This window comes from Crinia signifera, chromosome 2 (genome assembly GCF_055691185.1).
Source record: "Crinia signifera chromosome 2, ASM5569118v1, whole genome shotgun sequence".
NCBI classification, from domain to species: Eukaryota; Metazoa; Chordata; class Amphibia; order Anura; family Myobatrachidae; genus Crinia; species Crinia signifera.
The window spans coordinates 110995955-111068043 of NC_139218.1; the positions used below are offsets into that span (position 1 = coordinate 110995955).

At 44.1% G+C, this 72089-nt stretch overlaps 3 protein-coding genes and 1 pseudogene across 4 annotated transcripts in view; 3 read left to right on the forward strand and 1 right to left on the reverse strand.

The window, feature by feature from the left end:
* The window catches only part of TSHB (thyroid stimulating hormone subunit beta), an 18474-nt gene extending 11173 nt beyond the window's left edge, over nt 1-7301 (forward strand). Inside the window, exons 2-3 of the mRNA XM_083171043.1 lie at nt 2933-3095; nt 6501-7301. Coding sequence (XP_083027169.1) covers nt 2934-3095; nt 6501-6758 — 420 coding nt within the window. The 5' untranslated portion in view covers nt 2933 and the 3' untranslated portion in view covers nt 6759-7301. The remainder of the gene's footprint in view (nt 1-2932; nt 3096-6500) is intronic.
* A 7789-nt stretch (nt 7302-15090) lies between these two features.
* Nucleotides 15091-15296, forward strand: LOC146060897 (U2 spliceosomal RNA; annotated as a pseudogene).
* Nucleotides 15297-25688: 10392 nt separating this feature from the next.
* LOC146059971 (mitochondrial glutamate carrier 1-like) lies at nt 25689-58882 on the reverse strand. 2 transcript variants are annotated; one of them, XM_083172705.1, is made up of 11 exons: nt 58690-58882; nt 56030-56072; nt 40841-40938; nt 40186-40311; nt 40013-40068; nt 37270-37360; nt 33665-33783; nt 33288-33492; nt 31813-31967; nt 29685-29760; nt 25689-28420 (listed from the first exon to the last, which is right to left on the reverse strand). In XM_083172705.1, the coding sequence occupies exons 3-11, from the start codon at nt 40858-40860 to the stop codon at nt 28258-28260; spliced, it is 1011 nt and encodes a 336-aa protein (XP_083028831.1). In that variant the 5' UTR covers nt 40861-40938; nt 56030-56072; nt 58690-58882; the 3' UTR covers nt 25689-28257. The 2 variants fall into 2 exon arrangements, with proteins under 2 accessions (XP_083028831.1, XP_083028832.1); XM_083172706.1 differs by lacking the exons at nt 40841-40938; nt 56030-56072; nt 58690-58882 and adding an exon at nt 38834-38905 and having other exon boundaries at nt 40186-40213.
* A 10806-nt stretch (nt 58883-69688) lies between these two features.
* The window catches only part of LOC146058427 (tudor and KH domain-containing protein-like), an 11290-nt gene continuing 8889 nt past the window's right edge, over nt 69689-72089 (forward strand). The window contains 3 exon segments of the mRNA XM_083170707.1: nt 69689-69728; nt 70607-70707; nt 70793-71120. Of these exon segments, the coding sequence (XP_083026833.1) occupies nt 69689-69728; nt 70607-70707; nt 70793-71120 (469 nt within the window).

Consider the following 72089-nt stretch of genomic DNA (forward strand, 5'->3'; position numbering starts at 1 on the left):
CCATGTGGGTGTATAAAACACTAATTATGCCCACAATATCCATACCCCCTCCACCTATAGATTTGTTTCACAACCCACCCCCATCCAAACAATTATCAGTTTGAATCAGAATTTATTTTTTAATTCTACTTTCATTTCTGGATTGTACTTCTATGTACAAATATATATTTCACGATTTATTGAGTAAATTGTACACTATAACGTGACAAATCTTCATCTCAGTCTTATTCTTCGACTTCTTACACTCATAACTTCAAACAAATAAATGCAGCGCTCATTCCCATCGACCAAACATTATCTATGAACCAAAAGAGTCTGGGAAACCCTTAAGGCAGAGCAGTGCCTAACATCCAACTGACTAACAGGGTGAGTGCAGTGTACCCACTTTGTATTGATCAACGGGTGCATTGGCCAGGACAAAGATTTCTCAGTGCAACTGGCCGGGGTGCGCAGAGATGGATATGGGGAAAAAAGAAAAGCTGGTACATTAGGTACAGTTTTTATTAGCCGGTACAGACTGTTAAATAAATGGCAAATAAATTTTTTATGTGTTTGTGTGTGTTACTGTTTTTGTGTGTGTGTTGTAGTGTATGTGGTTGTGTGTTGTGTTGTATGTATCTGTCCAATGCGTAAGTGTGTGAGGTGTGCTATGTATATACAGTATGTGTATGTGTGTGTTGTGCATTTGTGTATCTGTGCAGTGTTTAAGTATGTGTTTTGTGTGTTGTACTGTTTTTTGGGTGTGTGAGTGTGGTGAATGTGGGTGTGTGTTGTGCTTTTTAGAGGTATGTTATGTGTGTGTTGTGTGTATCTGCCCAATGTGTAAGTGCGTAAGGTGTGTTACATATAAATGTGTGTGTGTGTGTGTGTACTGTGCTTTTTGTATCTGTGCAATGCTTGTGTGTGTTCTTTGTATTGTACTGTTTTTGGGTGCGTGTTGTAGTGAATGTGGGTGTGTGTTGTACCATGAGTGGTGTGTTATGTGTATCTGCTGAATGTGAGGTGCGCTACATATATATGTGCGTGTAGTGTGCTGTGCGTATCCTGACAATGCTTAAGTGTGTGTGTTCTGTGTGTTTCTGTATCTGCACAATGTTTAAGTATGTGTTCTGTGTGTTTGTTGTACTGTTTTTGTGAGTGTGTTGTAGTGTATATGGGTTTGTGTTGTACTGCATGTGGTGTGTTATGTGTGTGTTTTGTTGTGTGTATCTGTCCAATGTGTAAGTGTGTGAGGTGCGCTACCTATATATATGTGTGTTGTGTGCATATGTGGTGTACTGTGTGTGTGCGTGTACAATATGTACATGTGTGTGTGATGTGTGTTCTATGTATATCCTCAGTTATTCCTAATAATTGTTTAAACCCTTCACCATAATGTTAGAATGTGTCATTCATACTCAATGACAGCAATGATATCAGGTGTGGAGTTGTTCCTTCGACTACGGTTTCCCCGATCGTCAATCTTTTTCCCCAGATTACCAATGAAGGGAAATTTAAACTTGGTGTTTTTTTAAATTTCTAAGTGAAATTTCCCAAAAACGGCTTCGAGGTGCACACCACCAGGTCCAGAGGTACCTTGTTGCCAAATTTGGCAGCTCTGAGTGCCACGGTGTACCCGCAATGCAACGGACACGCACACACACACGCACACACGCACACAGACTCTTCAACTTATTATATAGATATATAATATATATATATATATTATTGGTTATTTTTTAATTTAAGATTTTTAAAAATATATATATTTATTGACATATTTAGAATTTTTTTTGTTGTTCACTAAATGTAACTGAAAGCCCTAACTGTCAGTGTCACTGTACCTGCGGGGTTATAAATGTGTATATCCCCTGCAATTGGTCCTGCAAAGTGGTAGTAAGTTAACCATTACTGCTGCAAGACATTACTGCTTTTCCTCACTGATACGAGACCTTATTCAGGTCCATTTGCAGATAGCCTGTGTTTGCACGGGGACCGATGTTTTTGCATTGCGCATTTCTGCGCATGTGCATGCGCTTGGTGCGTGTGTCCACGCATGCTTGCAAACGAAGGGCGGGGGGAAGGCATGGGGCGGTGGGCTGGCCCATTAGTATATGGGAATGCCTAGCGTTTCATGGGCGTTCCCATGAGAATGCTGGGCAATCTCATGGTAATGGGCAGATGATGCGGATGCGGGGGGCGGGCATCTGACATCACCGGATGTCAGCTGTCCGCCCACTTCCTTCTGAATGTGCATGCATATGTGAGGTTGCTCAGCACAACCTTACATATGCGTGCACGTTCCACATCATTCGATGGTTGCTGACCATCGAATGATGAGGGTGTTACCTCACAGGCTGCGAATGGATGTTTATGTAAAGGCTGGGTTAGGTTGAGTCTATAGGATGCAAATTCGCATCCCAGCTAATCAACAAGAATAACCCCCACAGTGTAGTCATCTGAGCGCAGGGCAATTCCAAAATATTTTTTTATTTCACCATATTTTATAATGAACACTGAGACACTGCAATAACTTTCTTCCAAGTACCAAGTGCAATCAGAAAGGTATAGGAATCTGTTCCCATTTATCCTACAAATGGGTGTGGGCCTAGTCAGGAAGTAACGACCATAAACCAAACTTGCATACTCTGTCAGAACATCCACATGACTCCCAAATTTTGGGGAGTCCCCAAGATACCTCTGACAGCAATCTGCTGCATCCTGCTCACTATCTACAGAAAGACATGGGGGAGGGGGGTGCATGATGATGTGTTAACCAAGGGCCATAATGATGCACATTGCTTTTCCTTCCTTCACATTGGCCAGTAAGTATTATATGACATCCTATTGCACTGTCTGATGTATAATCATATATCGCTCTTCATGCGGTGCAGTTATAGATTTTAAATTTCTCCTCTGGTTTTATTTCACCTAGACTTTTGTTTTATTATAGGATGGCAGCAATATTCACAGCATCTTTTCTCTTTTGCATTGCGTTTGGGCATGTTTTCTCAATGTGTATGCTGACTGACTATACCATGTACGTGGAGAGAGAGGAGTGTGCTTACTGTATTGCCGTCAACACCACCATATGCTCTGGATACTGCAAGACAGCGGTATAGTTTATTTATTATCATACTACTATTATCGTCATTATAATTATTGTTATATATAATACCAACATAACATTAGCCTTACAGTATAAGTTCCCAATAACACACATGTCAAGCAAACACAGGCCAACTACCTTCAGGTGTGTGTTTGCACTGTAGAAGGAGATTAGAATACTTGGTGCAAACAAATTTGATGCAAATAACATTTGAATTAATGTCCCACTGTGCAGATGTGTTTATTATTCTTGTTTTACTTGTACACAGTTGAATGGGTCCTCAGAGTGTTTATAAAGGCTGCACCATGTGTCTATATGTATACCTACTCACAAGCTCTATATACTACATATTATATACTTTAAAGGTAACTTACTAAATAGTTTTTTCTATTTGAACAAATACACCTTTGTCTGCCTAACACATTCATAGATGTCCATCCAGCTTGAATATTAGTGGCAGATTTTACCAATGGACTGCAAGACAATAAAGTCCACTACCCTGCTAATGGTCAGTGAAGCCAAATGCAATCCGTGAGACTGCACTGGCTTCACTGTGACTGGCAGTGACTTTGGATTGGACGTCCTACGTGCAGTAACCCGCAGAAAGTAGTCCCATTGTGAGGTGTTTCCTCCCTCTAGAACTGGCAGTCCGGGCTGTCATACACAAAAAACTTTCTTCCTGTAGGAAGCCACTTCCTGTCTTATTGTACAACCCTAGCCGGCTTATATGGGCTACAGCCAGACTTTTGCGCATGCACAGTACCATTGTCACTGCTGTACATGCCATTGCCCTATGCCTGTCAACTGTATTGTACAGGTCTTGGGACCCTGGCCGGCAGCAGGGATAAGACAGCGAAGATCTGGCAGTGTGGCTAGAGGGAGCCCTCCTACTCACAGATAGGAATCGTTGCTGAATATCATAAAAATTTAACTTTCTGGCAAATTCCTTCTTAGATGGACAAAACCATGTGCACTGCAGGGGGGGGCAGTTGTAAAATGTGCAGAGAGAATTAGATTTGGGTGGGTTATATTTTTTTCTGTGCAGGGAAAATACTGGCTGCTTTATTTTTACACTGCAATATAGATCCTACTTTGAAGTAAAACCCCACCCAAATCTAATTCTCTCTGCACAAGTAAGATCATGGAGGGGGGGGGGGGTACATTGCACATATAACATCCATGTTTTACATGAATGACCAAACATATTGCAATAAATAAGGAAGGGAGAGAGACAAGAGTGAGTGTACAGACATATTGTAGTAAATAAGTAAGGGAGGAGAGTTGGGAGTGAGTGCCCTCATTATAGTAAAAATAAGGGAGAAGGATGTGAATGCCAAGACATATTGTAGTAAATAAAGGAGGGGAGGTGAGTATCAGCACCCAGACGTATTGTCATAATCACCCTTCCAGACATACTACCCGGAATATCATTTTAGTGACCCAGGTCAATTGCAGGTGCTTAGGATCCTTTCAGACATACGCTAGTCCCCGGTTGACCCAGGATTTTTGGTGTGAGTGCCCGGACATACAGTATTGTCGTATATAAGGAAGGGAAGGGATGTGTGTGCTCAGATATATCATAGGATATAAGTAAGGAGGGGGTGCCCATATTGTAGTAAATAAGAAAGGGAGGAGGATGTGATTGCCTCGACATATTGTAGTAAATAATTAAAGGAGGGGGATGTGAGTGCCCATATTGTAGTACATAAGGCATACTTATCTACTACCTCTGTCTCCTCTCCAGGAGAAGCCCAGAGAGGAGACTGTCAGGGGCGTGAACTGATATCTATGTCATCATGCCCTGCCCCCAGTACAGGAAATACCATGATTCGTGGGTCTATAAGGAGATAGTGGGTCTAAAATGATGCAATTTGCATAATTGTAGCCCCTTCTTGAAGAGCCACAAATCGCAGTATTTGAACAGCAGAGCAGGGGGTGCTGGGTGGTGTCCAGAGGCATGCAGGAGGCTTGATCACCTTTCTGGGTGGCCGGGAGTGGGACGTGGGGTGTAAATAAGTAAGGGGGAGTGTTTGAGGGCCCAGACATATTGTCGTAAATAAGGAAGGAAGGAGGATGCGAGGGCCCAGACATATTGTAGTAAATAAGGAAGGAAGGAGGATGCGAGTGCCCAGACATATTGTAGTAAATAAGGAAGAAGGATGCAAGTGCCCAGGCATATTGTAGTAAATAAGGAAAGGAGGAGGATGCGAGTGCCCAGACATATTGTAGTAAATAAGGAAGGAAGGAGGATGCGAGTGCCCAGACATATTGTAGCAAATAAGGAAGGGAGGAGGATGCGAGTGCCCAGACATATTGTAGTAAATAAGGAAGGAAGGAGGATGCGAGTGCCCAGACATATTGTAGCAAATAAGGAAGGAAGGAGGATGCAAGTGCCCAGACATATTGTAGTAAATAAGGAAGAAGGATGCAAGTGCCCAGGCATATTGTAGTAAATAAGGAAAGGAGGAGGATGCGAGTGCCCAGACATATTGTAGCAAATAAGGAAGGAAGGAGGATGCGAGTGCCCAGACATATTGTAGCAAATAAGGAAGGAAGGAGGATGCGAGTGCCCAGACATATTGTAGTAAATAAGGAAGTTAAATATAGAATTTTAAATATTATACCGCTTTCACCGGTGAAAAATGCACCGGGTCTTTGAAACGGTTCAGTCCCTAAGGGACCCTGCATTTTGCTGTCTTCAGGCCCCTTCAGCGACCCGGCAAGACAGTGCTGGGAGCTGCTCCAAAGCTTGCCTCCTCCATCAGTGTGAACAGTAACCCGGTCGCTCGACCCAGGTAACCCTTTTTCGCTGGGCAGTAACCCGACAACAAAACAGTAAGAACCCTGCTTTTTAACTGGTTTATAATGCTGGCTTGCTGGACCTGGCAAGCCCTTTTCAATCACACTTATTTCCAGGTCGAACCAGCAACAACCCAGTTATTAGGTGCGACCTGAAAGGGGTATTAGCTTAATCAAATGTATTAATTAAGGTTGGACAAGCATTTATTGGATAAAAATATACAGGGGTACATAATTCAAATAGGGATTTAACATCTAGACAACACCCTCTATCAGGTCCAGTAAAACTTGATGAACATAAGTCTTCTTTCAGCCTAAACTTTTATGTTACTATGTAAGCGTTACCGTTTTAAGAGGTAGTGGGGCAGATGTATTAAGCCTTAACAAGAGATAAATGCAAGGCTGATAAGGAGAGATAAATGTCCAGCCAATCACCTGCTAACTGACTTTTTTCAAACACAGCCTGTAACATGGCAGGCAGCAGGTGATTGGCTGGACGTTTATCTCTCTTGCATTTATCTCTTGTTAAGGCTTAATACATCTGCCCCACTGTGTGCAAGAACATGCTGCAGGTATCTTTCTGTACTTCTTGTAATGTTGTTTTCCTTCACAGGACCCCAACATGAAAGGAAGACAACCAAAGACCAATCCGAGTCAGAATGTCTGCACATACAGTGATTATATATACAAGACTGTTTCTGTTCCAGGCTGCCCAATGCATGTAAACCCAATGTACACCTACCTTGTGGCATTACGATGCAAGTGTGACAAATGTAACACTAACTATATTGACTGTATACAGGACAGAATCCACTCTAATTACTGTACAAAACCAAGAGAGCCAAAATATCTGCTCTACAATTACATATAATACGGTACTGAAATATCCTTACAGTATATCCAGGTCCCAAACTGTTTAGATATATTACGTACCAGTTTATTATATATATATATATATTTTTATTAGTTGTACATTTTTTCCCATTTTAAACAGGAGGCAGGCAAATTTTAATGTTTTCTATTCCTTTTAATACAAAATGTTTTTAATTTTGCACTAAACTTAATATCCTTTATTTATAAAGTGCCAGCATAGCGCCAACGCAGCACAATATATGGAGTGCAATCATGATAGAAATAAATAACTTTAAATGAAATCAAATAGCAGGTTAAGATAAGGACATCTTAACCTTCCAATCCACTATATGTGGGGAAGTATTAATACATAAAGCAGAGGTTGCCAAATGCCATGGCTAGGCATAGATGGTTAAATCAAGTTGACTGAGGTATTAATTAAATCACCTGTGGCCAAGTATGGATATATTTAAAGCCTGGACCATTGGGGGCCTTGGTGACCACATTTGTGAACCTCTCACATGAAGCATTACATATAAGGGCCAGATGTACTAAGCTTCAAAAGTGATAAAATAGAGAGTGATAAACAACCAGCCAATCAGCTCCTGCCTGACATTTTTCAAACACAATCTGTGGTATGGCTGGTAGGAGCTGATTGGCTGGCTGTTTATCACTCTCCATTTTATCACTTTTGAAGCTTAGTACATCTGGCCCTAAGTGTCTAAACTAAAAGCAACATATTTACACATTCTGTCTCATGATTATATAGTATTGTATCACCTGGTACTGCAAAATAAACATCCTCATGTATCCTGCCTTTTTAATGACTGTCCATAGTTATCTTAATTCTGATTACAGCTATCCTAAATGACTGTCAATGTACTGCTTTTAGTTACATGCTTCGGGTATTTTCGGGTTAAGTTTTACGTCTATATACATCAGGAAATCCATACACAAATTTATACAACTTACATTTACGATAGTTTAAATCAGTATGATGATCAAATATCCTGTTTATCAATTTGCATATGAAAGTGCCAACATCTCTGTGAGAGATGTATAAAATATCCACTTTAAATCTCAGCGGCGCTCACATTTGTTATATAAATTCAATAAAAATGTTGTTTAAAAAAAAAAAAAAAGATTATATTTCCTGTATACAAGGGAAACATTACAGGCCATTACGATGAATAAAAATGTTTGCTTGCCAATTTTCACACCTATTTTGTCAAATTCACTTGGCACTCAAAGGGTTAAAAGGCTAGTCGCTATTTTAAGTGATTCTTTTCCTTTCAAAATAAAAAAACTTCTGGAAATTTGTAATTACAAAAAGAACCAATAGAAGAAAAATGACTGCAGTTATGATTACATTCAGGGCCGGCGCTACCCACTCAGCAGCTCCTGCAAAGCAGGGAGGCGCCATGCTGAAAAGGCGCTGTCTCCCTGCCTGCTCTGCTAAAGCTGCCTCAGCCCTCACTGTCACTGCCACCTGCATGCCTGTCTGACAGCGGGCGGCAGTATGGAGAGGCTGAGCAGCTCCCTGCACCGCGCACACACTGTCCTCCTCATGCGACCTGCCCCCTCTTCCTCACAGACACTTGCGCTGAGGCATGTAGCGCTGTCTGTGAGTGCCTGGATGACATGTCGGCGGAAATCTACTAAAGGAAATTTGTAAAAAATAGGTGTATTTGTATCCAGAAATACACTTATTTTTGACATTTACTATCCCGAAAATACAGCAATTCGTATTCGTATTGATAGTACATCAATATGATTATGAATACGTATTTGCCGTATACATGTACTGTACATGCACCCGAGATCCTCCATACAGTAGGATCGCATGTTGCATACACTCCCACAATCGGGCTGCAGCTTGTTGCAATGGCAATGTGAAAGGGCGCAAAATGTATGGTTTAAAATGTGAAATTGTATATCTAAATATGCATGCTATAGTGTAAAGCATATTGTGACATTGAGAAAACTAATGCAGCTAATAAACCTATTAATATGCTGTATTGGCCTGAAATATGTCTGCCAGTTTATTTTATTAACAAAGAAATCAAGGAAAATATTATCCTTATTTTTCTTTGGGCACCTGCTTATACTTTTAGCAACAACAAATGCATGCAGTTATTTATTTATTTATTTACAGTTTCTTATATAGCGCAGCAGATTCCAGTTATGTTATTAAATAACATTGGGCGGAATGCATGTTTCTTAATCGTCCTGATTTTGTCACGGCAGTTCCTATATGAAGGAACTCTCCCAACTTGGAGGAAGTTGGTATACGCAGGGGTGTCAACAGGTTGATCGGGGCCCGGTAAACCGGAGGGGTACTTGCCCAGTGCAAATGACATCCCTGTCAGGAAGGTATTTGTTATACATATGCAGATACCTGCCCACATGCCTGTGGGAGAGCAGTGAAGGGCAGGGAGACGCCAGGCAGAAGAGGCTCTCTCCATGCTCTGCATCCTGCTGCTGCATGGCTCCTGCGGATAGAAAGGCCTGCCTGGCACCCAGGAGCAGAGGAATAATGTGGAAAAGGCAATGGCGGATGTGCTGGAGATTGCAAATGTCCCATTAAAATCAATGGGTGAAAGCTGATTGGCTGAGAGAGCGGTCACAGTTTCCCATTGACTGCTGACACAGACAGCACTCCTGCACTGCTGCCTCTATGCTCTGAGTACACCCCCGTCACAGTAGATCCCACCTTCACTGTATGCCATATCGTATCTGACCCATACTGTATCCTCCACTATATGCAATCCACACTGTATACAGTTCACACTATGGCCCTTATTCTGATTGAGTCGGACGGCTGCATGTTCAGTCGGACGGCCGATGTATTGTGTTTGCGCATGTGCAGAGGCATTTCTGCGCATGTGAGAATGCTGCACACATTTGAATACGGTGTGAATTCCGTACAGAAAACGATCGGTCGGAAAAAACCCGAGCAGGGGGTGGAGAGGGGCGTGAAGGGCTGTTTCGGCTCATTACCATATGTGTATGCATCGAGTTTTATTAGGCGTTCCCATGAAAACGCTAGGAGTACGTTTGGTAATCCGGCCGTGAGGCACATGTAGGGGGACAGCTGACGAAACAGGATGCCAGCTGCCCGCCTATATCCCTGCTTTCGAATGGAGAAATGTCTGAGTTGTCTGGAGCACTCGGAGCTGTCTGACCGCTCGGTCCATCATTCGATGGTTGGCGACCATCGGAGGATGGGGTAGGTTCTCACAGATGGGGGAGTTGTTCACATGAAACATCCACTCGCGGTCCGTTCGCTCGGCATCTTACCGCATTCGGATGGTGTGAGCGATCCGTATGGTAGGTGGGGCTAAGAACACTCTGTGGCCGTCCGAAAATACACATCCGTCCGAGTCAACTAAAATAAGGGCCTTTATCCAACCTGCTCTGTATCCTGCATTGTATCTTGCCCTTATGCACGGCTACGATCGCGTACGTTCCCCCCTGCTTGCAGCGATGCGAAGGCCATGGGTAGTCAGCGGGCCTTTCTCCCGATGGCCAGGGGAACGCCTGCATTTTCTACGAGCAACGACTGAAGGCTAGCTCGCTGCCTTTGTGTGGGCGACTCGCTCATGTGACGGGTTGCAAATGTGTAGCCTGTCCGAACGGGTCTGAAACGGCCCCTATAGACCGCACTGTATCTGGCCTTCACTGTATCCGACCCACACTATCTTCCTCACTGTGTCCAACCCACACTGTAACAGCACTATATCCAATGGACTGCGCTGTATCTGATGCTCATTGTAACCCTGTTCGTTTGCTTATGCAGTGTGGTGTATGCTACCCTGTGTGTGCAGCTGCAGTGAAATGTGTACAAGTGGCACAGTGTCGTGTGAATAATGAACACTACTGTGTGGTATAATGTGAATTAGTACTAATTTGTGGCCACACCCCTAGATTTTTGGCATGCACATTCGGCGAGCACTGTACATATTTTAATACACAAAGAGAGAAATTCCCGCACCAGTATTCTTTTGTAGACAATTCTCTACCCTCAGAAAATTTCCTAGATGGGGGAAACCTGTTATCTTACCCCAACGAGGTCTGAGGGGTGCTACCCACTACTTAGATATAGACATGAACACCCACAAAGAAAATAAGTATTTCTCTGGGTGCACTGAGGATCCTCAGTGCACCCAGAGAAATACTTCTTTTCTTTGTGGGTGTTCACTGTACATATTTTGACTGGAGGGGAGGGGAAATCACCAATTCCCTTTCTAGCACAGCGCTTCAAAATGTCTAATTCCGGCACTGATGCGATCTACAACGCAGGCCCAGTACTGCACGTGCATTATAGCTCCAGAGCATGCACAAAGTTTGGAGCATTGCTATTTTGTATCCAATGTATAGATTGTATTCAGACCTGAGTCAGGCCCAGCATACATGGACATAGGAGTTAACACTGTAGCCAACAGAGGATATAGACTTTTCTTCTAGGGAGGGGGGCGGTTTTACTGTTTATTCTTGACCCTCTCCCTCATCCTGACTCCTCCCATTCCCAGTCCTGACTCCTCCCCTTCCCAGTGACTCCTCTATCACAAAAATAAATATATTGGAAACACTGATACTAATTGAATCCTCTATCCATTTACGTTAAAGGGGACTTTTCCCCTTCTTACCCAGTTATTTATTTATTGAAGAAAAAAGCCTGTTACTCAAAAAATCCCACTTTTATGTTAGTCTCAAAACACCCTAGGTATTATACATACTATATCCCTGCCCATGGAAGCCAGTGTAAACACTGCATTGCAGACACATTAACCTCTTGTGACCACCGCTGCTACAGTTTATCTGTATATCTGTGCCAGGGACACAAAGCTGTCTGCCCGGTACCCATTAGTTCAAAATATGCAGGAGAATGTCAATCACTGGCAGCTCCTGCAGCGGCTGTACGGGCAATCAGCAGATATACATATATCAGGCATCAGCTGTGTAGCACAGCCAATGCAGTATATATGTGAACAACGCCGTTCAGATATATTGATGGCTCACACCGATGGTCCATGCATATATCGGCTGTTCAATGAAATGGCCGAAATATCAGTCAGTGTGTGCGCACCTTAAGCTACAGCTGTAATTTGCATTCATGTTGAGGAATCCTGGGAGATGTATCACTGCTGGATCTGCACTTGTAGAAATTGTCTACATATACAGCAGGGATGCCTACCCTCAGAGCCGGCCTTATCCAATTTAGTGCCCTAGGCAAGATTTTTTTTGATGCTCCCTAGCAGATGATACCACCACAAAATTTAGTCGCCATCGCCATCCCCTGCTCCCGTGCCATCTGTGTGTCGGAAGGGGACGCGCGCGCACGAGGTGCGCGCGTCCCCTTCCGACGGTGCTGCCCTCGGTTGCCCCGGGTGAACGCACCCCCCGCAGCCTCCCCGGGTCCCCCCAGCCCCCCTCGAGCGGCGAGGCGGACAGTATTGCGTCTGCCTCGCCGCCCGGATACTGAGACGCACGTGCGTGGGGGACGCACGCGCATCTCAGTCAGATGGAGCGCCGTGTTGCTGGCGGATCGCCAGCAGCATGCTGCTGGCGATTCGCCAGCAAAGGTAAGGCTGGCTCCGTATGTATGTATGTATGTATATATGTATGTATGAATATATATATATATATATATATATATATATATATATATATATATATATATATATATATATATATAGAGATGAAGAAAAAGACTGGCACTCGTGGGTCTTTTTAGAGATTGTATTAAACAGTGGAACAACCAACGTTTCGGGGCTGCGCCCCTTTGTCAAGGTTCACACACACCTTGACAAAGGGGCGCAGCCCCGAAACGTTGGTTGTTCCACTGTTTAATACAATCTCTAAAAAGACCCACGAGTGCCAGTCTTTTTCTTCATCTATACTGTCTACCGAGACGGGCACCGGGCAGTTGTCCACGAAGACGGAGTGCCGGACCGTACCACAAGTATATATATATATATATATATATATATATATATATTAGTGTAGGTATCAAGATCAAGTCCCCAGACTCAAGACTCACAGTTACACTGGCTGGCTGGAAGAATCACAGGGGCAAGGCACAGGCGCTGATGATGGTGGCGTTTCACCTGCCACCATACACTCCATTTGCTGCTGCGTGGCTCACTGTCGCTGTCCATCCTCCACTACTCCCAGCACGCGCCGCGGCGGCTGGAGGAGGTGGGACAGAGTGTGGGATGTGAGGGCGAGCACTGAGCCGCCTGCCGCCTGCGTCACCGCGTGTGTCACGTGGGGGTGCGCCGCGGCTGGCCGGGCGGATGTGAAAACATTAAGCTGCGCCTGCGCCCGAAATCATTGCGAGGGCAGCGGGCGGCGGTCAGCGGGCAGTGGGCGGGCGGGGGGGGCGGCTGCTGCGGCGCGTGAGCCACTACCGTACAGTACGAGTGTGACCTGCGGTATGTCTCCCAGCCCCAGCTTAACGCAATGCTGCCCCTAGGCATAGGCTGCTGCCCTAGGCAATTGCCTAGCCTGCCTATGCCTAGGGCCGGCCCTGCCTACCCTCCCGGAATGGCCGGGAGGGTCCCGAAAATCGGGTCCCTCTCCCGGCCTCCCAGAAAGGTGGGCAACCCTCCTGGTTTCTGGGGAACCCCCGCTCCTCCACCCCCCCCCCCCCCCGTTCGCGGTTACCTTCCCCCGTACTATGCCGTTTAAATAACGGGATATGCCGATCTCCGATGAGGGGGTGGGGCTAAAGTGGCAGAATCATTAAGCTAAAATGATGTCACTCTCATCAAGCCCCGCCCCCGACCTTCTGCTGCAAGTCTCTCCGGGCTTCTCCCAGAGTGGAGATTAAAAAAGTCGGCAACCCTGATATACAGTAGGCTGAGTTATAGTGCTAAAGATCTGTAATCTGCGTTCAGATGACACAGTGATTTCACACATCTTTATGTCAACATAGGTCCCCAGAAACGCAACATTTTCATTTGCCTAAGGAAAAGTTTTGTATTCAATTTATTGAGAATAATAGATCACAATTTTTAAATGCAAAGACTTCAGACAGTTTCCCATGTGAAATATATTAAAAATAAACCTCTCCAAAGGTAAAGATCTCAGGAAATGTCTATTTACATGAAAGCCCTGTGTGCTCCAGTCACAGATTTTTAGAATGTGACACAGGATTCTGTGAACACAGACGGCCACCTGCAGGCCAATCCATTTCAGACTGCATTATCCTAGTCACTGCCGTACAGGAGTTTACAGTGAGATTATAGTTGGTAGTAGACTTTTGCACAGCGCCCCATTGTGGGGGCATGTCATGCTCCACCCAAAGGGCGTGTCTAGTTCCATATATGGAGATATTGTGAAAAGAGATTGTGAACGTGGCACCTAGAAGCGTGGGTGTGTACTGCTACATCTGAGAGGAATCTTTTAAAATCACTTACTGTATATCCAAATCAGTGGCGGATCTAGGCTTCTCTTCTAGGGGGGGGAGGTTTCCTGTTTAAACTTGACCCTCCCCCTCCAGTCCTGACTCCTCCCATTGCAAGACTGCCCCCCCCCAATAATAATAATAAAAAAACAATAATAAATGTTAAAGGAAAACCCCTGCATGGGGGGGGGTTCTGCATTGCAAACACACTGTATGTGCAGCCGGACACACCAGCAGCCGGACAGTGCACACACAAGGGAGCTCCAGGTTGTGGCTGCTCCTGCTCATCAGGTGACTTCATCCTAAAACCAGGCACAGCCGCCGGCCAGTGCTGCAGACACAGCCCACCCCACACTGTCTGTGAGCAATCAGGGTGGCAAACCACCTAATTTACAGCCCACCAGCCAATAGGACGGCAGGATGGGGAGAGAAAGCCATGCTGTATCAGCTACTGGGTGAGAGAGGCGGCGTTATCATCTCCCCATCATCACTACAATCATTACTTAGTAGGTGCGGGTGCAGATGCGGCCGGCAGCAGTGAGGAGTATACCCCTTAACCCCCGCAGTGATTCCACTAGCCTAGGGGGGGGGGGGGCGACCGCCCCGTTCGCCCCCCCCTTTAAATCTGCCCCTGATCCAAATGTAGATGAGCCCCAAAGCAGTTAGTCAGAGCTACTATACTTGGTAAAGTGCTGGGAAATGGTGCTGATGATTCAATGTAAATGTATCTATCTCTCATTGCTTTTCCCCAAAATATGTAACAGTGTAATGTGGGCTAGGAGTATTGAGGGAAATTGCTAGACTAATGAGGGAGAGAGGGAGATTGCTATTTCAAGGAGTCTCCTGTAGAATGCAGGAGGGTAGGTAACTATGGCTAAATCTTATAAAAAATAAGACATTGTTACTCGTATCAACCAGTTAGTCTGCATAGCCTATAGAAGCGGCTTCTCGGCCTTTTGGCTAAGATCAAGTGTAGTATCTGTTCTTATCAGTGGGTATGGACTGGCCTCTGGCAGAGAATAGAGAAAGGTTGGACTGAGTAGCTGCTCTGATGGGCGGAGGGTGTGGGACCCCTCTTTTTTGCCTGGGAGTGGTGAAAAGTCTCACTGAGTATCTTCACCTCTGCCTTTGGTAGGAGGTGTTGTTTCCGTAAATCCACTGGTAAGAGGGGGGGAGAAACACTGGGCCTAGTAGTTTGGCTCTCTTGACGGGGTTTGTAGCCCCCGAAGGATGAGACAGCGAAAGGCTCAGTCTAGTATCCATTCCCAGGGAGCGGAGAAAAGCTGAGACCGAGTAGATTGGTCCAGGTCAGGGGGATAACCGACTCCTGGCCTGGGCACAGCGAAAAGCTCAGCCTAGTATCTTAACCCTGGGAGCGGAGAAACACTGGGACTGAGTAGATTGCTCTTCCGAGGGGGGTGCAGCCCCTAAGGGAGTCTTTCGAAAAGTCCAGTGGAGTACCCATTCCCATGCCGGGGGCTGGAAAATGCCTGCTGGTGAGACAGAGAAAAACTTGGTCGGACGCTGATTGGTCGGCTGCCTGGAGCCCGAGGCTGCACTGTGCCCCCGGGGAAACTCGGGGGTGCCTGATTTGCACTGGTGATGTCCAGCACCATGCACTGAATGGCACACACACTGCGCACTTCCCTCTAGGTTAGGCTACACGTCCTTACCTCGTCCTTTTGGATGGGGTAGGACAATTTTTTACACCCCCACCCCGGCCTTCTGGCTAGGGCCTCTTTTTATTTATTTCTTTGATTTGCACTTTTGAGCACTTCACGTTTTTCGTTAGTTTGTCAAGTTTTTTTGATTTGGGTAGTGCGGCTGTCCCTAACAGGCCTTCCGTTCCCCAAACGTGGCTGGGACTCTTCACCTTTTGGGGAGAGTCCCGGTCCCCTCGAGGGCAACCCCGAGCCGCAAGGCGGAGGGAAGCCTAAGCGGGTCTCTCCAAACCTTCGGGTGCGGAGGACCCACCATCCAAAACCCTTCCGGGGGTGGAGGAAAAGCGGGTCTCTCTGAGCTTCGGCGAAGAGGACCCACCGATCCCTTTTTTCCCTTCCTCGGCCTTATGGTTGAGGGGGGTTAGGGGAACCATGGGGCCTTTCTCCTTTGGGAGAGGGCCCACACGTTCGTACGGCTGCCCCCTTTGCACGTGTTTAGGCACAGCACTGGTGGTGGTGGGAGCACACCTCGGGCTCCCTGAGTTTCTTCAAACTCAGCGGTTCTCAACCTCAGTCCTCAGTGAGCCCCAACAGTGCACGTTTTCCAGGTCTCCACACACAAAGGGGAAATAATTAGCTCCACCTGTGATCTTTTAAAATGTGTCAGTGAGTAATGAGTGCACCTGTTCACCTGCCAGGTGACCTGGAAAATGTGCACTATTGGGGGTCCTTGAGAACCACTGGCCTATAGTGCTGTTTACACATACTCTCTGGAGTAGAGTACGTCCTTTTACACATACTTAGTATTAGATCCATATGCACATGAAACTTTGCATCACCAGCAGTTGAGCAAGTTTGGTTCCAGAGTGCGCACCAGGGGTGGATTGGCCCAGCGGGAAACTGGGCCATTTCAAGCAGCACTTTGCCCAACTCCAAAATGGCCGCGGGAGGGCTGCTGAGCATGCACGCGCAGCACCTCCCAGGCTCCCACCTCCCGTTCCCAGCAGCAGTAGGTGAGCCCCCCCCCCCCCCCCCAGGCATACCACCACCACCACCACCCCCCGCGCCGGTTTCAAAAGCCAATCCGCCCCTGGTGCTCACATTGCAAAAACAAACAATGTATGCTCAAACAGAAAAACTCACACACAAAAACTTGCTAAGTGCTAAGCCATTTAAGCCTCATTAAGCCTCACTAGAGACTATAGAAATCAGCCTCATTGAAGTGCCTAAACAGGACCTTATATGTTATATGTTGTATGTCTTGTCTGTATTTTTTTAATATTGTATTCATATATGAAATGTATTAAATATATTCTTTTTAATAAATGCAAACTAATGTGGAATAAATATTGTGGATTGTTGGAGTACAGCTGCGCTTTCTGAGTGTCAATCTCTTGATTGCCACCCAGTTTCTCTTGTATGCTCTGACAGGCTTGTGTTTGCGTCAGCTCCATTAACCTTAAAGCAAAACAGAAAATGAACTAAAGTGGTGCTGCTTTATACGAGTGGCTTGCTATGTCTGTTATATATGCATTACTGCATATTGTGCTAATGAAGTCTCATTTTTATCTGATGCTAAAAAGGTCATGGTAAGTCTGTAGCCTAGCAACAGGCTTCTTGATCAGATCATTTTCAAGAATGTAGGGATTGCCACTCAGCACATTTGAGCCATACAATCTGTAACCTTTCACACAGAAAAACAAATTACCAAGTGAAGCAAATACTTAAAAAAAAAAGGGGGTGGCCAACCCACGGCTCTCGAGCCGCATGTGGCTCTCCCCCTTGCTAAGTGCGGCTCCTGCTGCCCTCCGTCCCCGTCCCCCCGCTGCCGGTTCCCCGGCCCGAATCCATCTCCTTGAGGGGAGGAGAGCGCGCATTGCGCATCTCTCCTACCCCTTTAGTGTGCATCATTGTGACTGGGCCGTCCGCCAATCAGAGCTCGCGGGCCGGCAGCCAATCAGGAGCCGGACCGCGAGCTTTGATTCGTGGATGGACCAGTCACAGGGAAGGAGACCTGCGCTGTGCTGTGCTCTCCTCCCCTCCGTGACATGCAGGAGTCGGACTGCAGGGGGACGCCAGACTGTCCTCTCCCCGCCCGGCAGCAGCAGCAACAATGGTGAGTGCTGCTGCTGGGAAATTATCACGGGGGGCATAACTAGCACTGTGGGGGGGGGGCATATGTGGCATTGTGGTAACATATCTGGCACTGGGCACATAAATAGCACTGTGGGGGCATATGTGTGGCATTGTGGGGACATATCAGGCACTGGGCACATAACTAGCACTGTGGGGGCATATGTGTGGCATTGTGGTAACATATTTGGCACTGGGCACATAACTAGCACTGTGGAGGTATATATGGCACTGGACGCATAACTAGCACTGTGGGGGCATATATGTGGGGCATATCTGGCACCGTGGGGCATATAAGTGTAGCACTGGGGGCATACCTAGCACTGTGGGGGGCATATCTGGCACTGGGGGCATAAAGTTTTGTCATGTAGCCACTCCCCCTTGTGTCATATGACTACTCCCCTGACCACACCCCTTTTTTGCTGCACGCGCCGAAGGCATGATGTCGGCTCTTTGGCTTGATTGCCGATATTTTTCGGCTCTTTACCTCGGACCAGTGGGCCACCCCTGCTCTAGGGATTGAAGCTGCGTGATGTATGTCTCAGAAGCCACCACGAAGGAGGAATGCCAACCTCCAAAATACAACAGGACTGCTCAAAGAACCGTGTGGTACTTCATAATACATAGGAACAATCAAACTAAAAATAAACACAATTATAAACAAACAAAAGATTTAAAAAAAAAAGAAAAGATGAAAATACAAGAGAACAAAATCTATCTATTTATATATATTATTTTATTATTGGTGTTCCAATTATATAGAACGTGGTGCTGGTTACTCCTGGTTAGTATACAACTTTAGTTTGACCCAGAAGATTAATGGGTCAAACAATGACCAATGAGGTGCCCGTAGGTGTTTTTAAAAGTCAAGTTCTGTGCTAATATCATCTCCATACAATGTTGTAGTACATGTCGGCCGGTCAAGATGTTGCTGCTGAAATCATATAAACACTCCCTTTCTGGAGAGGAGTGTCCGACAGGAAAGCAGCCTAGCCGCCTGGACGCCCTGCCAATACCAGCGCAAAACAATCCTACCTGTCATTTTTCAAACCCAGCCTGTAACATGACAGATAGGAGCTGAATGGCTGGCTGTTTATCACTTTTGACGCTTGATACTTCTGGCCCAAAACCTTTAATATGGAAAAGGATATTTTGAGAAGGGAGAGATGGGGGAGTTTTTTAGTCATTCGCACAAGATTACAGTAGTCAGTATTAGGACCCCTTGTATTTGTCCTTTATGATTGTGGGATATCACTTATAGGAGCGGGGGTGTGCCACCATTGGACACAGTTATTTTGAATAGAGCACAAGAAGAAAGACAGAAATGTCCTTTTGTCAGTGCACCTTATACAAACAAACAATAAAATTTAACCTTTATTCAATCCTTTAAAAGGCTGCGAAAATATTAAAAAACAACATGGATAGACATACATGGTTGGGATGACATACATTAAAACAAGGGTGGCAGGCAGGGGTTGCTCAGAATTTTCTTATTCTAAATGTGTTGTGATTTGCACAGTATGTGGCTACCCAGGTCTGTGTGGTGGATTGTGATCCTGATGGGATCCAATCTTCTCCTACTTAACAGATCCTCTTACTGGGTGCCATAAGAGACTCGGTTGCGTAACCTCTAATGTCTCACTCGATCACAAAAATCCACAAAGACTACATACAGTATATTGCTTATCACGGACTTCTGGGTTCGCTATAAGTGATGCCTCAATATGTAAATGAGGGGTGTCCTTCTGCATAGGTGCCAGAGGGACCTCGACCCCTAGAGTATAGCCAAATGACAGACTGTCTCGGCGCTACGTGAGGTCTGAGACACCGAATCTGTCCATGGAAGCACGCTTCGTGGTTTGAGCCCTTATAAGGGCTTCAGTGAATGGTACTGCTCGAACACACAATCAAAATACAGAATATGAAAAATAAAGAATAGAGCAAACAACTGCCTGCGCACCGCTAGCCGGCACGCGCTTCGCAGTTCAGCTTCCTCAGGGCCCTCAAGCACCTATGCAGAAGGACACCCCTCATTTACATATTGAAGCATCACTTATAGCGAACCCAGAAGTCCATGATAAGCAATATACTGTATGTAGTCTTTGTGGATTTTTGTGATAGAGTGAGACATTAGAGGTTACGCAACCGAGTCTCTTATGGCACCCAGTAAGATGATCTGTTAAGTAGGAGAAGATTGGATCCCATAAGGCCGGTTTCACACACTCTGGCTCCTGCCGGACGGTGAAATCTTGCACGGCCAGGGAGCCGTGCCGCACATAGTAGTTTATCATGGAGGGGATGGCCACAGCCCAGCAGCCGTCCCTTCCAGTGTTGGGATCCGGCTGCAGCCGTGCAGCCGGGCCGTGTGAATGGACACAATAGTGTCCATTCACAACTAATGTGTGCGGCACGGCTCCCTGGCCGTGCGGGATTTCACCGTCCAGCAGGAGCCGGAGTGTGTGAAACCGGCCTCAGGATAACAATCCACCACACAGACCTGGGTAGCCACATACTGTGCAAATCACAACACATTTAGAATAAGAAAATTCTGAGCAACCCCTGCCTGCCACCCTTGTTTTAATGTATGTCATCCCAACCATGTATGTCTATCCATGTTGTTTTTAAATATTTTCGCAGCCTTTTAAAGGATTGAATAAAGGTTACATTTTATTGTTTGTTTAAGGTGAACCTACAAAAGGACATTTCTTTCTTTCTTCTTGAGGATATTTTGAGTAGAAAGTTTCCATACTTAACATTTATTAATATTTCTGTCAGTCTTTAACGTATATATGGTTATTTAACCAGCATTTTATATGTACTTCTACTATGCTCTTTCCTAGGTTTCTCTTTTAGGTTTATCCACAATTGTTTGTATATTCTCCTCGCGGCTGCGTGGGTTTCGTCCAGGTACCCCAGTTTCCTCCCACAATCCAAAAATACACTGGTAGGTTAATTGGCTCCCAACAATATGAACCCTAGAAAATCTGTGTGTGCGTGTACATGTGGTAGGACTGTAAGCTCTACTGGGGCAGAGACTGATGTGAACGTTCAAATATTCTCTGTAAAGCAATTTGTGCTATATAAATAAGTGGTAATCAATAAAAAAAAAAAATACATTGCTTAAATACTACTACCTTGGGGATTTTTTAAATTTCTAAAATTGCTGTAAAATTTTGTCTTATGCTGTGCCAAAGGCCCAAGATTGTAAAAAACCTCCACCATTCTGTTACAATGTGTTTGCATTGATACTCAATGACAGCAATGAAATCAGGTGTGGTGCTGTATGAAACACACCACTCCTGACTTCATAGCTTGTGCGTGTTGATGAATTCCACATCCACTCCTGAGATGCATCACCTATGATGCATTTATTTTATGTGTGTTGTACTGTGTGTTGTAGTGTATGTGTGTGCATCTGTCCAATGTGTGTGAGGTGCGTTACATATATATGTGTGTGTAGTGTGCATCGGTGCAATATTTAAGTGTGTGTTCTATATCTGTGCAGTGTGTAAATGTGTGTTGTACTGTGAGTGGTGTGTTATGTGTGTATCTGTCCAATGTGTAAGCGTGTGAGGTGCGCTACATATACATACCTCCCAACATGACCCTCTCCAGGAGGGACACAATGCTCTGTTTCTGGACTTTCCCCTGAATGTATGATTGCCATCACCTGCGCCAAACAGGTAAATGATAAGAAAGGTGTTTTTCAACACAGGTGATGGCAGTTATTCATTCAGAGGGAAGTCCAGAAACAGAGCATTGTGTCCCTCCTGGAGGTGGTCATTTTGGTGGGGTATGTGTTTATATGCGTATGTAATGTGCTGTGTGTGCTTGTATGTCGTGTACGGTTTGTGTGATGTGTGGTATATGTATATCCCCAATTATTTCTAATGGTTTAAAGCCTCCACCATAATGTTAGAATGTGCTTGCATTCACTCAACGAAACCAGGTGTGGTGTTTTTCCTTCGTAATCTTTTTCCCAGATCAATTAAGGCACATTGAACCTTGGTGTTTTTTAAATTTCTAATACCCCTTTTACACCGCCGCAAAAACCCGTGATTTTCCCTTGTGGACCCAGGTCAGTGGCAATGTAAAAGGGGTTAACCCGTGTTCCTTTACACAGGACTTCTACACAGGTCCTGACCATGGTAGAACAAGGGCAGGACCTGGGTAGTGGGCAGTGTAAACGAGTATGCCGGGTTAGCCAACCCGGATCCTATTTACAGCAATGGGGGAAGTCCAACCTCCGGACTGCAGTGTCCTGCGGTCAACATGGAGGTTGGGCGGGGGCACACACAGCCTCCGCTGCTGCACTTTGCAGACAGCAGCGGAGGCAGGGTGGAGGTGAATGCGCTGGGGATGGGGGGGGGGGGGTGTGTGTGCACGGAGGCTGGGGGCAGACCGGCAGCTTACCTTGGTGCTGGGCTTGCTCCCAGTGCGGTGGTCTGGGGCCCGGCAATCGGTGGCCCCGGCGCTTGGAGATTGCATCTCCAAGCACCGCCCCCATTTACACTGTGGGGCAGCACCACAGTGTAAACAGACCAAAATCCCGGATCCGACCTGGCTTGGAACAGTGGATTTCGGTGTAAAAGGGGTAGAAGTGAAATTTGGCAAAAACGGCTTTGAAGTGCACACCACCGGGTCCAGAGGTACCTTGTTGACGAATTTAGCGGCTCTGAGTGCCACAGTATGTCCGGAATGCGATAGACATGCACACACTCTTTAACTTATCATTATTTTAACTTATTATATAGATATCTGTCTATCTTAGGAATCTAATGCCACATTAACAGCTGTCACTGGAATGGCTACCCTAACACCTGATTCATTGTTTAACTACTACACACCATCATGAAGGTTTGAATTAATCCCCCTAAACATCGGTAATAAATCAATAAACATTCAGAAAAATATAACATCCAATATAAGACACAAGTACTCATGAAGCAAAGCTTTATCATCCACATTGACTTTATTCAGTCACCATTGATCAAAAAAGAAGAAAAATATACATGTATATAAATATTTACTCGATACAAGAATATATTATAACAAATTTTATGTTACAGCTGTAATGTGAAAAAATAAAGTATATCTTTTACACATCAGGGCATAATCATCTAGTACCCACCAAGTCCTAAGTTTTGATATAGTATAATGATATATATATATATATATTTCACAGTTCTAGATGGTATTGTATAGGAAACCGTGAAATCAGGCTTTCTGAACACTAAATGATGGATGAAAATGGACAAGTATCCTTATTAAACCAGCAAATTACTGAATGGAAGAAAAAGAAAACAAACAATCAATGCCTTCCATCCCACTCCACTGTAGTAGGGCATTCATTGGGTGATTCAATTGATTTTTGCACAATGCTAAATTATAGGTGCACAAAGGAGCAATTGGAGTGTCCATTAATTATTGTGCCTAAAACATTGCCTCTAGTCCTGGATAGGGCACAAAACCAACAGACTTTTGACACATTTGCAAGCAGAAATGTGTCCACTTCAATCATGCCCAAATGGAGCAACTGTAGGCTCTCCCAGGCACTGCAATGATTACAAGAGACCCCTTAGGCTGTGTACATACGGTGTGATTTTGGCAATCTATTTGGACTATATAGCCAAAATTCCCTAGCAAGTGAGGAAAAATCGCCCAGTGTTCAGCCGCATGTGATCACGGTGCACAACATCGGTATCGCATGGCTAAATAGACCACGCAAGCAAGTCTAACTGGTCTATATCACATGTATTTGGTTTAGGGCCAAATAGCAAGATACTGTAAATCTAATTAATTTGTACTGTGCAACTCCTATATAATTTTAATTGTGTTTTTTATCTTTAATAAATTTATATAGAGATATACAGTGCGCTCTCATTTATACCGTATTTTAGTTTGTTTCCATTTTCTTGGGAGCAGCACACTAGTAGATTTATGCTGTAGTTCAATAATAGTAAAACTCATATAGCGGATTTGCGCCCGATATACCTGTGGTATATTTTGTTGTAAATCTAAAGCATATCATAAGGTGTGTACACACTGGTCAAATCCCGAGGCCGCCGAGACCCAGCTGGGTGCCAGCATTGGCTGGCAAAGAGAGGGACAGCGCTGGGGGAGGAAGTGGGGGCATGCTGGATTGAGCAGCATGGCCTTTGTTACAAGATAGTAGAAATAGACTGTGATTCCAGTCTATTTCTACATTTTATTCCAACACCGTGGGGCCACGCATTGGGATTGGATGTTATTTGAACTAAATAGCCATTGATTTTGATTATATAAAAGAAGCAGACTTATATCAGTCAAAACTGATAGCCAAAATTGCACCACCTTTGTGGAGTTAGCCCAAATTGGCCATTAGCCTAAATCTCACCGTGTGTACACACTATGGGGCCCATTTATCAAGTAATATTTGCGGCTAAATCCCCGAAAAGACCCGTTTTCGGGGGTTAACCGCAAATACTAAGTATCACCTAAATGTATTAAGGGGGACCGCAGCAGGAATCTCCGATCCCTGCAGCGCCGCCGGCCGCATCCCCCATAGGTTTCTATGGGGGATGCGAAGCTGCCCTATGCATCAACATCGGGCAGCCCGGCATCGCACACCTTGGCTATCACCATTGTAATGTGGCGATAGCCCATTGTAGCCTATGGCTACACATCGCACTGCCCGAGCAGGGCAGTGTGGTAAGAGGGGTCGGCGGGGATCAGCGCTTTGCAGGGACGGGCTCCTATCGGAGCCCTGTCCCTGCGCCCCTAATATTGATACATTGCCCCGATATGATTGCATGTTACAATGCGATCCTGGGCGGTAATATTCCGCCCAGATCGCATTGTAAATGCGATCATGATAAATGGGCCCCTATAAGAGACCTATTCATGATGGAGTGCTCTGAAAGATCAATACACTGAAGCAGTGTTGTAAGGAGGAATGTGACTAAATTCCTCAAATAAACAGTGGAAACACCTATTGAAAACAATGACTTTTTGTTATGCCTGGATAAAGCATTTCCATAATCGAATTACCAATGTAGTGTTCTTCAGGTTGGCCTATTTTTGTTTTAAAAAGAACAAAAAACTTTTTCTTAAAAAACACAGAAAATTGAAGTTAGAAAAAAATATATAGTTTTTGATGAGCACCAGGTGATTGTTAACTATGCCTAGATACTTGAAGCAATATGAGACAGGCTGTACACGTCTGACACAAAGTAAAGATTATCATGGCAATTGGCTTACAATGAGAAGAGCAAAAAAATTTCCAGTCATAAACAAACAGCAAATATATTAATTTTGTTCACTGGCACCATCTCTATATACATAAAATAGTTTGGTACAATTAAAACCTAAATGAAGCAGACTTACTCAAATGGTTAGACATTAGAAAACTAAAAAAAAAGTGTAACCAGTGCGTGATTTAACCTACGACACCTTTGGCTTGCTCCACAAGGCAGACAAGGGTTTACATTTCTTTCCTATGTGAGCCCTGTAGAAGGCTGCTACAATAAAATGGACACAAAACTTCATGTAAATAGCTGTGAAGAAAATAAAACTTTATAAAGGAGACTAAAAAAATACATCCATCTATTAAACTAGGGCACGGATATGACTTACTGTGTTTGTTAATATTTGGGAAATGTTTTTATGGACCCGACACATTCGGTTACTGTAAATCGATAGCCAGTGTAATAATGTAAGTCTTTATAGAGTATCCCACAGCCTTCAAAACATAAAAAAAAAAAAAAAAAGAGGTAGCGGTCTAGTGAGATCCCCAACATTCAGATGGACAAACCAGGGCAGAAAAGGAGTATCCATCACAGCCCCAATAATATATCAGTTTGCATAATCCAAATACATTATACATCCCAGATGTAGGCTTACAGCATGCATTATATTCCATCTGCTAAATCCAGTGCAAATCTAATATAAAACGTTAATCGCTGCATCTATCATTTACAAAGTTGCATTAAACAAGTGTTTAAACAAAGAACCATAGAATTAACAGCAGCACATTTGCATTTATGATAATTGTTATATAGGCAATGGCCAGTATACCATTAGGCCCGATGGTATACCACTTCCAAAACACATCTGTCTGTATAGTCGTGGGCCTATGAGTTTTTGCAGCATTAATTGTGGCTTTTAGATGCTCTTATTAGGGATTTGGTTTTGCCAACCTGAGGCAGGTGAACCAAAGCCACAATAAGTGCAAGCTGTCAGGCCAATAGGATAGCCCAGTGTGTTAATTAGCCATGGAATTACCTGCAGCTAATTGGATGCTGGCCAGAGGCTAGTGTTTCTAGTCGTGATGATGTGGTACATATTATTTTATCACAAAGGAAAGTTATTACAAGATGGCGGTGCTTGTAAAAAAATACTTTTGTGAAAGTAATTTTTTTTCACTTTTTCCCCCATATCTGCCAAGTGGTTTCTTTGTCTTGTTGTGTCCATAGACTATATAGAAGCAGCAATCCCAATTTGATTGCACCACCATCTGCAATCGCATTACATACCGCGAGCTGTAACCTTGTGGCAGTCATGTTTGGTTGCCCTCCTAATTGGTGTTGAAAACAAGAGAAGAGCACTTATTCCACCAATTAATAATAGCTACTGTGGTGTTACTGCTTTAAAAGCCATACATGCATGAACAAAAGTCATACTGTGATAATCACAAAAGTACATGTAGTTTCCTCTATAGCAGTGGTTCTCAAACTCGGTCCTCAGGACCCCACACAGTTATGTTTACCAGGTCACCCTACAGGTGCTCTCATTGCTGACTGACACATTTTAAAATATCCACAGGTAGAGCTAATTATTTCACTTGATTCCGTGAGGAGACCTGCAAAACATGCTCTGTGTGGGGTCCTGAGGACGGACTGAGAACCTCAGCTCTATAGAGACTGTATATAGCGCTATAGCAGGCATTCCCACCCACGGTCCTCAACAGTGCAGGTTTTAGGGATATCCAGGCTTGAGCACAGGTAACTTAATTAGTACCTCAGCTATTTGGATTTATCCATATGTACTGAAGCCTGGATATCACTAAAACCTGCACTGTTGGTGTGCCTTGAGGACTGTGGTTGGGAATGCCTGCTCTATATTAATCCAGAATACCACTCACCAACATATGCAACAAAATATCCAGCATATATTGTCTTGCTTTTGACTTAAGGCTATGCTTAAGGTGTGCACAAATAACACGCACACACAAACAGTAGCATAAAAGGTTTATAAATGAGCAGGGTATATTCACTGAAAAATAAAAATTCGTAAAAAAAAAAAAAACCAAAAAAACCCTTGAAAAGCCAAAAGCAGAAAACCAAACTGATATTTAAGTATACCAAAAAAATAAATAAAAAAAAATCACCTATTGTACGCAAACATCTTAAATTTAAACTGCTCGGATAAAGTGGCTTCAGCTGCTGATTTTAATAGAGCAAAATATTAAATGCATAACAGGCTTGTCTTTGTATTTAATATTATATTATGCCCCTTTAAATCTAACAGCGGACAGCACCAAAGTTGCAGCTTGGTAACCTTACCCCTTTTTGAGTTTTTAACCAAAATTAGGAATGTAGGACAGATAATGTCCCACCCATAGGAAAGAACTTCCACCAGCATGTATAAACACATCGGTGATCAATTATAGTGAGCAGAGGTATAGTGAGCCCAACACACAGAAATACGTGCAAAGTATGTATGATCTAAACCATAATACTTTCACTGTAGCTGCACAGAAGACTATTCAAGTTTTGGCACCAGAAGTTATCAATATTAAATATATAATACTAAAAATAGAATTGGCCCCTGTGACCCTTAACACATTCTCTCCCAGACTGAAAACATATCCGTTAGATAAAGGGATGTTTAGTGTGAAACCTCACCCAAGCAGTGACTGTAACATACTGTGACTTTCATTTTGTAAAACTATCAAAAATATCCAAGTGAGACCATTTCAGCAAATCTGTACCCTGATAATAACCTTTATGGGGGAAGAGAACCCCTTTATCCACCAAATTACAATTTAAGAGTGACTCGCTGTTTCCTAAATAAAACAGGGAATGATTAGTAAACATACAAACTCCCTCATGAATTGTGTCGGTCATGTCACTGCAACAAACAAGTGCTATTTTTCTATATCAAAGTGTGGATGAAAGTGCTGAAAGTAGAGGGGGAACAAAAACCCTTTACCGTTTTACACCCTTCTCCGAAAAACCTCCTAACTCATACAAAACCAAGTTCAAGACAAAGTGAAAACACACAATCTGCGGTTGTCCTTTCTCCGTGCAGTGTAGTTTAGTGGAATGCTTCAATTATTCAGCTGCTAAACGGTTCAACTGGACAAACTCAAGAATTGTTTCTCCCACACCAAGGAAGTACACAACTTGGGCAATGCCAAAAAGTGGAGCAATGACTAATGCTCGACATCCTGATCCCTTCAGAAATGCAGACGGACCCTCTTTTATCCAAATTTTCCTGTCAAGAGAAAAAATAAATAAATTGATTATTATTAAGATAAAGTCATATAGACCAGCCAAATGTACTATTTGGGGGACTGCATTTGTGAAGGTACAAAACATACACTACTTAGCAACATATTTTTTTTGGTATAGGCAGTGTTCTCCCAACGCTATATTCCTGGGGCGGTATGTCCAGCAAAAAATTCCCAGCAGTGGGAGACAACAGAGCAGTGCACCTTATTGCTTTGAGCTGCCGCTGCCAGAAGTAAAGCACTGGCTGCCCCCACCATCGCTATCCTGGTCCACCCTGCCGCAACTTTGCCTGCCATAAGGAGGGTGTGGCCTTCCCTCTCCAGATAGACACAGAGTATGTGTCTAATGTTTTTGTGGGCACTGGATAAAGCGTTTAAAAAAAAAAATAAATACATTATTCCACAGGTTCTCAAACTCTGTTCTCCGCACCCCACACAGAGCATGTGTTCCAGGTCTCCTCACAGAATCACAAGTGAAATAATTAGGGTCAACTGTGGATCTTTTAAAATGTGTCAGTCAGTAATGAGTGCACCTGTCGGGTGACCTGGAAAACGTGAACTATGTGGGGTCCTGAGGACCGAGTTTGAGAACCCTTGCATTATAGCAAGTGGCCAATCTGCCATCTGCCAAAATCATGGTACAGTGCTACATATTTAAATACTTTGGGGTAGATTTACTAAAGCTTCTAAAAAGGAAAAAGAGGTGATGTTGCCCATAGCAACCAATCAGATTATCTCTATCATGTTGTAGGATGCAATAGAGAAATGATTGCTATGGGCAAAAATCACCATTTTAAATTTTCAGATGCTTTGGTAAAATTTACCCATTAGGACTTCCAACTGCTCTGATTACCTAGGGCCTGATTCAGAGACGCACGATAATGCATGTGCAACTGCAATTGTGTATTTAAATACCATGTAAATATATGCATAACTGTGACCTGGACTTCTATGGAGATGCCCACAGGTGGCTCTGCAAGTCGCTACTGGTGTATATATGTAGATCACTATTATCGGCCTTCTGATTAACACTATGGTTGTGAAGGAAGCGAGACACGGTATCGCAAACACATCCCCCGGCAGCACCTGCGCAGTGAACCTCATACGCAAGAACAGGCCAATAAAACTTTTAAGAATTGGGTTTGGGAAGAACTCTGAAGCAGTCCCATTAGGTTGTGGTTTACAAAGTAGGAAGCAATAAAGTAAATATATTCCATTACCTAAGAAGAATAAAAACACTTAAATTACCTGGCACAATCTATAATTCCACTGTAAGTCTCTTCATTTGTTCCTCTGTGGAGTGATTGAAGACGTGTCTTTATTACTGAAAGAGAACATTTACCAATTGAAAAGAAGCCATCCTAGTTGGGCAGCAACAAAAGAAACCAAATATCGGGCGAAGCTATATATGATGATATAATGTATAAATTAAATTAGTCTGCCAATCTAAATGTATAAAATTTCTTCTAAAGCACTCCTAATTGTTCATGACTCGCATATTAAATAAAATAGCAATAAACACTTGTGCACTTCCCAGAGGCTCCCAGCTAGTTTACTGGAACACTATATATGGAAAATCATTACAGAAAAAGAGAGTGCTTGGTTAAAAAGTGCAGTTGAATTTATTATAATACACACATATATAAAAGAACAACAACCTTAAAAGTTATATTTATATCAATTGATACATAGGACAATAGAATTAGTACACACACACACATAGATTTTGGTTTGCAGGATGGCACTCTAAATAGAAAAAAATCCCGGTGCCAGGAACATTTTGTACAATAAATCTATCTATCTCTCTCTCTCTATATATATATATATATATATATATATATATATATATACACACACACACACACACACACACGCAGTAGAGCTGGCACTCTTCCAATGGAAATAATTGGCCCCGGTGCCTACAGATCACAGTAACGCTGGGATCAGAAATAACAAGCAGATATATACACACTCACACTAGTCGGAACTAACAATACCAACATACACCAACACTAGTGTCTTCAGCGCCCTAAACCACGTGATGTCTTCAATATTACTTCAATAAGAATAAATAAAACATGAATAAATAAAAGCAATACACTTGTAGCTTCTTGCTTGTTGAAGAATAATTTTATTTCAAAGAGCTTTAAATCAGAACCCAATGCGTTTCGTCTCTCTTGGAGACTTCATCAGGGTTTTTTTTCTTTAATAAATTGCGCCTATCTAGGCTCTGAATATTTGTCCAACTGGACTCAGTCCTTTACAATGAAAAATACCTTTGTATAATTAAAAGACGTCTGAGTGCTACTGCACCAAGATTTATGGAGGACCAATATGTTGTGATACCACTCCAATACATACAAATATTCACAATCCCAATAGGCCTTCAATCCAAACAACTTTTTTTCAACAAACAAAATCTCAGTTGTACATCAATTGGATCAAGCGAATTTGGAAAATATTCCCTGTTTCTCTCCTGGATGTGTGTGCTCTCTTGCTGGGTTATTTTAGCTCACTCGTGCTGCTTTCAGTCAGAGATGTAACAGGGATACTGCCGTGCCTATTACACGCCGTGATTGTAGTGTACAGAGGCCACACACGTCCCTCTGTCTCCTACTTGGCGTTGCAGTCGGTGTAAGCTGCAATCATCAGGAGGGGAAGTCGGCACTCATGTTAACAGCGTACCTGACATTTAAAGCTGTATGCAGTCTCTGACCTCGGGTGCCGCACGGGTTCCCAACAGTCATTTACCCGACGTCGGGATCCTGACTGTCAAAACGCTGACAGCCGGGTGCCCGACGGCCACCCGCTATTTTCCCTCGTGGGGGTCCACGACACCCATAGAGGGAGAATAGAATAGCGTAGCGAGCCACTGCGCCCATAGCGAGCCACCGCAGCGTGGCGAGCGCTGCAAGCCCGCAAGGGGCTTTTTTGCGCTCGCCATGCTGTCCGACTCCGACCAGTAGGGATCCCGACTGTCGGAGTCCCATACCACACCCCTGACGTCGAATAAGCACATGCAGTGCATGGTGCTTTCAGTGCACCTGGCGTGGGTGACGGAATTTGTAAGCCGGCAACGGTAGAACAGTTAGCTGACGTGGTATGCAGTAGACCACCTTAATGCGTTTCTCCACACTTATGGACAGGCGGTTTCGTTAGACTTTTAAGGTTGTTGTTTTTTATATGTGTGTATTATAATAAATTTAACTGCACTTTTTACCCAAGAGCTCTCTTTTTCTGTAATAGTTTGGCAGCACATTGTAGTAGATCAAGGTTTATGTATAAACATATATGTAGACAGACACAGGTTATTTGAGGTTATCTGACACTAAAAATAGAAAATGCATAGCTACTGTATGTCTGAGTGCAGCCTTACCGTCACAGGGATTGACAGCCACAGCTGCTGTGGAACCAGCAATGCAGCCTGCCATAAACGAGTGGAAAAATGGAGCCCTCTCATCTGGAGAAGACTGCCCCAGCTTGTTGAGGTTGGAAAACAATGGGAAGTAGATCATAGAAAAGGGAACATCCCTGTAAAAAGAAAGCATAAACGCTGATCAAAAAACACTCACAAAACAAATTACTCATTAATTATCATCTTTTTGGGGGCAGTTATCAAGTGGAATACATAGGGGAAATCACTGCAGAACGCCTGCAATGCATCCCAATTCTTATAGGGTAATAAAGGTTTTGTTTAATGGTTATAAAAGAAGCACAGCTTACAGCGCCTGATGTCTGATGGCAGAATCTTTTACTAAAGAAGCTCATGCATTTACTTTTTACTATATGTAAACAGGAGACTGAGAGGTCAATTTACTAAGAGGAGTTTGATTGAAGATAGAATCCTTACCATAGCAACCAGATTCTATTTAATCTTCTAAAAGGTGGTAAATAAAGAAGTAAAATCTGATTGGTTGCTATGGGCAACATCCCATCTCCAACAGTACTCCCATCTTAGTAACTTTAACCCTGAGAGGTTATTAAATGGGCTACACGGCTTCCAAGGATGGCTGGGAATTATTTAATTAATTAGTGTTGGGGTGTGTCCTAAAACCTAAGTGGTTCTTGTGGCACATCTGGTTTCTTAGGTCCCGCTCCTGTGCTGCTAAATTCCAAATGATAGATCATCTCTACTGTGTACAAAAAAAAAAAAAAAATTATAATACACATTAAAATCAAATGTGTGTGATTAAAAATTTTTTTTTTTTAATTTTAAGGCAGGCATGGCCAAACTATGGCCCGCCAATTGTTGTGAAACTACAAGTCCCATCATGCCTTTCCACAGTTTTGCCATTAGGGAATGTTAAAACTATGGCAAGGCATGCTGGGATGTGTATTCACAACAGCTGAAGGGCCACATTTTGACCATGCCTGCTTTAAGGATATTAAATAGTGATTATTTAAGTATGCAAGGTGGGGAAAGTATTGGATATGGTGGTTTTTACCTCATTCCCAGACATAGAGATTTGGTGGTCTGTAAACTAAGAGTTGGAGAGAGATAAAAGTACCAACCAACTCATCACAATCATATTTCATAACATGGCAGTTAGGAGCTGATTGTCTGGGACTTCATCTCTCTCCAAAGCTGTAGCAAATAGACCCCATATTTACTAAAGTGCATGTTTACAAAAGTGACGATGTTCCCCAATAGCAACCAGATTCTAAGTAATCTCTTCTTGAAGGTGCTAGAAAAAGAAGTAGAATCTGGTTGCTATAGGCAACATCTCCACTTTTGTAAATGAACACTTTAGTAAATATATCCCACAGACTGTAGCTTTCAATTTTGGGAGCTTTTCTAATTGTGTATTTTGTTGTGTCGCCCAGGTACACCTATTCGTCTGACAAACATACCTCAGTACAGTTGCTCCCAATCCTTTGTATAGTCCTTTAACCCCGTCTGTGCGGAGGAGTCCAGAAGCGATCTGCATAGCAGACATTTTCGGAGCTACCAGCGCTGGCCCAACATTATACGCCCGAGTGATTAAGGGAATGGCATTTAAATGCTTTGCTCCATGCGTGAGGCTTTGTATCCCTGCTACAGTCTTCTGACAAGATGCTGAAAAACAAAGCATAACAGATTTAAAAAAAGTCTAATCTTTCATAAATATGATCAAATTTCTCCTCATACTTCAAAAGATGGAATAAAAAAAAAATACTTTTAAGAATGGTTCACACTTATACGAATCATTATAATACAGGATTTATGAAAGGGGCTAAAAGACAGGTACCTAATCTCCCAGCATCCTGTAGCTGTATCTTCAGCATTTCCATTGGTGTGGTTACAATAACCTGGCATGTCCCAGCACCACACCCTGCCAGCATTTCTTGCAATAGGGTCAATTTTTTGCTATAGAAGGAAAAAAAAAAAAAAAAAAATACATACATTTTAATTTTTATTAATCATTTTAATGCCTCCACATGAGTATTACTCTCCGCTCTGTTAGGCATTGGATAAAGAAAAAAAGATCCCTGACAATGCTATATTTAACCTCAGAACATGAGCATAAAGACATTGAACAGATGGAGGATAGAGTCCAATTTCCCAGAGTGGTAAAATGCTGCAGTACTAGGTCACCTGATAGGTGGCTGCCATAACTAAGGTATGTAGGTCACGAACAGGCTGCGTCCAATCTTAATGTGAGAAAGAGTTTAATATCAGCTCATATGAAAATGGAAATTTCCATTTCCTAGTAACTGGTGTTACTTGTCAATCATGTCTGCATTCTACTTGGCCAGAGAAACAAACTGTGGAACTGCTACAGCATTATATTGAGCAGAAGGCTACTGCACTATTACACTACAATGCCGTAAAAGCAGGCAAGCTTCCGGAGGTGCACGACTTTTGGATTCTGTCCGTATTTTTAAGGCAGCAATCATTTACAAGGCAAAACCAACATTGGTTTGCCTTATCAATGATTGCCACTTTTAAAATATGGGAAGACTAGCATAAAGTCCTGCTCCTGTGTTGTCATATTAATACAAGGTAAGAGAATGCTCAAGAAAAAAAAAAAAAATGGAACCCACATAAAGCTGTAATTATTTTATTGGCAGTGGTATTTCCCTTTTTTCTAGTGTGAAGGTGAATATCTGCTTCTGTATCCTCTCTGTGAGGAAGTCATTCTGCCCAAAGGATTGCCACAAGAGCATGCAAGAAACCCTTCTGTGAGATAAATGCAGGATATTCGTGCCTGTACAACTTGATGCTGAGGAGATTGCTGGACTGGGTTTTAGAAAGACCCTCATCCACTCACTGGTCAGCTCCAGATTGGACTACTGTATTCTCCGCCTTTCTGGCCTCCCTGACAAACGCCTCTCTCCACTCCAAATCCACCCTCTATGCTGCTGCCCAGCTCATCTGCCTCTCTAAATGTACTATGTCCACCTCCCCTCTCTTACAAGCCCTACATTTAACGGTATTCAATGCCACCTGTGAAGGGGTTTGTACGGCGAAAAATAAGCCATCCTCACCGTCAAACCTCCTCGCCATATTCAATGTTGGGGCCAAAACCTCGCCGTGAGAGGCGGCAAGTCTGCTGAATTTTGGCGTGAGCCTTGTCATTTTAATGGCCACACTCGCCGTTTCCACCTCACCTCAGGGAACAGGCGAGGAGGCGAATGGCAAGTGACCAGATTCATTGAATACCCTGAAGGCAAGCTATCTGCACTTCTTTGTGCCGATAGCTCACTGTCAGGCCATTGAATACAGCTCATGGCTCCATTTTCCCTTTAGAATCCAATTCAAACTCCTCACACTCGTTTGCAAAGGCCTCACCCATTCCTTTCCCCCTTATATATCTGACCTCATGTCTCTTTACACTCCCACCCACCCTTTTTGCACTCCACAAAATGCCCACCACCACCTCTCCTGCCAACTGGTTACTTCCTCCTACTCCTGCCTCCAAGAGGCTGTTGTGCTCCTTATCTCTGGAATTATGTACCCCTGTCTAAGAGACTCTCCATTACCCACAACTTTTAACAGGCTCCCGAGACCCATGTCTTCAGTAAACATAGCCATCTCTCATCCCAACCTCCTGTTTATGCCATTGTGCCCCTCCTGTGTCACCTGTCTCTGTGCCTTCCCCTTTAGAATGCAAGCTCTCAGTAGTACGGCCCTCCCTTCTCATGTGATTTTCATACATACATAGATAGATAGATAGATATGCATGCATACACACACACAAACCAGATCAGTGGTAATTGCCGGACACATGCCAGTGTTATTTGACTGACACAATGGACCGACAGGGGTTAGTAATAATGAAACATGTATTGTTAGGATTCATTGAGGACTGAGTTTGAAAAACCCATACAATATACTGTTCTATGCTAGTTGCTGAATGATCATAAATATATTTACATAAGCAGAATGAATTATAAGTTACGGACTATTCAATCGCTATTTTCATCACCTTGAAAAAGCTGTTGAAACAGTGAAACACGTTGGTGTCCAGGAAGGTGCTACCATAAAGCCCCTCATCACCCTGACCATCACTTTAACAAACTCCAGTGACCGAACCAGCCGAGCTCAGGAATCTGCTTGCACAGTACCAGCCATAAAGGCACTCAGAGCACTAGGGGACCCCTCCACTTTCCACTTGGCTACCCACTGCTGAAGAGGAAAAAAAAAAAAGGGACCCCACTACATTCCACTGAGCTGCCGACCTTTCTCGCAATCATGCTTAATTTAATCATTTTTTTCCCCAATCAAATGCTTTATATCCACTTCATCTTTGTACACTCTGATAATTAGTGCAGTTTTCCTTTGATATTTGCACTATTTGTTTTGGGACTGATGTCCCATATTATTGTAACTGCTGCTTGGCAAACCGGCTCAATCTCACCCCACTTACACACCTGATCCAGAGATGCACGCAACTGTAATTTTCACTGCGTTGCAACTGCTGATATCCACAAGTGAAGCTGCTGCCCAGAGATGAAGAGACACCCAATGGGTCTATCGCAACTCATTCGCAATTGCTCAAACATATGCAACCTTCACAAAAGAACAAGGAACATCGGAAGTAGTCATGCAGGCTCCATGTTTTTGCACACTTAAGCTTGTAACTGATCTCTCGAGATATATATATATATATATATATATATATATATATATATATATATATATATATATATATATATATATATATATATATATATATATATATATATATATATATATATATATATATATGGTACTTATGTATTATCTGGGCTCCCATGTTAAATGCACCACATTTTTTCATACCCCTACTATCCAAATACGCATGGAGTTGATTTTATATAGTGTGGCGAGCGCAGCGAGCCCCGCGAGGGGACGCGGTCTCATAAGAAAAACGGGAGCCCAGATATTACATAAGTACCATATATATATATATATCCCAAATTTGGCAAAATTATTTACATGTTCATGATAAAGTTTGGATAGTCCGTTACTTAGAATACATTCTGGCTATGTAATGTATTTATGATCATTCAGTAACTGACATAGAACAGCGTATTGCATGGATTTGTCAAGATTGTTTTTCAACCTCAGTCCTCAATGAATTTGTATCTTGCAGCGTATTGCATGGATTTGTCAAGATTGTTTTTCAACCTCAGTCCTCAATGAATTTGTATCTTGGCTGACATCTACAAAATGGATGCAATCCTTGTTCAGTTGCTGCTAATTATCTCAAACAAAATATGTGTATTCCAAATCCTAGTAGCAAAAGGTACCCAGACAGTAGTGTATATAACAAATGCCAGAACATCTCTAAACACTGAGTATTGATTTAAATGATTGAACATGGTAAATATAAATGATAAAATAAGTGTGTAGCTCAAAATAACTTACCCATCTTTTGCCAATTTGTGTCTGAAGAAGTCATTAGCAGCTAATTTAATTGCTTTCTCCGGAGTTACAAGAGTTAAGTTTACTGCAGCACCTATAAAGAACACAACCTATTACTAAACCCCAAGGAATATTCTTGTGACTAATAGTACCAACAGACACTACAGGTAAAACAATATTTACTGAGCTTATACATTGAAGTAGGACAGAAAAGCAGAAGAGAGACTGGATTAAATGTTATCTTGAGTTCACCAAACATATTTTACAACTCACTGATAGCCAGCTGTTTCAGTCCGTATATAGCAGACTGAAACATGCACCAACTTCAGTGTCTGTTTCAAATGTATATAATAACAGGTGTATGTGAATAAGTTTGTAAACAGAAGCGTTTAATAGCCGTTAGGGGAGTCAAAATCATGTATAATAGGGTGTATGTCTAGCATTCTACTACCACCAGAAGTAGTGGACCATTCCAAAATGGCTGCAAATAAGGGATGTGAGTGAAAGAACCAATTAGAAATGACACTGTCCAAGATTGACACTTCTCATTGGTTCTTTTGCTGACTCTGCTTCCTCCCATCCAAAACATGCCACTGCTGAGCGTGCAGCCTGTGCTGTGAAAGTAACCACAGAGCATGGGGGAATGGCAGAGCAGCTTTAAGCATATTCGGAACGTTACTGTTGATGCTTACATAGACAGTGGAAAAGTATCCTATGAAAGCAATATTTGATCAATAGCATGTAAACTGTTATCTAAACAGTGATTACAGCAAGAGTTTTGCTGGTGCAGAATTGAGCATAACTAATGTGACAGATAAGGTGAGGGGGAAAACCACGAACAAAGAGGCAGAACAATTGATACGGTTAGTAGAAATAAAAGAAGAACATTTTACATGCATTTTTTATTATTTCCTTTAAGACAGTTCTTGAAATTCCAATTCAAAGAAAAAAACGTCAGCCTTTTGAGTTTTTAGGTTTATCTGTCATGATGCAACCACTTTACACATTGGAAGTATTAGATCAGACAGTAGGTACTAAAATTCAACAATTGTAATGTCATTTTATTTTGTTTTTAAAATGGGTTTTAAATCCTATTTCAACTTCTTTAACTGCTGCTTCCAAGAACATGAACGGATTGTTGCAAGGTTCTGGATGTGTCTCATATGCTAATATAACGACAACAGGATTGGCTCAGATGTACGAATAAAATGCCAATTTTGAATGTTTTTTTTCATTGGAATAAAAAAAAAAAAAAAAAGGATATATTTATATGTATACATTAGACTCGAGTATTACAATGGCTATTAACAATTATGCATTGTCTCCTTAGAGAAATAGAAATCAAAAGGCTCACCAAATGTGTTTATTTAATTGAACACCCTCATAGGAGTTCTCCTTGCTAGGCCATTCAATGAACTGTCTTGCAGGATGAGAAGGGAAAGTTAGCAGAAGCTGTAGGAAAGCAAAGAAGGACAAAAAGCCTAACTTTTGCAACAAAAGAAAATAACCTCAAAAGATAGAAAGGAAAAAAATAAAATAAAAATGAAATAGGAGTTTTCCTAATTACAATTGTAGTACATTTAATGATCCACCGTGGCTTCGCCACATCGGCTAGCCCTCATAATCCACGGCGATAGGTCTGCAATATGAAAAACACAGATGCAAACAAACATTCTACTACCAACAGTCTAGCATGTGAAATATAGGACTACTGAGACACTAAGCATGGAATACAATCAAGTTAAAATGTACGGATAACTAGTTATTATAAATGATTGCCAACAAATAATAAAATAGCTCTTCCTAATAATGGAATTGGTAAGTTCACAGCTTAGCGAGCCATCTAACGCTGCCTGTTGGGCAAGCGAATGCCGCCATGTGAATCCCCACGGCATTGCAAATTGGTATTTAGCATAAACATCCATTCGCAGGGGAGCGTATGGATGTAAAATCATTTGATGGTTGCAGACCATCGAATAATTTTTCCCATGTTTGCAAATATAAGTCAGTCTTGACTGACCTATATTTGTGGCATCCGGCTTCGAGAACGGGGTGGGAGGCTGACGTCCTGCGTGGTCAGCCGCCGCCCCCAGCAGACAGCTGCCAGCCTGTGTTTGCCTGGGGACGCCCACCATTTTCTTGGGCGCACCCACTGTTTTTGTGTGCACACCCAGGAAATGGTGGGCATCGCAATGCGACAGTCCCCTGCCTCCCCCACCCCCTGTGGCGAACACATCGGGGACTGTGCAAGTCACCGAAGACTTCAACACAGTGGCCCTGCACATGCACATATCTGAATATACACATGCACAGAAACTAAACATCGGTCCCCGGTGCATATATGCCAGGGACCGATCAAACTAGAATCAGGCCCCAAGTTTAAATATAAAAAAACACCTTTCTGTTAGCATGCAGTAATCAATGCTACCCCAACCCACTAGTAATTATCACATTTGTGAGTTAAAAACACATGGTAGCAACAAATAAGCAGGGACATATCATTTTCAAGCAGCATTTTTATCAGTCTAGCAGCATACATGGAACAAATTAGGATGCACTAGTAAAACATACTAGCATATGCTTTACCCTGTGTGTTAAATAAAGCAAATAAAATACATTTTATTTTGCGCAAGTAAGTTATCCAAATATGGATTTTTTTTTTCCATTTTTAAACATTTAAAAAAGTGTTTATTTATACTGGAGTCAATTCTGTGTCTATGTGTATTGAATAAAGCAAAAAACATACCTCTATACATGCCAAAGTAACCCTCCGACCGCACAGTCTTTCTTAAACAGTCCCATCTGCAATACAGGTGAAACAGGTTTTTAAACAATATCTCAATGAGCTAACTAGTTACGGAGGCCTTCCCTCGCTGCCAGTAACAAGCCCCCCATACATACACACACACACACACTCACATGTTTTTGTAGATTTGTTGCCCATTCCTCTGGTTTTGAAGCCGTGTTTTGGTCAAGTCAATTGGAAAAACACAAGTCACCCCAATGATTCCGGCAATTCCACCACTGATGAGCTTGGCGGGTAAACTAAAAAAAAAACAAAAAAAAAACCACACATTTAACTGGTGTTGGATGGAAATAATCTGCTATCCTAACTAGGACAGCATGTTTTGTAATTCATTTATCATGTTCTAAATGTGAGCAAGCCTTGAAAAAAAACAATTTGGTTTAATAAAATTTGTAAAAGAAAGTCTTGAAGCATATTCACTAATAACAACACAACACTGAGAGCAGCTTTGACATGCTCCAGTCCAAAAATATATATGTATGCAGGGTGCATATAACAGTAGGATAGGGAGGATGTTAGTTAGGACGAGGAGAGGTATGTAAGGGTTGTTTCTAGTCAGACAGATAACCATTGACCTGCCATTTCAGTCAATTTAAAAAAGTACATGTACAGAAGCCACAGAAGTTTAAAAGGCTGTTCTCTATTCTTATTTTAACAATACTGTCCATACAGTATATAATGCCATGATTAATAGCAGTAACATATTTTTTCTATTTAAACCAAGGAGAGACTAAGAAAAAAAAAAAAAGGATTCACTTGTCTATTTACCTGATCTGCTTCTCAGCCATTTTTCAAGTATTCGTCTACGGAAGATCTCTTTGGTCACAACTGTACAGGCTCTGTGCTGCACGGAATCCAACTGTGCTCTGCAAAGAGATGGCACAGTCTGAAGTACATGAGCTGTGTGTCTATAAATATACCACTGGCATCCGCTCGCGTGCAAAAAGATCAATGAACGCAAATGACTCATTTACGGCTCACTGCATATACATATAAACGGTGAGCAAATTAACCGACAGTTACCCACACTGCATAACAGAACAAAAGTCATGTGACTTCTCCTCAATAACATGAAGCATACATGTTTGGCTTAACATTCATCATGAACAAGAGATGAGGATTAAAATTACTCAAACAGCTCCGGACCCATGACCAACATTGCTGTGCGACTACATCATGCAGCCCACCAATAATCCCTGCAATCTTGCTGGATCATTGAGGGTTTGCAGGTCTAATCACTGTTCCTTTCTGAGGATGCAAAGGACCCTTTCTACATGTGCGCGAATGGTCCTCCAACATAGCACATAGACTGGTATCAAATGGGCAGTGATTTCCAGTCCGATGCAGTTTTGGGGCAACAATGGGTTCCTTTTGAAAACGGAGGCATATCTTTGCTATTTAGGGGGAGGAAAGTATTCAGGGTTCTCTGTGGTTGGATGGAGATTTCCTGGCCTCTCGCAGGTGGCTTGTGCATCCCCAAGGGAGCTGCAAGCCATCTGACGCTGTTGCAATGAACCGATGCTGCATTCTAGGACACAAGTTGGACCAGCAGGAGACGACTAAAACATCAGCAGGAGAACCTAAATCATCAGCTTACATTCTTCTTCGGTCATAATAAGTAATCCAGACAAACCAAAAAGAAACCCCCATGTATTCCAAATTTCATTTGTGGATGAAAGGAATACAATAAAGAAAAGAAGTCTAAAATGAGACAAATGTAAATTAAGATTCAGGGCAATGGCACACATTGGTTCAAAGAGCTGGGGGGCCATGCTGCATTGGGCAGTATTGCCCTCGTTCCGAGATAGCAGGCATAGACTGTGCGGCAAAGTCTATTTCTACTTTCGATTCTGATGCCGCACAGGCGTGATTTTGGATCGGATCGGGAGCAGCCAAATGCAGTGAGATTTGCACTAGGTTGCGATTGATTTTGACTATATAGCCAATATCGATAGCCCAAATCGCACTGTGTCCACAGCTTAACCCCTTACCGACACAGCCTGTTTTTGCCTTCCTGACAGAGCCCTTTTTTTCCAAATCTGACATGTATCACTTAAGTGGGGATAACTTTTTTTTGCTTTTACTTATCCCAGTGATTTTGAGACTGTTTTCTCGTGACACATTGTACTTCAAGTTAGTGGAAAATTTTGGTCGATACAGTCTGTTTTTTGTGAAAAATACCAAAATGTCGTAAAAAAATTGAAAATTTAGCAATTTGCAAAATGATAAATTTTCTGCTTGTGAGACAAATAATCATACCACTCAAAATAGTTAATAACTAACATAGACCATATGTATACTTTATGTTTCCATCATTATTTCAACCTCCTTTAAATTTTTTTGGACACTAGGAGGCTTAAAATATGAATAGCAAATTCTCAAATTTTCAAGAAAATTTCAAACACTGATTTTTTTAGGGACCAGTTCAGTTCTGATGTGACTTTGAGGGACTTGTATGTGAGACACCCCCATAAATGATGCCATTTCAAAAACTGCACCCCTCACAGTATTCAAAAACGCATTTTGGAAGTTTGTTAACCCTTTAGGTGTTTCACAGGAATTAAAACAAAGTGTAGGTGAAATTTCAAAATTTCATTTTTTTTGCAGATTTGCAATTTTAATACATTTTCTAAGGAACACAGTAGATTTTACTAGAGAAATGTGACTAAAAATTGATTCCCCCAATTCTTTTGTTTTCATAAATATCCTATATGTGGCCCTAGTGTGCACGTTGACCAAACCACAGGCTTCATAATAGAAGGAGCACCTATTTGATTTTGGAGCCTCCTTTTTATGAGATTATTTTTTAGGCACCATGTAGGTTTCTAGGCACCATAAGATGCTAAAAGTTAGGAACCCCCCCCACAAGTGACCCCATTTTGCAAACTAGACCCCTCAGGGAATTCATCTAGGGGTATAGTGTACATTTCAAACCCCCAGGGGTTTCACCAATTTTGGTACAACTGGGCTGTGAAAATGAAAAATTACATTTTTTACACAAAAATGCAGTTCTGGCTCAAAATTTTTCATTTTCACAAGGAATTAGGGAGACAAAGCACCCCAAAATCTGTGCCCCAATGCCTCATATGTGACCAAAAAATACCATTTGGGTGCATGGCAGGACTCAGAAGGGAAGGAGTGATATTTGGATTTTGCAGCACACATTCTGGTGGAATGAATGGTGGGTGCTATGTCGCATTAGCAAGACCCCCGAAGCACGGTGAAATGATGAACCTAATAATCCATAGATATGTGGTATATTTTAAAGCACTCCTTCATACATAGGCCGGGTTTGTCGGGGCAAGTTTCACAGTGGAAAATAGTTTGCTTTCGTATTCCCTTTTTTTAGCAAACTTTGCACCTTTTTTGTGTCCTGCCCTTTTTTCCAGTGGAGGGGATTTCGTTAGGAAAATGCTGCCCTGATACAATACGGGGGCCAGTACTAGAAGTACTGGGGCCAGTACTAGAAGTACTGGGGCCAGTACTAGAAGTACTGGGGCCCTCTGCCTGCTGGTTCCCAAATATTAGGCCCTTTAGGACTTCCTCTTGAAAGTGCATAAATGTCCCTCGTCTGGCTGGTAGAACGGAATAGTACGTAAGCGTTATACAGTGCCATCTGGATGATATACACGGCCAGCTTCTTATGCCATATTTTTGTTTTCCGCAGGGCACTGTACGGCTTCAGTACCTGATCTGAAAGATCCACTCCGCCCATGTACTTATTGTAATCAAGGATACAAATAGGTTTTGAGGTGTGGGTACTGGTACCTCGTACAGGGACGGAGGTGGTACTGTCTCCGTGAATTGTTGTCAGTATAAGGACATCCCTCTTGTCCTTATATTTGACCAACAACATATTTTCGGTGCATATTGCCCTGCTTTCACCCTCTCTCAGTAATTGGGCAACGTGCGTTTTTGGGAGGCCTCTTTGGTTCTTGCGCACAGTACCGCAAGCTGCTGTACCTCTTGAACCAAGGGCCTTAAACAGGGGGATGCTGGTGTAAAAGTTATCCACATAGAGGTGATAACCTTTATCCAGGAAGGGGTGCACTAAATCCCAGACAATCTTTCCACTAACACCTACGAGGGAGGGGGGGCATTCTGGCGGTTCAATTCTTGTGTCCTTCCCTTCATATACCCTAAACCTGTGAGTGTACCCTGAGGTACTTTCGCACAGCTTATACATTTTTATGCCATACCATGCCCTCTTATTGGGAAGGTACTGGCGGAATTTAACCCTTCCTTTAAAATGTATAAGTGACTCGTCTACACAAATGAATTTTTGGGGGATGTACATCTCAGCAAATTTGGCGCTGAAATGATCAATGACCGGCCTGACTTTGAATAGCCGGTCAAAGGTGGGATCATCTCTGGGTGGGCACTGTGCATTATCGTTGTAATGCAAAAATTTAAGGATCGTCTCAAAACGAGTCCGGGTCATGGCCATACGATGAAGTGGGGTGCTGTACAGAACATCTGTACTCCAATATTGCCTAATTTCTGGCTTTTTAACTATGCCCATATGTAACACCAGACCCCAAAACGTCATCATCTCTACTGCATCTACAGGGGTCCACCTAGCAAATGATGACGTGGGGTTTTGGGCAATAAACTGCTGGGCATATAAATTACTTTGGTCCACCATTAAATTTATAAAATCATCAGAGAAAAAGACTTTGAAAAAGTCAATTTCTTTGAGGCCTGTAGTATCAAATTGGATTCCTGGGTTGGCCAAAAACTCAGGAACCTGGGGCTCAAAATTGTCTGGTGGTGGGGTCCATACGAGATCAATCATTGGGGGGGGGGGGTCTCAGCTGCTCTACGGGGGCGTCTTTGAGGGGGTCCCTCATCACTAGAGGAGGAAGAGGAGCTTAAGACGAATGCAAATTCATCGCTTTCTTAACTGGCTGTGTCAGTGTCAGAGGCAATAAGGGCATATGCCTCCTCCGCTGAAAACAGTCTTTGCGATGATTGGGACATTTTTATTATTTTTGTGTAGGCGTGTATAGTGTAGGGGGGGGGGGGGGGGGGGTACAAACTTTATTTCAACACGGGGGAATGTAGTGCTTTAACACGTGTAAGTTAAGAAAAAAAAAAAAGCTCCTGCGCCAAAAATTGAGCACAGATGTTGGTCAGTAACGTCCGTCACTGATCAGCGCTCAGCGGGCACAGGACACCCACAAAAGCACCGTGGGTGTAAAAAAAAAGACTCCACAGCACCCTCCAAAAAAAAAAAAAATAAAAAAAAAAAAATGCTGATGAGTCAAAGGCAACAGTAATTTGATAAAAAAAAAAAATAAAAATAGATCAACCCTGTGCCAAAAATGCTGATCAGTGATGTACGTCACTGATCAGCGCTCTGCGGCCACAGGACACCCACAAAATCACCGTGGGTGTAAAAAAAAAAAAAAAAAAAAACCCACAACACCCTAAAAAAAAAACAACAACTGCTGATCAGTGATGCAACACTGATTAGCAGTGAGGGGCAGCAGGCACACAACTGTGGGTGCAACCTGACAGGAGATATATATATATATATATATATATATATATATATATATATATATATATATATATATAAAAAAAAAAACCCTGCACCCCAAAAAAGGTGCTGATCAGTTAGTTTATACTGATCAGCACAAAAGGGGGGCAGCAGATACAAAATTAGATCACACAATTTAAATCTCTGACACAATGACGCTGCTGCTGCAGCAGCAGCAGCAGCACCACCAACAGCACAAGCACCAGGAAGTCACAGCAGGAGCTGGCAGCACGGATGCCACCAACGCTGATCAGGTCAGTATAGGCACAGATGGGCACGGAGACCGCTCTGCACGCTGTTCCTGACCGGAATGGCGGCTGCAGGGCTGTCTCCGTTATTTCATTTGAGGTGTAATGGCTGTGATTGGTCCGTCGGACCGACGGACCAATCACAGCCTTTGGGGGCAGGTGGGGTGACCACCAGTGACACCCTTACACCCGGTGGTGATTGGTGCTGTACTTAACAGCACCAATCACCACCGATCCCTGTGTCACCGGCGAACGTTATTCGCCGGTACACAGAAAACGCTGTAATTGGCTGTTCACATTGAACAGCCAATCACAGCGATCGCCGATGTGTGGGGGCATCGCTGCCCCTCCTGGGCAATGAGGGAAGATGTCTGCTGTCAGGGACAGCAGACATCGTCCCTCTGTCACCGCGTCTCTAGACGCGGTGACATTTTAAAGTCATGACGTACATTTAAGTCATGTGTCGGGAAGTACATCCCGATCATGACGTAAATGTACGTCAAATGTCGGGAAGGGGTTAAGTGAGTTTAATTTATTTTTTATTTTTTAGACATTTATAAAAAGAAACATTGCAAAATGTTGCAGCAGGGTTAATCTTTCGAGATGACCCCTAATTCCTAAGGGCGGTAGCTGAAATAACGGGAGGTAACTGTGCTGGATAAATCAGATGGAACGGATTGTATAATGCCACATCAATGAATGTAAAATCCACTATGAAAAGGAAGCAGTGAAATGTGCATGTGGGGATGAATGAGGCTACAAACTATGCACGCAATGCTTTGAAAACAAAAGGGTATAAAAATATCCAGTGTCAATGGATGCCATTCACTGGACCATAAACAGTGTCACATTATAGGCTGTTCTAGTAAATGCATTACAATAACTACTTATTCTAAAATAATTATGCAGATCATTGCAATATATCATCCTTTGTTATAAACAAACTTTGAAAAAATCGTGGATGACTAAAGTTTAACCTCTTCACATTGGGCACCGTATCTCTCTCTCTCTCTCTCGCTCTCTCTGTCTAGTGTCCGTTTGTGTGTCTCCAAAACACTGCCATCTGTTGGCAGCGAGAGAAACTCAGTCTTTCTCACAGAGGCAATCACAAGGTAGCAGGGGATACGGTCATTAGGTCTACACCAACTAGGTCGACACCACTAGGTCAACAGGCAGCAAGGTCGACAGGTCGACATGGTGTTTTCCACTGTTTTTTGAGCCGACAGGCTGTATTTCATGCCCTACCATCCACTAGGACGTGGTGGGGGAATACAATAGTGTGCCGAGCGTAGGGAGGCACCGTGCCTGAAGCATAGTGAGCGTTGCGAGGGGATACGGTACACTTTAATCTGTGTCGACATTCGGGTCAAAAAACCCATGTCGACCTTTTGACTGTTGTCCTTGCCCATGTCGACCTTTTGACTGTTGACCTTGCCCATGGCAACCTAGTTGGTGTAGACCTAACAACCCACAGCCAGTAGCAGACTAGCTTTCAAAGAATTTGCTTCTAGTGGGCTTACTAGTTACATTATGGGGGAAATTTACTAAAGGAAATGTGTAAAAAATAGGTGTAAAAATAGGTGTATTTTTACCCAGAAATACACTTATTGTTGACATTTTCTATCCCGAAAATACAGCAATTCATATTGATGTGCTATCAATACGAATTGCCATATTTTCGGGATAGAAAATGTCAAAAATAAGTGTATTTCTGGGTACAAATACACCTATTTTTTACACATTTCCTTTAGTAAATTTCCCCCTATATGTCTGCGTGTGTGGAAATAGTAAAAAAATGCTATGCAGAGATACAATGAAAGGTGTTAAAAGAATGCTCCAAGCAGCATACATTCTCCCAGGCCCATTTTTAGATCTCCTGCCCTGTCTAGTCATTGCATGCGCCGACATGTCATTCACCTAGGGGGCTGAGTCACATTTGGGTAGCAAGTCAGGCAACGAATGACTAAAGACTTTTACTTCATATGCTGTAGTGCACTGCAAAGTCTCATCTTATGAGAGATTAAGCACTGCTCCAGGCTAGATCTAGCTATCCTGTTACACAGCGCGTGCTCTTGATGCAGCCACTCGCTGGTGCACTCTGGGAGCCAGCTCACCAGCAGCATATTTGGGCAGTTTACGGATACACAAATCTCAAGGCAGAGCAGTCTTCGTCCCCACTCAATTCTCATGTATATATGTATTTGTGGTGATTCAAGGGAGGGGGATAAAACCCCTCTACAAATCTTAATACCCACAACATTACTATCTTGTTTGCAGCACACTGTGGGGTAAATTTACTAAGATGGGATGTTGCCCATAGCAACTAATCAGATTCTACTTCTTTTAGAAAGATAAATAGAATCCAACCGATTGCTATGGGCCACATCCCATCTTTAATAAAACTCCCAACGTAGACAATTTACCCCGTGTGTTAATCAGCAGGCCAAAGCACACTCTTACAACTTTACTTGGCATTCTAACCTTCCTTCTGTGAAGAAAAGAAGTAAAAAAACTAACATGTAATTAAGCCCAATGATGTGAACGTAATCGGTTACGAGCCCAGCAGCCGTGAGGTACGCCAGCCAAACTTTGAGGGTTTTCTTTTTTTAAAAGGGGCAGTCATTTGGAAAGGGCATGGTTTTGCCTTGTAAATGACTGCCACTTGAAACGCACCTCATTCCATCCGGCATCATGTCCTTGAAGTACACCGTAATGCACGCAGCCAAATACTCAGCACCTGCTAGGCAGCAATATGACCAGTTAAAGTCAATGCACAGACACAATCTAAGAAACTGAGGGGCCGCCAGCTGCGGGGAGGGGGGGCGTAACAGGGCAGCAGCAAGGGAAAGCCCAGCATTTTACGGGCATCCTCATAAAAATGCTGGGCGTTCCCCTGTAGAAGCAGACGTGGCGATGCCTAGTGACATTCATAATGCTGACTTGATATGTAGAGATTTAGAAGAGGTTGATAAAGGGATTTTTGTAAGAACTTACCGTTCGAATCCCTTTCTCTGCTATGGTCCTGGTGACACAGCTTCACATTGGGATGTAGGAGGGTCCGCAGGAGCCAGGCACCTATCCTAAAGCTTTTGGAGGGTAGGCTCCTCCCCTACTGCATCCCAGACTCCTCAGTTCAATCTTTCAAAGCCACTGGAATACATTAACTCAGTACAACGCCTGCACATATTATATGCACAATTTTAAATTTAACTTTTTCAACCAATTATAACATGAAACATCATGAACACTGGCATACTTACTGAGCGTAAGGGAGGGATCGCTGTGTCACCAGGACCATATCAGAGAAAGGGATTTGAACGGTAAGTTCTTACAAAAATCCCTTTTTCTCTTTCAATGGTCCTGGTGACACAGCTTCACATTGGGACGTTCCAGAGCCGGTCCTTTTGGGTGGGTACGCTCAGGTCTGCAGTTTTCATCACTGCTCGCCCGAATGATGCGTCCACCGACGCGAACTCATGGAACCTATCGAATTTGGCAAAAGTATGAACAGATGACCAAGTGGCAGCCCTGCAAACCTGCTCAGCTGTTGCCCCATGTCGAACCGCCCAAGAGGTGGTGACTGATCTGGTGGTATGCGCATTAATCCTGGCTGGCACAGGCCTACCAACTTTAGTATATGCAAACGCTATAACAGAGCGCAACCACCTAGCAACGGTCTGCTTAGAAGCAGACCAACCATTATTTTGTACATCACACAAAACTAGCAAAGTCTTCCTGACACTCTTTCCGCTGTCCACATAAATGTGCAAGGCGCGCACAACATCCAAATTCCTCAATTTGCCCCTTTTCCTTGAACCCTCTGGGGTTGAAAAACAGGCAGAACTATCTCCTGATTTAGCTGAAAAGCAGAGACTACTTTTGGTAAAAAAATTTGGGGTACTGTCCGAAAGACAGCCCTATCATCATGACATATAAAGGAGGGAGACTTGCAGGACAAAGCTCCCAACTCCGATACTCTTTTTTGCTGACGCCACCGCCAACAAAAATACCAGTTTCCCTGTAAGGAATCTAAGGTCAGCCGACCTTAACGGCTCAAAAGGCGACTTTTGAAGGTACTCCAGAACCAGAGATAATTCCCCTGGCGCTACTGGTTGCTTGTAGGGAGGTTTCAATCGAGACACCCCCTGCAGGAAGGTCTGAACTTCCGGTATTAATGCAACCCTTCTTCGGAAAGAAATTGACAAGGCCAAGATATGTACTTTGAGTGACTAAAGGCCTAACCCAGAGGAAAGGCCATCCTGTAAAAACTCCAAAAATTTTAGCCATTTTAAATCGCGATGTGTGTGACTTCTGTCTTTCACACCATCGAATATAGGTCTTCCAGACCCTATACTAATTTACAGAAGACACTGACTCTCTGGCTTTAATCATTGTGTTAACCACCGCCTCTGAGAATCCTATATTCCTCAAAATGGCGGTTTCAACAGCCAAGCCGTCAAAATTAATCGAGCTGAATCGAGATGGTTAAACGGTCCTTGTTTTAGACTGTCTGACCTCAGAGGTAGACGCCACGAGTCCACAGAGAATCTCTGAAGCCTCGAGTACCAGGACCTCCTTGGCCAATCTAGGGCCACTAAAATTACTGGAATTGTCTGGGCCTGTATCTTTTCCAACACTCTTGCCAGCATTGGAACTGGCGGAAAATCATAAAGAAGATTCCCCTCCCAGGGGATAGTCATGGCACCCACTGCTTCTGCCAGTGGATCCCCCGTCCTGGCATAAAACCTGGGTACCTGATGGTTGAACCTGGATGCCATCAGGTCCCTATCCGGGGTTCCCCACCTCAGTGTAATCTGGTGGAATACTTGTGGGTTCAGGCTCCATTTCCCTTCCATCAGCTCCTCCCTGCTCAGGAAGTCGGCCTCTATATTCTCCACTCCTGGTAAGAATATTGCTGATAATGCTGGAACATTCTGTTCCGCCCACAAGAAGATTCGGGACACCTCCCACATAGCCAGCTTGCTGCGTGTGCCTCCCTGGTGATTCAGATACGCCACAGCTGTGGCGTTGTTGGTCTGAATGCCTAAAGGGAGCCCTTGTAATCTTTTTTCCCGCCAGAGAAAACATCTTCCACACAGCCCTCAGTTCCACGATGTTGATCGGTAAGGCAGACTCCTCTGAAGTCCACAAGCCTTGCAGACGCAGGTCCACGACTACTGCCCCCCAGCCTCTGAGACTGGCGTCGGTAGGGACTACCAGCCAGCTCCAGGACTGCAGGGACCGACCCCCCCGAACAGAATCCACCTCCATCCACCATTTCAGGAAGGATCGAGTTTCTGAAAACAACACTATTTGTTCTGACATCATGGTCTGAGTATTCCCTGACCAACCTGTCAGAATGTTCCACTGGAACACTCTAGAGTGAAACCTGGCGAACTGTAACGTCTCGAAAGACGCCACCATCTTCCAAAGCAGTTTGAGGCACCTCCATACTGATGTGCTCTGAGACCCGAGGATCTCCTGTACCCAGGCAGCCAGATCCCTGGCCTTTGCCTCTGGTAGAAACACCCGATGCAATTGGGTATCCAAAACCATCCCCAAGAATTGGAGTCTCTGTGACGGCACCAATTGAGACTTTTGTAAATTTAAAAGCCAGCCGTGAATCTGCAAAACCTGATGGTTTCTGCCAAGTGACTCTTCAACTTGTGTGCTGACTCCGCTTTAAACCGCAGGTCGTTCAAAAATGGAATCACCATGATTTCTCTCAGTCGAAGCACAGCCGCCATTACTGACATTATTTTGGTGAATACCCTTGACGCTGTGGCCAGACCGAAGGGCAACGCCTGTAATTGCAAGAGAAGGTCTCCTATTGCACACCTCAATAGAGCCTGATGTTCTGGGTGGATAGAAACATGCAAGTATGCGTCCTGGACATCCATGGATGCTAAAAATTCTCCCTGGTCCAGGCTTAGCAGCACAGACCGTAGAGACTCTATTTTGAAATGGTCTACCCACACATGGATATTAATGACTTTAAGTTTAGGATCAGCTGAAAGACCCGTCTGTTTTGGGCACCAAAAACAGAGTGGAATAAAAACCTTTTTTCCACTCCGCTCTGGGGACCGGGACTACCACACCCTTCTCTAAAAGAGAATGAGCCGCTCCCAAGAGAGCTGTACGGAGCCGAGCCTCCTTTGGTAGTGGTGTAGGAAGGAACCTTCTCGGTGGAAGACCTTTGAAGGGAATCTTTTAACCCTGGGTTATAATTTCTAACAACCAAGAGTCCCAGTCTAACAGTGCCCATGCGTCTTTGAACAGTGACAGACGTCCCCCCTCCTTAATCACCGCCGGGCAACACCCCTGACAGTCTTGGGGAGGATTTGTCCTCTCCTTTGGTTTCTTATGAAAGGAACCAAATTTTGACTTTGGGGCCTTGCCCCTGGAGGACTGAGACTATACCTTAAAAGACTGTCCCCGAAAGGACGCACCTCCTCTAGGGGAGGGACGAAAGGACGTCCTGCAAGCAGAAAACCTTGATGTCTGCTTGGCTGCAGGGGTAGGCAGGAAAGTGCTGTCTTCCACCTGTGGCCTGCTTAATAATCTCTTCCAGTTCTGAACCAAATAACCGCTTTCCTTTAAAAGCTAATGCCTCTAAGCCTTCTTAGACTCGTTATCTGCCTTCCAAGCTATAAGCCAGAGCACTCTCCTGGCATTGACAGACACTGAGGAAACTCTGGCAGCCATTTTGAGAGCTTCCTGCTCAGCCCACATACTCTGCAGCAGCTTTAGGCTTCTCCGCAAGTAACAACACACAAGGAACAGTATGTCAAATAGTGTACAGGTCAATGACCCACCAATCATGGCCTTAGAGACCCAGGCGGAAGCAATCAGAGGGCGGAGTGTAGCCCACTCTTTCAACCACTGCCTTGCTTGAAGGCTGTTCCCCCCCTGCACTGGTAGCACAGTGACTTTTGACAAGCATGTCACAGAAACATCTACCACTGAACTTTCTCCCAGAGGTCTGCATGATCCTCAGGCTTAAACATCTTTTAGGCATCTAAAACCTTTTATCAGGAGTTTGCCAATAAATCTTGTAAACCCTCGTGCAGGGAGATATCATTTTCCTTACGCTGTCTCTTAAAAACAACCTTTGCAGGAGTTTTTTTCTTCACAGACAAATTTAATGCCTGTTTAACAGCAGTAAACAAATCCTCCACCCCTGAGGCTGAGGTCTGCATACTCTCCTTCCTCATCAGCAGCTAACAATGGCACTGAATAAGACCTTTTAGGGGTCCCCACAGAATAACCATAAAACTTGTCCAACAAGTAATTTAAACCTGCTGATTCCCATAGCAGTATCCTTCATGACTTATTCTGCAATAAGTCAGGATCTGTCTGGGTCCGAGGCAAAGAGCTAGAGGACTGCTGAGAGAATGGCAATGGTCTAGGGAAAGTTACCAGCCATCACTCTGCCTGTCCAGTAATGCACCAAAGCATTTTCAGACCTGCCCAGGGACTTAGCCCACGCAAGCTCCGATGCACTACCCTCTGGAGTTCACACCATCACGGAGCGCCTGTCCCCCATGATCCCCACCTAGCGTGAAGCCGGTTTCAGAGCGCTCCGGAGCCCAGGCAGCTTCTTAAAAGAAGCTGTAAGCGCTGCACAGGGAGGCCAGACAGCGTCTCCCCCGTGCACAGCGAGCTGACAGGACGCGCTTCCTACCTTATGCCGTCAACAAAATATGCCTCTGTGCTATTGTTTGTGGGCAAGCTCCGTGACCTAGCAGGAAAGACTGCCAGCACGGTCTTTATACCTGCTGGTGATGGTGACGCATGTCACCGCACATCGCCATCGCCGAGGTTATATACACGGAGCGATCCGTGCTCCATTTCTAGTCAGATCACTTAGAAATGGGGATGAAATCACCCCGTGTGTATGGTGTGTACACAATGCGGCATTGGGAGAGTTGGCAGGTGGATGCCGGAATTGGAGTTTATCTAGTTACATTTGAATAAGATTGTAGGAAAAGTTTGGCCCTTTCGAATGGTAGAGAGTGAAACTTACATAAAGCAACGGGGAGAAACGTTATTTTGTTAAACCAGTCTAGTCCTCAATCTTCTAATGGTTACAATAAACATAAAGCTTCAATTGTAACATAACGTCATTCATATAAATGAACCCCGACTAAACAGAATGACTGAACGCTTCCAGACAGTGAGGGGCACGTGCGAAACCCTGCAAATCTTCATTTAGAACACGGATATAGGTAGCTTCTAAAATACAAGTGATGACATGCTGACTACAGGAACAGGCCTGTACAGAAGCTTTATTCTAGTATGTAGTTCATGTTGTAGTAACAGGGTTGTGGAGTCAACACACCAAACCTCTGACTCCTATTTTACGTACTATCTAGTAAATGGCAAATGTGTATTTGACATGTATCCTAAATAGACAACCATTTGAACCATAGCATAATAGCTGTTCAATACACAATGTCATTAAACTTCAAATAGCAGTTTAGTTCATGAGACGATAGAAGAATACATGGAACCTGACAGCAGGATCGATGAATTATTTTGTGATGTATAGTGTGATGGTATCTACCGTACCCCAGTGTAGTGGGTAATAGCAGTATCATGGAAATATTAGAATGGTATAATATTTTGGAGTACTTAACGGTCCTTAAGCCTTTGCAGTCCAAATATTTTTTGCAATTCTGATTTAAATGTTTGAACTAATTGTAATTTTTTTTTTAAATGGTCTACATTGAATGTTGAACAATGTTAATTAATCTTATTTTAATGTGGCTCACCATTGGATCTGCTAGTTGCGCTAGGGCTGTTGAGCCTGACTTGACGTTGGACCAGAAAAGGTTAAAATGTTAGGGGACTAGAGTAAATCTGCAATTGACCTAAGCAGTAGGATAAGGGAAGTTCTACGATTGGACAAGACTGGTTGCAAGATGACCACACACAGGCCAACAGGCAAATTGCCATGGCTAATTGGATACTGCTTTATAAAATATATTTCTATAATGCTTGTGCTAGCAATGATTAACGCTCCCATGGATTATTAATAGATATTCTTAAAATGTGGACTGTTGGGGTGCCATGAGGACAGAGGTTGGGAATCACTGGTTTAGCCACTTTAACCTGTAACACAAACCTACGTAAGCCCCATACACATGGGGCTCAGCACACATGAGGTACACCAGTGATGTGTGCTGACCAGTGTTCTAGTTATCACCAGTGTTCTCTCACCAGAGATCATGTCAGTTGGGATCACGCATCAGCGCCACTATGGCCTGTACGGGATGCGGTCATTTGGTCTACTGCATTATGGTAGAAAGTCATTAGGTCGAATCCATTAGGTCGACATGCTAAAAGGTCGACATGACTCTAGGTCGACATGGGAAAGGTCGACATGATTCTAGGTCGAAAGGTCATTAGTTCGACAGGTCATTAGTTCGACAAGGTCATTAGTTCGACATTGCCTATGTCGACATTCACAAGGTCGACATGGGGTTTTTCACTGTTTTTTGAGCCAACATGTGCCGACAGGCGGTATTTCATGCCCTACCATCCACTAGGGCGTGGTGGGAGAATAAAATAGTGTGCCGAGCGTAGCGAGGCACCGTGCCCGACGCATAGCGAGCGCAGCGAGCGTTGCGAGGGGATGCAGTGCACTTTAAACTGTGTCCATGTCGACTGTGTTGACATTCAGGTAAAAAAACAGTGAAAAACCCCATGTCGACCTTGTGAATGTCGACATAGACAATGTCGAACTAATGACCTTGTCGAACTAATGACCTGTCGAACTAATGACCTTTCGACCTAGAATCATGTCGACCTTTTCCCATGTCGACCTAGAGTCATGTCGACCTTTTAGCATGTCGACCTAATGGATTCTACCTAATGACTTTCTACCATAATGCAGTAGACCAAATGATCCCAACCCGCCTGTACACAAGGGGCGATGTGTGCTTAATTTGTAAGCGATCTTGTCAGATCCCTTAGCGACAGCCCTGAAAATGGCCAGTGTGACAAATGTGCAATCACCAGATAGGACTTCTTGCACTGAACAATGAAGTCATGTTTGATATTTGTTTAACTTTACCATTTATTCCTTCTACTTTAAAAACTGTTGTATGAAGTACAAATCATATGTCAGTGGTTCCCAAAGTTTGAATGTGTCTGATTTCTTACCAGTAGGAGTTTTGAATGATGATTTCACAAATGTCCCAAAGCTCTAAGAAAAACAACAATGATTACATGGTAGCAGTTTGACATTTTCTTCCACTTGCAAATTTTAGTCGACCAGAAAATAAACTAACCCACAACTATTCAAACATTGCGACAATTAGGTGTGATTTTATAGTAGTGGAGAAGTTGCCCATAACAATCAGTCTACTTATGTGTCTAGCACTTTCTGGAACAGCTAAAGGGCCAGATGCACTAAGCTTCAAAAGTGATCAAATGGAGTGATGAATAACCAACCAATCAGCTCCTGCCTGACATTGTTCAAACCCAGCCTGTAACATGGTAGGTAGGAGCTGATTGGGTGACTGTTTATTACTCTCCATGTTATCACTTTTGAAGCTTAGTGCATCTGACCCAAAATGTGATAGGTTACTTTTTAGAGGTGTACACAGAGTCTATGTAGAAATATGATTATGTTGCAGGCGGCATCCTGCATGAATAGACGCCTTCTGCTCACTTATGTGATCCACTGCTGCGTTCAAGGATGCAGGGAGCATCTTTCACATCAATAGCTTAGGCCAGTGGTTCCCAAACTTTTTGGAATCACGGCACCCTAGTGCATCAAATTATTTTCAAGGCACCCCCTAGGCCAGATGCTTCTCATCGATAAATTCAGAAAACAATATTAAATTACAGTAAGTGCATTGTGTTTATGTCACAGTTATCTGGTGAGGGACAGAATTTGCTTCTGTTTGTCCACCTATATTATGATTGGCAGCCACAAGCGCTGGTTTTGCCTGGTACATTGACCATTCATTATATGAATTGATCTTGGTCCATCAACCCAAGGCACCCCTGCAAGTGTCCTGAGGCACCCCAGGGAGCCTAGGCACACAGTTTGGGAACCACTGGCTTAGGCCAATACTGTATATCTGCATCAGGAGTAGCCGTCACTGGCCTCAGCACTCCCTGGCACCACTGCATTGGATTTGGTGCCACCATCTTCCTGCCCCTTGACAGCTGCAGTGTGTCAATAAGGCTGCAGCACAGGCTGCACTGCTTGTAACAATGCAGTTACCTGTTCTGTACATGCGCAGACTGGGATCTCTGCACACACAGTACTCCTGCCCTTCAGTGATGTACGCAAACTATTGGGTGGTATCTAGATGTCTGACAATGTCAAGGCTGACAGTCAATTGGTGGAGATGGATAAGGTTGCCTCCAGCAGTGCACCACCTCTAGGGCAACCCCCCCCCCCCCCATTGGCGCCCCCCTCCTGTTGTTGTCCCCCCACTGCAGAGCTCCTCCCCCCTGCCACCATTCACAGCAGTGATGAAGGAGGCAGGCTCAGGGATGTTCAGGGCGGCTCAGGAGCTCTCAGGAGTTCAGGCGCACGAGTCCTCCCGAGCCCCCATGAACATCCCCAAGCCTGCTGCCTGTGATCACTGCTGTGACTGGCTGCTGGGGCAGCGGCAGGGGCACAGGAGCATTCAAACACTAGAGCGAAGGTGATGGGGGGGCGCTACGTTCTGTGGTGGGTTTTACTGGGGCAAGACAAACCTGCCCTGGTAGATTTGTCCTGTACAGCAAAACCCACCACTCAAGGGGTTAATAAAGGCATTCAATCACAAGCAGTATTTCAAGCCCTACCATCCACTAGGGCATGGAGGGAGAACAGAATAGTGTGCCGAGCACAGTGAGGCACCGTGCCCGAGCGAGGGGACGCGGTACACTTTATGTCGACATTCGAGACAAAAAAAAAAAGACATGAAAAACTCACGACAACCTTTTGACTTGCGACCTTGCCATTGGTGACCTTCCAACAAGGTTAACCTTAACCATGTCAACCTATTTCAGGTGCCGACCTAAGGCCTGTTGACCTTCAGTGGTCGACCCAATGACCCATACCATCCATGCGGAATCTGACTGGAAACAGGCAAATGTCCCAAAGCATGGGGTCCACGTGCTCAGGTGTTGACACGGACACCCATAAAACTCTGTTGACCATCCATGCGCGTGACCTAGTCAGTATCAGTGACCTATACTACACACCTACTTGTATACAAATCTGAATTAGGCCCTATATGTACAAATGCACAGGTCTATACATGCTTTCCGGGATCATTCAGTTCACTGTATCTATGGAAAATAGGAGTACATTCTGGGCCTAATTCAGAGGGGGGTGCTCTCTGAGCGCATTCCCCATGTCTGAGCGGTAAAGGCCACTTGCTAAAGGGGCTATGCACATAACAGCGATAGGCTGCCAGCCAGCAACAGCGCAGAGGGCGCCGCCAAGGAGGAGGACCAGACCTCACAACTACTAACCACTGATGCCACAATTATTAGGAACACTGCAATACTAATTAATGAAATACTGTGCTGGCAACAAGCATTATTTTTAAACGGGATCTAAATATTCTCTAACATAAATACCCAGCTCCAAGCAGTCTCCACACATAGTACACATAGCAGCTGCTGGAAAATAAAAATACTCTGCTCTAATTATTAGCAACACACACACACAATGTAGTGTGTGTGTGTGTGTATATGTATATATTATACACACACACACTATGTTGTACGCTTGACTGATCTACAATATGTGTAATCGCTAGCAACAGAAAGGAGACAGACCCCCGCCCCCGTACGGACCCTACCGATCTTACCGGGTATGTGAACGGAGTGTCCGGAGTGAGGCCGGGGACGGACAGAGGCTGTGCAGGGTATCTGGTTGCTCCGGAACCCTGGTAAAGAAGAAAAAAAAGACTTCAGAAACTTCCAGATCATTGCTCACTAGCGGCTTGGCGGGGCGTGACTGACACCTCCGCTACCAATCAGCGCATAGCGACCCGTGTCACAGCCAATCACAGCACTGGGTACTTGGGGAGCGGCGCACACCCAAATATTTAGTTATAATGAATGACCTAGGCCAGGAAAGTGGGCGGGGCGGGGGAGTGCCAGGACTGCTACTGCTACTGCCGCTACGGTAGCAGCTAGTTCCCCTTCGCCGTAAGGACCTGGGGAGGAGAGGGGGCGGGAGAGGGGGCGGGAGAGGGGGCGGGAGAGGAGGAGCAAGGTCAGAACAAGACAACTTTTTTTTGAGCCGACATGTGCCGACAGGCGGTATTTCATGCCCTACCATCCACTAGGGCGTGGAGGAGGTTATTAAAGCTGTGGCGAGCGAAGCGAGCCACCGTGCCCGAAGCATTGCGAGCGAAGCGAGCTATGCGAGGGTCCATTTGGGTCCCTTCTTCTGAACTTGCTCCTCCTCTCCCTGCCCCATCTCCTCCCCAGGTCCTTACGGTGAAGGGGAACTAGTCTCAACCCTGCCGCTACTGCTGCTGCTATTGCTTTTTTGTATATACATTTTATTAATGAGAAGTTGTTGATTACATATAAAAAAGCATTACAATTTCCATAGAGGCTTACATTCCATAGTGAAATTTTAAGAACATTTTGAAAAAATTATTATTGCATATATTGGTGTCTGTGGACCGTTATTAAACAGGGAATAAAACCTATGAGGTAGGACGAGGCTGAAGTTGGCTTCTTATTCGAGCTCCAGCTTCTTATTCAGAACAATCACTTTTACAAGGGTTAATGAATCATGGACCACAAATTTCACTGCAGAAATCAACACAGGAGGGTCACGTACATATGACCCACTTGCAATTTCTTTTGACCAACAAGGATTTGGGCAGAAATAGGGCACTAATGTGGGCATAGGTCCCAGATGTCATCATTTTGAATAAGTAACTGGTGTTCTGCAAGGGTTAAACAGCGTTGGTCAAAAAATGTTACACTTGGAATCCACACAGGGGGGTCACTTACATATGACCCACTTGCCATTTCTTTTGACCAACAAGGATTTGGGCAGAAATAGGGCAGTAAAGTGGGCATAGGTCCCAGATGTCATCATTTTGAATAAGTAGCTGGTGTCCTGCAAGGGTTAAACAGCGTTGGTCAAAACATATTACACTGGAAACCCGCACAGGGGGGTCACTTACATATGACCCACTTGCCATTTCTTTTGACCAACAAGGATTTGGGCAGAAATAGGGCAGTAAAGTGGGCATAGGTCCCAGATGTCATCATTTTGAATAAGTAGCTGGTGTCCTACAAGGGTTAAACAGTGTTGGTCAAAACATATTACACTTGAAACCCACACAGGGGGGTTGCCTACATATGACCCACTTGCAATTTCTTTTGACCAACAATGATTTGGGCAGAAAATGGGCACAAAAATGGGCATGGGTCCCAGATATCATTTTGAATAAGTAGCTGGTGTCCTGCAAGGGTTAAACAGCGTTGGTCAAAAAATATTACACTGGAAACCCGCACAGGGGGGTCACTTACATATGACCCACTTGCAATTTCTTTTGACCAACAATGATTTGGGCAGAAAATGGGCACAAAAATGGGCATGGGTCCCAGATATCATTTTGAATAAGTAGCTGGTGTCCTGCAAGGGTTAAACAGCATTGGTCAAAAAATATTACACTGGAAACCCGCACAGGGGGGTCACTTACATATGACCCACTTGCCATTTCTTTTGACCAACAAGGATTTGGGCAGAAATAGGGCAGTAAAGTGGGCATAGGTCCCAGATGTCATCATTTTGAATAAGTAGCTGGTGTCCTGCAAGGGTTAAATAGCGTTGGTCAAAAAATGTTACACTTGGAATCCACACAGGGGGGTCAGATACATATGACCCACTTGCCATTTCTTTTGACCAACAAGGATTTGGGCAGAAATAGGGCAGTAAAGTGGGCATTGGTCCCAGATGTCATCATTTTAAATAAGTAGCTGGTGTCCTGCAAGGGTTAAACAGCGTTGGTCAAAAAATGTTACACTGGAAACCCGCACAGGGGGGTCACTTACATATGACCCACTTGCCATTTCTTTTGACCAACAAGGATTTGGGCAGAAATAGAGCACTAAAGTGGGCATGGGTCCCAGAATCATCATTTTGAATAAGTAGCTGGTGTCCTGCAAGGGTTAAACAGCATTGGTCAAAACATATTACACTTAAAACCCACACAGGGGGGTTGCCTACATATGACCCACTTGCAATTTCTTTTGACCAACAAGGATTTGGGCAGAAATAGGGCACTAAAGTGGGCATGGGTCCCAGAATCATCATTTTGAATAAGTAGCTGGTGTCCTGCAAGGGTTAAACAGCGTTGGTCAAAAAATGTTACACTTGGAATCCACACAGGGGGGTCAGATACATATGACCCACTTGCAATTTCTTTTGACCAACAAGGATTTGGGCAGAAATAGGGCACTAATGTGGGCATAGGTCCCAGATGTCATCATTTTGAATAAGTAGCTGGTGTCCTGCAAGGGTTAAACAGCGTTGGTCAAAAAATGTTACACTTGGAATCCACACAGGGGGGTCACTTATATATGACCCACTTGCCATTTCTTTTGACCAACAAGGATTTGGGCAGAAATAGGGCACTAAAGTGGGCATGGGTCCCAGAATCATCATTTTGAATAAGTAGCTGGTGTTCTGCAAGGGTTAAACAGCGTTGGTCAACAAATATTACACTGGAAACCCGCACAGGGGGGGTCACTTACATATCACCCACTTGCCATTTCTTTTGACCAACAAGGATTTGGGCAGAAATAGGGCAGTAAAGTGGGCATAGGTCCCAGATGTCATCATTTTGAATAAGTAGCTGGTGTCCTGCAAGGGTTAAACAGTGTTGGTCAAAACATATTACACTTGAAACCCACACAGGGGGCTTGCCTACATATGACCCACTTGCAATTTCTTTTGACCAACAATGATTTGGGCAGAAAATGGGCACAAAAATGGGCATGGGTCCCAGATATCATTTTGAATAAGTAGCTGGTGTCCTGCAAGGGTTAAACAGCGTTGGTCAAAAAATATTACACTGGAAACCCGCACAGGGGGGTCACTTACATATGACCCACTTGCAATTTCTTTTGACCAACAATGATTTGGGCAGAAAATGGGCACAAAAATGGGCATGGGTCCCAGATATCATTTTGAATAAGTAGCTGGTGTCCTGCAAGGGTTAAACAGCGTTGGTCAAAACATATTACACTGGAAACCCGCACAGGGTGTCACATACATATGACCCACTTGCCATTTCTTTTGACCAACAAGGATTTGGGCAGTAATAGGGCAGTAAAGTGGGCATGGGTCCCAGAATCATCATTTTGAATAAGTAGCTGGTGTCCTGCAAGGGTTAAACAGCGTTGGTCAAAAAATGTTACACTTGGAATCCACACAGGGGGGTCAGATACATATGACCCACTTGCCATTTCTTTTGACCAACAAGGATTTGGGCAGTAATAGGGCAGTAAAGTGGGCATGGGTCACAAATGTCATCATTTTGAATAAGTAGCTGATGTTCTGCAAGGGTTAAACAGCATTGGTCAAAAAATGTTACACTTGGAATCCACACAGGGGGGGCAATTACATATGACCCACTTGCCATTTCTTTTGACCAACAAGGATTTGGGCAGTAATAGGGCAGTAAAGTGGGCATGGGTCCCATATTTCATCATTTTGAATAAGTAGCTGGTGTCCTGCAAGGGTTAAACAGCGTTGGTCAAAAGAAATGGCAAGTGGGTCATATGTAAGTGACCGCCTTGTGCGGGTTTCCATTGTAATATTTTTTGACCAACGCTGTTTAACCCTTGCAGGACACCAGCTACTTATTCAAAATGATATCTGGGACCCATGCCCATTTTTGTGCCCATTTTCTGCCCAAATCATTGTTGGTCAAAAGAAATTGCAAGTGGGTCATATGTAGGTGACCCCCGTGTGTGGGTTTCAAGTGTAATATGTTTTGACCAACACTGTTTAACCCTTGCAGGACACCAGCTACTTATTCAAAATAATGACATCTGTGACCCATGCCCACTTTACTGCCCTATTACTGCCCAAATCCTTGTTGGTCAAAAGAAATGACAAGTGGGTCATATGTAAGTGACCCCCCTGTGCGGGTTTTCAGTGTAATATTTGTTGACCAACGCTGTTTAACCCTTGCAGGACACCAGCTACTTATTCAAAATGATGATTCTGGGACCCATGCCCATTTTTGTGCCCATTTTCTGCCCAAATCATTGTTGGTCAAAAGAATTTTCAAGTGGGTCATATGTAGGCAACCCTCCTGTGTGGGTTTCAAGTGTAATATGTTTTGACCAACACTGTTTAACCCTTGCAGGACACCAGTTACTTATTCAAAATGATATCTGGGACCCATGCCCATTTTTGTGCCCATTTTCTGCCCAAATCATTGTTGGTCAAAAGAAATGGCAAGTGGGTCATATGTAAGTGACCCCCCTATGCTGGTTTCCAGTGTAATTTTTGTTGACCAACGCTGTTTAACCCTTGCAGAACACCAGCTACTTATTCAAAATGATGATTCTGGGATCCATGCCCACTTTAGTGCCCTATTTCTGCCCAAATCCTTGTTGGTCAAAAGAAATGGCAAGTGGGTCATATGTATCTGACCCCCCTGTGCGGGTTTCCAGTGTAATATGTTTTGACCAACGCTGTTTAACCCTTGCAGGACACCAGCTACTTATTCAAAATTATATCTGGGACCCATGCCCATTTTCTGCCCAAATCATTGTTGGTCAAAAGAAATTACAAGTGGGTCATATGTAGGCAACCCCCCTGTGTTGATTTCTGCAGTGAAATTTGTGATCCATGATTCATTAACCCTTGTAAAAGTGATTGTTCTGAATAAGAAGCTGGAGCTCGAATAAGAAGCTGGAGCTCGAATAAGAAGCCAACTTCAGCCTCGTTGATCTATGTATGTATGTATGTATGTATGTCAGGGTTGCCGACTTTAAGATTCTCCTCTCCGGGAGAAGCCCGGAGAGGAGAGTTTCAGCAGCCACTCAGGGGGCGGGGCTTACAATTGACATCACTAAGCCCCGCCCCCATGCTGGTACAGCAGCAAATTCATGGATCTCCGTGGAGGGGGCGGGGCTAAAATGATGTGATTTTGCCGTTTTAGCTCCGCCCCCTCCTCTGAGACCCGAGGATTGCGGCATTTTAATGCCGCGATCCGGGGGTCAGTGGGGGTCCCCCCTGAATCCGGGAGGGTTGCCCACCCTTCCGGGGGCCGGGAGGGGGTACCCGATTTTCGGGAGACTCCCGGAAATTCCGGGAGGGTCGGCAACCCTGTATGTATGTATGTATGGGGATGGCACGGTACATTCAGCTCTGCTTTATATACATAATAATGTATAAGGGATCACACCCCCTGTACTGTATTTGTTAGGTATGCTCAGGACACCCAACCTGTCTCTGCTGTGCATGCCCTGTGCCTGTATATGGTAAAGGTGTTTGCACTGGATTAGTATGTTTTTAAGTACCCCAGTCACGGCCGGAGCTGCTCAGATTGACGTATCGGAGCAGGCGACCGGTCGGTCCGTGACATGTACCAATTGCTATTTATTATTATTATTATTATTATTATTATTATTATATTACTAGACATTATCTGATAACATTTCTAAATACTGATGTAAATATGTTTTTTTTTTTTTTTTGTAGCCTAAAACATTTCAATAGTTGCAAATCGCCATCATAGCTGGATGTATGTTTGAAAATATCACAATGGTTTATTGTACATAGTTTCTGCGGGAATACATACATACATACATACATACATACATTCTTGCTTCCATTATTTAATTGTTTGTGCGCCCAACTCCCGCTGGCTGTGAGATCCTAGTTTGTGTGCCCAGTTGCGCTGCGTTCACATTGTGCATGTGTCAAGGTGCCGCTGCCCACAAACACTGGTTTGCAGGAATATATGACCTGTAAACTGGATTTGTTCTAGGGAACAGGATTGCCTCCTAGCAACAGCAGGTGGGTTAGGCAGCAAGCCTCCTGAATTTGCTGAGGGAGGGTTTAGCGGGACGATAAGGTTTTCTACAGGTGATAAAAAGTTGTGAGATATTTTGGGAAATTTACTAAAGGAAATTTGTAAAAAAAAAAAAGGTGTATTTGTATCCAGAAATTCACTTATTTTGTACATTTACAATCCCGAAAATATGGCAATTCGTATTCGTATTGATAGCACATCAATACGAATTGCCGTATTTTCGGCATAGTAAATGTAAAAAATAAGTGTATTTCTGGATACAAATACACCTATTTGTTTTACAAATTTCCTTTAGTAAATTTCCCCCATTATCTCTAACTGGTGCCGTTAAGGTAAGGTAAGCCACTAAGCATGAGGGTACACCTATATTAGGCTCTGTGGGATCTTCTGTGATATCTAATTCCACTATTGGGGTATTAAAGGAAGAGATTTTTGTATGTCCCTTCAGAATGATATGGTATCCCGTTGAGGTGCGTGACAGCCATGGGTCTGAGATGTGGATGAGGGTTAGTTCAGCCCCTCTTGCTGCTATAGCCAAGGCTAGTAAGGATGATAATGATATCAGTTTACTTTACTGTAAATTATCTGTTTCCTGGTAGGCCAAGAAAGATAAGATTGGCTCAATGTCCCAGGTATTGGAATTTTTAGCTATAATGGGCCTGGAGAGGTGGATACATTGGAGCAAGTGGAGGAAAAGTTTATCTGTTAGGTTAGGGATCATAATGGCCAAAGCTGAACCGTATTACCTTATAGTAGCTGAGGCTAGCCCTGATTGGTATACGAAAAGTAGGAGAATGGTACAGCGCTGTGTTCAATATTAAATTCAAAGATATTTTATTAAAATAATTTCATAACAATAGTTAAATCAATGTGGCCAACATTGGGACAAACAAGACTTACAAACATATAATAAGACTTTCCCCTCCAATAAAGGATCCTTTAAGCTCAGTTAGTAATTAGCAGCATGCATTTTTTCAAATTAGGGTTAGTGGTTATTCAAAGTTAGTATTTTTAGCCTCTTGGTTAATAGCCGGTAATTTGTTTATAAAAGTGCACAATCGCTTATATGGATACTTAAGTTTTTATCCGGATGGGCAAAAAACGGGGTCCAGTCTGCAGTCTGCAGTCTCCAACCAACCTTCTCCGACAGCTGAATATTTTGTGCAGATCTAGCTGGGATGGTGTGGTGGCTTTGTGGGGCGGTAGCTTCTCTCCCCAGTCCTTATCCTCTACGCGTTTCTCCGCCTTGGACTGTCAGCGGCTTCCTCAGGACGGGCAGGGCGCCGGTGGGCGAACCAGGCAGGCCGATGGCACAGCTGGGGGCTTGCCCGGGCCGTCGACGCCATGAAGGGGGCTTGCCCGGGCCGTCGACGCCATGAAGGGGGCTTGCCCGGGCCGTCGACGCCATGAAGGGGGCTTGCCCGGGCCATCGACGCCATGAAGGGGGCTTGCCCGGGCCGTCGACGCCATGAAGGGGGCTTGCCCGGGCCGTCGACGCCATGAAAGGGGCGTGCCCGGGCCGCCGCCGTAATCAAAGGGGCGTGCCCGGGCCGCCACCGTCATGAAAGAGGCCACTGTGCTGCCGGGGAAGCGCCGGGCATCGCCGTCTGCGGCAACGCTGGGCTTCCCCGTGAGGCTGTTTTAGCTGGGCGCTTCGAGAGGGGCAGGGCACATTTTGCCCTTTAAAAATCGGGCAGGGCGCAGCGCACCGCTAAAACAGCCTAGCGGGAACACTAGAGTTGTCTAGACATAGCTGTATACGAGTATTCATTATGTGTTTGGGAACTAGGGCTTTCAAAGCTAGTTTCGCTGCCCATAATTCTAAGATGTTTATAAACAACTAAGCTTTTTCAGCCAACCAGACTCCTTTGACTGCGGTCTCTTGTGAGAAGCCTCCCCATCCTGTTAGAGATACATCTGTGGTTATTATAATTGATGGTGGGGGATCTATGAGGGAGGAGGAATAGGAAGACTGTTCCATTGAGATAATTCTGTCTTCGCTTTCCTGGACAAGAATATTGTATCTGTCCAAGTATATTGTGCATGGATTAGTGATCTGGGGAGACCCTGCATCTCTCTGCACAAGGGGGACATGTCGAAAGCCTGGGGAAATGGCGATCATCTTGCAGATGATTGTCGCTAAATCCCATTGGGTTAGCCTGCGTTTGTTTATAATGTTCTGTATGTAGGTTTGTGCGTCTAACCATTTCTCTGGAGGTACCTCGAGGGAGAAAGAATGGGTGTCCAGATTGAACCCCAGAAATGTTAGAATTTTGGTTGGGTTGAGGATGGACTTATGAGTGTTTAGAGTGAAGCCCAATGTGGATAGCAGGGAAATAGCTAGGTTTCTGTGTTTTAGAATGGTATCTATGTCCTGGTGCATCAGTAATATGTTGTCTAGGTAGATGATGCTCTGCTGACGCAGGTGGGATATTAATGTTTGATCTGTTACCGAAGTCTCCAGTCTGGGCTCTTCTTGTGCAGTGAAATTCTCAGGATGGACCTGTGGCTCTCGAAGTCTAGCCCCCTTGGGGAATAGGCCTTTTAAACTGCTTGTTCCCTTTTTTGAGGTCAGAAAAGGATTTGCAGGATTTACGGGCTTTTTGACATATTTTTACCTTTTTCTATAAATTGGGGACCAAAAAGGTTGGCGTTATCTAGGTTTGAGAATTCTAGCGACTTTGGAGCGAAGTCTGCTAGGCCTGTGGTAGTGAGCCATCTGGATCTACGGGTATTAGTGATATGATTAAATGTCTGGCTTATAATACGCATTGCTATGCTAATGATTTAAGTAAAGCATGTTTGGATGCTACCAGTAAATCTAGGGAGACGCTAGATTCCCCTTCTCTTTCTGCTTTGTCCAATATGTATAAAAGGGGGCCAACTTACTTTTTTACGGTCAGTGGGATCTCTTTTCGCCTACTATGGATGTTAAAGCTGGGCCGATACCAGGCGCAAATAGAGTGGGTACATCTGGTAGCCACGTATTAGAGCGCAACACTAGCTCATCTTCTTTAATCAGTGTTGCCCTAAATGCTAGCTGGGCAAACTTTTGTACCTCAGATTTGTGTTTTAGTGCCCACTCTAGCCATTTGTATGCCACTATATTCGCCACGCTGAAAAGAAGCTGATGTTCTGGTTACTTCTTCTGACTTCCAATCCACTGAGGGTGGTAGACTATGGGGTAGATGTATGAAGCAGTACTAAGGGAGGAGAAGTGATAACGTGCCTGGCACTTTATCACCGGCCAATCAGCTTCTGACTGTTAAGTTACAGGCTGGGTTTAAAACAGGACAGTTAGGTCGGTGATAAAGTACCGGGCACTTTATCACTTCTCCTCTCTTATCACCGCTTCATACAACTACCCCTATGTTCCCTATGGGAATGACCCTCTGTACTGGGAGCGGGTACCTTCAGGCTGCCTGCTACTTGATGTGGCGCTGGAGCTGTGCAGGGAGAGGTACGTGAAATTTCTTCACTTTTCTCTCACTCAGCAAATTCGTGAGGCTTGCTGCCTAACCCACCGGCTGTTGCTTGGGGGGAAGCCTTCCGAGGAACAAAGAAGAATGCTTCCGTAAACGGATGAAAGAAAGGGACCATTTGAGGATGTTAGCGGGGAGTGGTTGGAAAAAATGCAGACGTGTCTTTTCTGTTCTCAGGGCATGCATCTGACATCAGCATAAATACATGGAGTCTGCGTTGTTATTGTTACAGCCAGTCTGCATAGCCATAGACCTACTTGAGCAATTAAAGTTTCCCGTTCTTGTTTATAGGGTGTATCAATACCGATAAATACTGTGTCCGTTAACTAATACCTTTTACTCCTAGCTACGTGCGAACAAAGCGTAGCGAACCTTACGCGTGTATTATACACGCTAAACAGATACCTATAATTTGGTATCCCTTTGCAGTAATTAGTACCCAAAACAGTGTACACCTTTTTAAGGACAATGTCCGTATTACACCTTTGTCGCTATATGCGAATAAGAGTCAAGACAAGGGATTAACTCAAAGTAAGGAGATAGAGTCTCCAAATAATGTATTTAGTCCCTAGCGGACAGCAGGGGGGTACAGAAAGAAGGAACACAGTATAACACGTGATACAGTTAGTTTAACAATACTAAATATGCATTAAACGCTACTAGGGGAAAGAAAACAGATACAGAATACAATAAGCCATAATAATATAAGTAAACAAAAAGGAATGCAACCGTTGACCGTCTCATCTAAAATGCGCAGCGCAGTCCGGTCAAACTCGCTAGGTTCAAATAGAACTTAGCCCGGTCAGGATGGAGGGAAAGAAGCAGTGACGAAGTGACCCAGCCAGCTCAGGGATTGCTACCTTTATAGTGTTCAAACAAAGGGGAGTCAAAGGGGATTTCCATTGGTCAAGAGTTCAAATGTTAGGTCCTCGTGGATTGGAACAAAGGGAATGAACTTAAAGTGGATTGGTGCAGGGGGAGTGTACTTTGGTGTCCTTTGGCATCGTCATAGGGGTCATAAATCAACCACAAGAACCGGTTACGACTGGATCCTTTGTCTTCCTCAGTTCATATGGAAAAAGTACATGGTTTATGGATTTTGTCCGTAATAATCAAACCTTTGGACTTGCGAACGTTTCGCTACGACCGGAGTGCTGCGCATGGGACACGGAACATAATGATACTAAACATGTACAAAAACAGTTGCGTAATGTGGGTTAAACTTAGTGTTGTGCACTAAACCTCTAATTAATTTTATTTTATTTTGTGTCAGAGTGGGATATGAATTTATGTGTATTAGTATGGCGGCGCTTAAGGTTCGCTTCGCTACACAGAACTTGGGTATTATACTTTATTTGCGCAACTCTGCGAACCAAAATGGCGGCCATACTATTCTAAAATGGCGTGTATGCAGCCAATTCGCTCCTAACTGTTGTTTTTGCCATGTCTGTAGCATGGCAGCTTATAGACTGGCGGTTAATCACTCTCTCTCCACCATATGACTTTGTGTTCCTTACCGGCTGTGAGTACACTGTTGCTGCAGGTGCAGACCATGCGATGTATTTATTATACAGTAACAGACTACATATTTAGGTGTCTGCTCAGTTAAGCAATTGAATATAGATTTTGGTGCCCCTCACTGTGGAGATTGTGGGTGCAGCTACATTGTGGTGGGGCATCAAGTGGTGCAAAGATTGGATTTGAAATAAATTACCTGGGGGTGGGTGTTATTATATCATTAATTTATGACCCTATATAATTATATAGGATTATACAGTAGGAGGGATATGATTTTCAGGTGTTGCCAAGCTGGAACCTCGGGTATGTGTGATATCCAGCTGCAGCACAGGTGGTTACATCAATATAAGGTGCTAATTAGTTCACCTGTGCTCAAGCCTGGATATGACTACCACTGGGGATCTTATGCTGGGTACGCACTTATCAATGTGTATCAATCCCAAGGGGACAACTGGATCTGACTGCTTTGGCATGTACACCTTGGCTGCTCAAGAGCATTAACCGGGATGCCGGCAGCCAATCAGAAGCCACCGCTGTGGCTACTCTTGATCCACGATTGGCTCAAGGAAGGTGCCAGCAGTATCGCCATGGCTGCCTGCTGTGCAGAGGTACTCTGATCGGGACGGCCTTGGCTTTAAGCGATGCACAAAGCTGTATGTAAATATGACTATGATGAAACACGCGTGTCTCTTACCATGCAGAGCCGAGTGCCCCGGGACAGGACAGCTGTGAGCTACGAGTGAGGATCCCCCAGCACGCTGTGAAGCTGATCATGGAACAAGATGAGGCAGTCAGGAAGCTGGTGAGGATCTTTAATTCCTTGCAATAGTAGTAAGTGAACCTGTAGCGGTTGCAGGTTCCGTGCCTCCCCCTCCTGTGTCCTATAGCTAATGTGGAAGAATTTGCCTTGTTCTCTTATTGGTTGCAATCACAGTGGGCTGTATCTGGGCGGCTCTGTTTCAGCGCCACCTGTTTGTCCAGCTTGGCAGCCAATAAGTCTGGGACTTCCTAGTAAAGCCTGCTATGAGGCGGGAAGCCTTCCCACAGCTCGGATCACAGACAGAAGGGCATATCGAGGTGAGCACAGCACCCAGCGTGAAGGCAGCCCCGCACATGTACACCAGGCCCAGCAGCTGCTGTATGGGGCCTTACAAAACCACACCATCCTCCAGGTGGAGCTCTACCTGCCAACCAGGTCCATGGGTCACATTATAGGTAGGCAGCAGCATGGGCATCGCACACAGGGTACTGGGTGTGGGGGCAATTTTGAGGGATACAGGATACTGGAAGGGTGAGTTTTCTCCCAATATTTAAAAAGAACAAATTCCATAGTCAACTTTTTTCGGCACTTGTGTATTATCTGGGCGCCCAAGATTTCCATCGTAGGGCATTGTACAATCAAAAATTGTCGCATTGCATGCGATGAGACCCGATTTTCAATTGTACAGGCACCCTGATGGGTAATGACTATGTGAAATTAACCCCCCCATTGTTAATGTCACCCCAGTATCAACGCCAACCCGAAGCGTGGCGAGCGCAGCGAGCCCGCGAGGGGCGGCAGTACGCGTTCTCCGACCTTTTCATACCCCCACAATCCACGTCGGCGTGGAGTTGAATTTAGATAGTGTGGCGAGTGCAGCGAGCCACCGAGCCCGAAGCGTGGCGAGCAGACGCGGATTACTTACCATTTATTCCGCGTCCGCTCGCCACACTATATAGAATCAACTCCACACCGACGTGGATAGTGGGGGTATGAAAAGGTCGGAGGACGTGTACCGCCCCTCACGGGTTCGCTGTGTTGGTACTGGGGTGGCGTTAACAATGGGGGGGCATTTCACATAGTCATCACCCATCAGGGTGGGTGTACAATCGGGTCTGTGGGTGCATTTAACATAGGAATCAGGCATCAGGGTGCCTGTACAATTATAATGGCATGCGATGCAACGCGATATTAAAATTGTATAGTCGGTCCTGGAAACCCTCAATTGGGTCCCATCGCATGCCTTTGCATACCTTAATTCAGGCATGTCCAAAGTCAGGCTCTCATTTCAAGCGGCCCGCAGCCTCCAGCGGGAAGAGCATCAGATGGGGAAGCACAGCACAGGACGCTAAGGTGGGGCCCCGGCGAGCGTGCTTTTACCTTGCTGCCTGCTGCAGTGAGGAGGTGCCGGCCGCCAGTGTCAG

Coding starts and splice junctions, on each gene's coding strand:
- LOC146059971 (XM_083172705.1), bottom strand. CDS start 40,860: ATGGCTGAGAAGCAGATCAG. Junction 40,069..40,185: donor CAACAAATCTACAAAAACAT/GTGAGTGTGTGT, acceptor CCTGTATTGCAG/ATGGGACTGTTTAAGAAAGA. Junction 28,421..29,684: donor GGAATTATAGATTGTGCCAG/GTAATTTAAGTG, acceptor TTCTCTTGACAG/GAAAATTTGGATAAAAGAGG.